This window comes from Sciurus vulgaris (genome assembly GCF_902686455.1).
Source record: "Sciurus vulgaris genome assembly, chromosome: 2".
Classification (NCBI taxonomy): domain Eukaryota; kingdom Metazoa; phylum Chordata; class Mammalia; order Rodentia; family Sciuridae; genus Sciurus; species Sciurus vulgaris.
In genome coordinates this window covers 177,930,620-177,998,746 of record NC_136462.1, presented here as the reverse complement: position 1 = coordinate 177,998,746, position 68,127 = coordinate 177,930,620, and the positions used below count along the sequence as shown (strand labels likewise).

General features: G+C 52.7%; 4 protein-coding genes and 1 pseudogene across 9 annotated transcripts in view; 3 read left to right on the top strand and 2 right to left on the bottom strand.

Annotated features, from left to right (window-relative positions):
- Positions 1–5,528: 5,528 nt before the first annotated feature.
- On the bottom strand, positions 5,529–7,062 carry LOC306655371 (cytochrome c oxidase subunit 7C, mitochondrial-like; annotated as a pseudogene). Its single transcript has 2 exons — positions 7,046–7,062; positions 5,529–5,752 (listed from the first exon to the last, which is right to left on the bottom strand). The product of its transcript is annotated as a cytochrome c oxidase subunit 7C, mitochondrial-like (transcript).
- A 3,487-nt stretch (positions 7,063–10,549) lies between these two features.
- On the top strand, positions 10,550–16,113 carry NRSN2 (neurensin 2). Of its 3 annotated transcripts, none has more exons than XM_079128390.1 (3): positions 10,550–10,804; positions 13,532–13,726; positions 15,639–16,113. In XM_079128390.1, exons 2-3 carry the CDS (start codon positions 13,541–13,543, stop codon positions 16,062–16,064), a joined length of 612 nt encoding a protein of 203 aa, XP_078984516.1. In that variant the 5' UTR covers positions 10,550–10,804; positions 13,532–13,540; the 3' UTR covers positions 16,065–16,113. The 3 variants fall into 3 exon arrangements, with proteins under 3 accessions (XP_078984516.1, XP_078984517.1, XP_078984518.1); XM_079128391.1 differs by having other exon boundaries at positions 13,510–13,726; XM_079128392.1 differs by lacking the exon at positions 10,550–10,804 and adding an exon at positions 12,044–12,127.
- A 19,012-nt stretch (positions 16,114–35,125) lies between these two features.
- On the top strand, positions 35,126–45,091 carry TRIB3 (tribbles pseudokinase 3). The gene is made up of 4 exons (XM_079128329.1): positions 35,126–35,658; positions 39,572–39,862; positions 41,110–41,402; positions 43,624–45,091. The coding sequence occupies exons 2-4, from the start codon at positions 39,572–39,574 to the stop codon at positions 44,099–44,101; spliced, it is 1,062 nt and encodes a 353-aa protein (XP_078984455.1). The 5' UTR covers positions 35,126–35,658; the 3' UTR covers positions 44,102–45,091.
- Positions 45,092–49,579: 4,488 nt separating this feature from the next.
- On the top strand, positions 49,580–65,317 carry RBCK1 (RANBP2-type and C3HC4-type zinc finger containing 1). 3 transcript variants are annotated; one of them, XM_079128275.1, is made up of 13 exons: positions 49,580–49,688; positions 50,290–50,379; positions 51,287–51,431; positions 54,884–54,977; positions 55,073–55,271; positions 56,454–56,572; positions 56,643–56,816; positions 57,691–57,851; positions 59,273–59,384; positions 61,530–61,709; positions 62,610–62,708; positions 62,959–63,102; positions 64,666–65,317. In XM_079128275.1, the coding sequence occupies exons 2-13, from the start codon at positions 50,358–50,360 to the stop codon at positions 64,744–64,746; spliced, it is 1,530 nt and encodes a 509-aa protein (XP_078984401.1). In that variant the 5' UTR covers positions 49,580–49,688; positions 50,290–50,357; the 3' UTR covers positions 64,747–65,317. The 3 variants fall into 3 exon arrangements, with proteins under 3 accessions (XP_078984401.1, XP_078984399.1, XP_078984400.1); XM_079128273.1 differs by lacking the exon at positions 49,580–49,688 and adding an exon at positions 49,713–49,954; XM_079128274.1 differs by lacking the exons at positions 49,580–49,688; positions 50,290–50,379 and having other exon boundaries at positions 51,292–51,431; positions 54,843–54,977.
- Positions 65,318–67,860: 2,543 nt separating this feature from the next.
- The window catches only part of TBC1D20 (TBC1 domain family member 20), a 20,128-nt gene continuing 19,861 nt past the window's right edge, over positions 67,861–68,127 (bottom strand). Inside the window, exon 8 of the mRNA XM_079128305.1 lies at positions 67,861–68,127. This exon is cut by the window's right edge and continues 1,223 nt beyond it. The gene's annotated coding sequence lies outside the window, so the exon portion shown is untranslated.

Genomic DNA, 68,127 nt, shown 5'->3' with positions numbered 1-68,127 from the left:
ATCTGGAACATGTCAATGAATATCATGAAGGTGACAGAAGTCAATAATCCCTCACCAGGGGGTGGAAGAACTGAGAGGTTGTTCCCATAACAAGGCCTAACAAAGGCTGGAGAGGACGAGGGCTTTATTTGGGAACTTTAACATTGTCCAGGTTATCAGCAATGCAAACACAACATTTAACTCTTAATGTCATTGATGTCCCCAGAAAATATAGTTAAGCTACTTTATTGGTATAACCTGTGTTTAGTAGAGATCTCTATATTTCTGTTACTAGCAAACATAGATTAAGCCCACCTGTGTCTGTAGGCCTTAAACTGACTAAAAACTTCTGACTCTGGCAGTTTCTCTTGATAGTTATCAGGCACATTTGCCTAAGAATCTCTCTTTTGTAGCTTCCAGTCTTTATTCTAGTGGGCTACATTTAACTGTTGTTTCTTTTAACTGCCCAAGAATGGCTATATTTTGGTTTTAACTGTTTTGCTAGGTGTCTAAGATCAAGCTGGTCAAAGTGACCTGTTCCTGTCTGTTAAAGAGTCAGCTGAGTTCCCACAGTTGTCACTCATAGAGAACTTAAGGGCCGCTTCTTAGCTCCCTTAGTGCTGTCGGTTAGGCAGGGTCTCCTCAATGAGGTGGCTTCCCTTGGAAGCACCAGGGATGTCTCCCTTTTTCCATGACCCTCCTCTGCAGCAGGTGCACTGATTGGCTTTTCATCCTCTAGTGACCTCATCAATCTCCCTGACCGGGAGGTCATGTGACCCAGAGTCCCAAAGCTCCTTAGAGAAGTCCTCTTGTTCCCTGGGTTCAGGCTGACTGAGGGCAAGACCCAAATACTGGCTTTTCTTGGCCTCTGTATTTAATCTCAATCTTTAAGTTTGATCTTAACCATCTGGCAAGCCAGTCCCACCAGTCATAAAGTAAAACTTTATGACTTCAATGTCTATGACTTTACAGTGATTTACCCCCTTTTACCTCATTGGGGTCTACATTATCTGTCCTATAGGTGATGGCTTACTATTTCAAGTAATTTATGGTGTTTGCTCTTAAAGCAGTACTATTTCAAGTAATTTACGGTAAGTATTTCAAGTAATTTGCTCTTAAAGCAGTACTTCTGCAAAATATTAATCAGGCAACAGTTAGAGTTTACAAGGAAAATACAAAATGGAATCACCAACAGTAAAACATTCAGTTTGTACAATAGCTATCTTGAATTTTGGCTGAGTTATTCATTATATCCCCTGTTTGAGATCACAGTAATCTTTACAACAAACATCAAACTTTTGAACACAACTTTAAATGAGTTAAAGTCTGGCTTACTTTGGAGCCATTCTAACATGCAGCAGGGTGGGAGGGGAGGCAGAGCCTTATCTCAGGTAAGGCGTAGCTCTTTTTTTTTTTTTTTGGGTGCTGGGGATCGAACCCAGGGCCTTGTGCTTACAAGGCAAGCACTCTACCGACTGAGCTATCTCCCCAGCCCCAAGGTGTGGCTCTTTACAAATCTTAAGTGTTCTAATTCTGATGTTGATCTTTACTCCTTTCTTAAATGTCATTTTAAGAAGTTTACATTCCTGAGTCTATATGAACATTAGTTAACATAATTTAATATTATATCTTTTTTATTATTATATTTTTTTATTTTTAATACTATATCTTAAACATGAATTAAAGAAAGGCTGAGAGAGCTTTTAACTTTCCTTTTGTGTGGCAAAGTGGCAAAATGCTTTCATGTTTCACAATATTAACCTTTAAACAAATCAGGCTCTCACTAACTTTTAGAAATACATTTACATTTAAAATTTTTTTATCTCAGTGTAGAAAGTAACACATTTTACATATATCCTATTGATGACAGGTCCTATAATAGACCATTAAATGATAGAAATAAATCCCCAATAACATTTACTCTTCTTATAAGTTTAAAATTACCATTACAGACAAGTTTAATTTGGAGAATAGCAGTTTGATAAGTTTTCTGCTTTATAGGCTTGTATGCCTGGAAAATATGAACACATTTAATATACAAAGAAGGCCATTAACCATAATTGTATGAACCCCAATTTTTAAGACTAGTTGTTCTAAAGAAAAGAGCTTAACAGACATATTAAGAGTAAATTTTACCAACCTATGAAAACACCAATAATGTTTAAGTATGTTACTCCATGGGATTTAAGGAGTTGAGAGTACTCGATGTTATTTAATAATTAGCATTTTAACTTTTTAAGTTAATCAGATGTCTCTAACAAACACATTTGAGTAATCCCTTACATGTCAACTCTAATTCACTCATCTTATTATAAAAAAAAAACGAGATATCAGACAAGTGTACTAAACAGCATTTGCCATCTCTTTCCTGTTGAAGAAAAGTCCTAGAAAAAATTGATGTTAGACATTTTATAAACATCAACATTTTATTAGTTTGGCCGCCTAGAGACTTGTGAGTAAATTTTAAAGACATTTTACTTCTATTAGTTTACCCAATTTAAATTGAACCTTTTTAAATCACATGAATTAAAAGTATTTGGATCCATTTTTTAAAATTTTAGTTTTATGCGCACTTATATTTAACACAAAAGCAAAGGCCTTGTAATGTTTATCTCCATTGCAATGTAACAGATGTTCAAAAATAACTCTAAAGTTGGATAAAGAACTGATCAAAAGTCATTAACCTAGGTATGTAGGATCAAAATTGTGAGCTCAAAAAATATAGTATTTAAGAAAAACAAGAATACTAGAAGAAAAATGATAATGGCCATTAATTATTAGCATGAAAGAATGAGAAAGAGAAGGTCAGGGAGAAGAGGTGAGAGGGAGGGATAAAGTGTTCTGTGTTGCAGCCCAGGAGAAATTTTAAATGGATACTTTTTTTCCTTGGGTTTGAGACTGGTCTCCCACTGGCCTTCTGGCTTCCTCCATTTACATTTCAATGTAAGCCTTGACTGAGATCTGAAAGGGGCTAACAGGTTCTAGCAGAAACTTGATGCCTAGGGCATTTTAACCCTTTTTCCTGGTTAATAATCAATTCAGGTTTGGATGCAGAAAATTGTGAAAACATTATCTCCCACTACTTGTGAGGAATGGGGCTGCTATATCGTACTCCTTACTGGGGGGACATGCCACTAACTGTTGGGCTGCTTACTCCCTCCACACCCACCACCTCCCATAGGGGGGACTAGAATATGTATGCAGGACCTTGTGACAGGAGGACTAGGTGGCTGGGCAGGGGAACAGAAGCAGAAACAGAATGGGTTTGTTAGCTGAGTTGAAGTTGGAGGAGGAGGAGGGATTAAGATGGGGAGAAGAAGCCAAAAGGAGGCGTTCAAGTTTGCAGAAAGAGCCAAGAAGCAAGAAAGAAGAGACTTGAAGATAAGGACCCCGTTTCCATCTGCCTGCTTGCTCACAGAAGCTGTGTGCCATTACGTGGCCATTTTGGGTTGATTATCTAAAGGGTACTGTGGCCAAATATCATTAAGTTTTGATGACTTTAAGCCGGTGGGGGGGGGCTGTCAGGTGAAGGGTTCTAAAGTTTTCTAATCCCAGGGATGAATCTGCCAGAATGGAGGACCCAGATTCCCATGGTGGAGACTGATACAGCTGAGTCTGTGCCCCAGCGTCCCGAGGCCAGAGTAGTCGGCTGGAGACGAGAAGGCAGCACATCGATGGTGTCGTCACCCAAGCATCAATGTGGGCCAGGCAAAAGCCGAGAGGGTTGAGGACCTCAGGGTTTTCCAGAGCGAGTGCGAAGACGAGCCTCAACCCTGAAAGAGAATCTCCATAAAATCAGGAACCCACCTGGCAGATGAGACCAAGTAAGGGGCCAGCCGTAACTATAAAAGTCGTGGCTGGGGGTACCCCTACCCCTCAGCCGTCTTGAGGGCCCTGGACACTCAACGGTTGCTTCTCAGGTCGGCAGAGGAGTGTTTAAGTCGGCCTAGGGGAACCTGCCTAGGGAACCACCAATCTGAAGCCCGGTGTTAGATGCAGAGAAATGAGTGTCCGGGCGAATGGAAGGTGAGGCTGTGTCTGGGGGCACTGGGGCATCAGATGGGGTTCCACTTGCTTAAGAGACAGTGGAAGAGCTCAATCGAGTCACAGCACCAATGTAAGAACCCTGAAACCACTCTGGACACAGGAACTCACATAAGAGGGTTTATTAAGCAAACAGAGTGTCTCCCTGCAGGGTGAGAGAAAATGAGAGGCAAAGAGAGAGAGCGTGCAAGAGAGAGAGTGAAAAGCAAGGAGGAGAGAGAAAGCATGAATGTGAGGAGAAGAAGGGAAAGATGGCAAGGAGCTATCCTTAAGCAGTTGAATTCCGCAGGGCTAACAGGACCAATAACGGAGGATACTTGCAAGCTGACTGATGAACCAATAGCTAGCCAGGATGTCCACAGACTGACAAGAAGTTGGGAGGCGGGGAAATGGCTGCAGCAGAGAGGGCGGGGGAGCAGCTTTATATTATATTACAATGGCCAGGTGGAGCAGTTTGGGGCCTTCCTGAAGAGGCCTGCACAAGTTGCAGATTTGTGAACCAAATAATGATTGTCACAGCCTCAAGTCACTAAGTATTAGTTTTGTTTTTTGTTTTTTTGTTTTTTTTTTTTTTTTTGGTGCTGGGGATCGAACCCAGGGCTCTGTACTTGTAAGGCAAGCACTTTACCAATTGAGCTATATCCCCAGCCCCGAGTAGTTTGTTTTGTAGCAATAACAACTGGAATAAATGCTTTGGCCCAGAAATAACGTGCATTGTAGCTCATTAGCCAGAACTCATCACGTGGGTTTGCCTAACCGTAAAGGGTTGGGAAATATATGTGAAGTGCAGAGAAATTTAGAGAGCAGTTTATGTCTCTATCATAGTGTTTAAATCAACTCTTGAGGATTGGGGTGTGGCTAAGTGGCAGAGTGCTTGTCTAGCATGCATGAGGCTCTGAGTTCCATCCCCAGACTGAAAAAAACAAAAAACAAAAAACTATCAAGCTTTGATAAGATGATATGCAAGCAGAGATCTAAATAAAGCAGAAAGCTAGCTATGAGCTGGGCACAGTGACACATGCCTATAATCCCAGCAACTTGGAAGGCTGATGTAGGAGGATCAGAAATTGGAGGCAGGTGGGGTTAAGTTGGTGAGACCCTGTCTTGAAAGATTAAAAAGGCTGGGGGAGCAGCTCTTTGTGCAAGGCCCTGAGTTCAATCTCCAGCACTGCACACACACATATAGAAACAAGATGGCCATCACTGTTAGGATTAGGGTCTTAAATGTCCCCAAAAAGCTTGTATGTTGAAGGTTTGGTCCCAGAGGCGCAGACTGTGGGGGGTGGTTGGTTCATGACGGCTCTAACCTTATGAACCTCAAGAGTAGATTAATCTAGTTATGAATTCATAGGGTTTTGGGGAAGAGTCTTTGTTATAAATAATCTTTCTCTCTCTCTGCATTCATGTTATTTATTGTCAAACATATCTAGTATGCTATGAATCCAAGAGTCTGATCCATTTTTCAGATTGCACCTCTTAAAACACTCTTCATATCTGTCAAATGGACGGATTAGAACGTCCTTATTTCTTAAGCACTTGGTGTCTTACTATGAAGAAAGGTGCAGCGAATCCTGATCCAACGTATAAGGTCATCATAACCAGTAAGCGCCACCTGTTTTCCACTGAAAATGGCAAATTCTTCCAGGGGCCCTCCTCTTAGTAAGCTCTGACTGGCCACCAAGTGGTGAACCTCTGAATGCTCTGTCCCAACGTGGTGCTGCTGGGGCCTCTGGGAAGAGCACAGACACTGCAGTTGGGAGAAAAGACTCACCAAGTCCCTTTCTCTCAACCTTGTTCCTGGACGTGAAAAGACAGAAAGGGAAGTTGGGAAATCTCTCTCTCTCTCTCTCTCTCTCTCTCTCTCTCTCTCTCTCTCTCTCTCTCTCTCTCTCTCCTTTCTGGCTGCCACTAGGTGAACAGCTTTTCTCCACCACACACTTTCTGCCACGATGTTCTGCCTCATCACAGGACCAAAGCAACTGGGTCAAGCCTCCATGGACTGAAACCTCTGAAACTATGAGCCAAAGTAAACATTTCCTTCTTTCAAGTTGCTTATCTCAGGTATTTTGTCACAGTAACAGAACTAACACAATTACTGCCATCATCATATTGTTATTGGTTGTTCCAATTCTTCACTTCCTTTCTTTAAAATTGTGGTAAAACACACATAATATAAAATATGCCATTTGCGATATTTAGTACATTCAAATACTATACAGCCATCATCTCTATCTAGTTCCAGAATATTTTCATCACTCCAAAAGGAAACCCTTAAACTGGAATCCCCCATTCCTTCTTCCCTAGTCCCTGACAACCACTGATCTGTTTTCTGACTCTATAGATTTGCCAACTCTGGATATTTCATATAAATGGAAACATATAATATGTGGACTTGTTTGTTTGAGACAGGGTCTCACCATGTTGCCCGGACTGACCTGGAATCCTGTGCTCGTGTGATCTTCTGCCTCCTGAGTACCTGGGACTAGAGTGTATACTACTGCATCCCGCCAGGAATTTTGTATCTGCTTTGCCACCTCTTCAAGTCTCCAATTGAACTAGAAATTTCTTCTTTCTTTATTTTTTTCCTTTCCTTTCCTTTTTTTTTTTTTTTTAATATGTTTAGCTGTAGATGGACACAATATCTTTATTTTTTTATGTGGTGCTGAGAATCAAACCCAGGGTCTCACACATGTTAGGCAACCGCTCTACCACTGAGCTACAACCCAGCTCTTTTTTTCTTTTTCTTTTTTTTTGTACCATGGATTCAACCCAAGGGCACTTAACTATTGAGCCACTGAGTCCCATTTATTTTTTATTTTGAGAAAGGCTCTTGCTAAATTGCTGAGGTTGACTTTGAACTCGCAATCCTCCTGCTTCAGCCCCACACTCCCCACCTCCCCGAGCCTCTGGGAGAAAAGGTGTGCACCACTGTGCCTGGCCTCCCTGTTTCTTAGCAGACAATGTTTCTTGTTTTTCTCAACAGCAGACAATTCCTCAGGTGTCACTTCACGCACCGTCTCACCTGTGAAGCGACGGCATGCCGTGGTAATAACAAGATTTCATGGAGTTCCCACTCTGTTCCAAGTGCTCTGAGCGTCTCACTATGTGCACATCTCATTTCACTCTTCCAGTCTCTTTGAGAGGCAAATACTTATGTTATCTCTACGTTACAGTCAGGGAAACTCGAGTCCCAGAGTGGCTAGTCACGTTAGCAGCAAGTGGCAGAACCAGGACTCAGTCCTGGATCCACAGCTGGGCACAGTGGCACACGCCTGTAATCCCAGCGGCTCTGGAGGATCTGGAGTTCAAAGCCAGCCTCAGCAACTTAGTGAGACCCTAAGCAACTCAATGAGACCCTGTCTTTACATAAAATACAACAGGGCTGGGGAGGTGGCTCAGTGATTGAGTGTCCCTGAGTTCAATCCACCGTACAAAATAAAACAAAACTAAAACAAATCTGTTTGACCCCCGAGTTCAGCTCAAAGTCACTGCACTGTAATCCCTTGCCAGTGATCTCCTGTCCTCCTTCCCAGGGCCTCAGGATGGGGAGCCCTCCTTTGCTAACTCAAGTTCAGCCCATTTGCCTATACATTTGACCACCTCTCTTCCCATCACCTCTAGAACATCATTCGCCGATTCTCTGATACCACTGCCTTCCCTCAAAACCCCTCCACACACACACACACACACACACACACACACACTTTCTCTAACTATTCTGTAAAAGAGCTCCCAGCTCCTCACTTCCCTGTCCCACCTCACTTCCCAAACCACTGCAGTCTGGCTTCTTCCCCTCCACACCCTAAGCCCACCTGATCCCCCACTCATCTTGTTGCCCGATCTCAGTCCTGTTGTCTTTCTCTGAGCCACTGGTGCATTTGGCAGTGTGGAGAGGCCCTCCTTGGAAGTGTCTCCTTGGTTTCTGTGACCAGGGGTGCCCCACCCTTTCAGATTCTTCTCTCCCACTGCCCATGTCTCAGGATGCTTCTTTGGTTCTTTCTCTCCTGGTCTCTTCAAATGTTTTAAAACATGCCCATGACGTCTCCCATTGAGTAATAAGTCTATGTCCTTCCCTTAATAACTGCTCAAATGACAGGCTACGGTAGACCAGGTTCCATCCCATGGTGACTGCTGAGGCTCGGTCCTACGGGCAATGCAGCCTGGCTCACGGGAGCCCTGAACCATGGTGTAAGTGTCACCACCCTGAGGCCAAGGCCACCAAACTCTGGAGAAACCAAAATTGGCTCCTGCAGGGAGACCCCCTGGAGAGGCCCTGAGACTATAAAGAGAGAGAGACAGAGACACTTGGGCAGCCCCCAGACGCTCCAGCTCCTGGCTGCTCCAACCCAAGCCACAAGAGACCCCCGAGGCTGAACCAGCCAGGTGAACCCTCCTCAAATTCCTGACCCACAAAAACTGTGAAAGATGATGAGTGATGGCCTCTGGTATGGTTTGTGAAGCCGTCTTGGCTGACCAGGACACAGCTGTCTCCATTTGCTCTGGCCACTATAATAAGTTGCCATTGGCTGGGCGACTTAAGCGACAGACATTTATTTCCCAGTACTGCTGGCCGGGAAGTCCAAGATGAAGGTGCCAGCCAAGTCACCTGCTGGCAGGTGAGGGCCTGCCTCCAGGTTGACAGACGGCCCTCTCCTGCAGGCAGCCTCACGTGGCAGAGAGCAGAAGTGAGCTCTGTCTGCGTCCTCAGCGGGGGCTCGAGTGACTCTCAAAGGCCCTCCTCCAAATGCCACCATATTAAGACTTCGACACAGGAATTTTGGGGAGACACAGACATTCGGCCCACAGCAGAGGGTGCCTGGGCTCTGACCTGAGGTCTCTTCACTTGGTGCTCCTGCAGCTCGGGCAGCACCCTGCGTTCCTTGAGTGCAGCCTTCTCTGCACACCTGCTAGGCCAGCGAACTGGTCTCCTCACTGGGCTCCTTCACCATCCATTGCTCTCCATCCTGCTCTCCTGATAGTGGCCAAAGGGATCTTTTCAGAATGCAGATCAGATCACATTGCTCCCCTCTTTTCCTTCAATATTTTTTTAGTTGTAGATGGACACAATACCTTTATTTTATTTGTTTATTTTTATGTGGTGCCGAGCCCAGTGCCTCACGAGTGCTAGGCAAGTGCTCTACCACTGAGCCACACCCCAGCCCACCTTCCCCTCTTCACAACCTTGCATGGCTCCCCAGTACCCTGAGACTGAAGTCCAAATTTTTTCCCTCCAGGACTTGAGGTCCACTGAGTCTCACTTCTGCCTGCCTGTGCAGTTCAGTGCGCACACACACACACACACACACACACACACACACACACAAATGAGTAAGTCCTTCAGTACATATAAAGTTTTTAAACACATAACCAACATCAAATGTTGCGACTATTATTAGTCTGTGTTCAGTAAATGTTTACTGAGCTGTCTATTCCATGCCAAGCACTTTGGGAGGCTCAGGGACACTGAGGGCTCATTCATCCCTGTGCCCCGGGACACAGGGAGAGACAGATGCCTGCTAGAGACATCAAGGCAAGTTTGTGCAATGGTGCCTGATGAAGTTCAGACAAGAACAATGACCGTCCCAAGACCACACACCAGACGTGGGACTTTCCCAAGACCACACAGCACACAGTGTGAGTGCATGACAAGGCATGAAGCCATGCAGCTGTCTGGGAGGTGGCAGCTGGCACACACTGCCCAGGGCAAAACCGAGGGTGGTGGGAGGGAGGGCAGGGCTCCCTGCCACACTGGCTCCTTCCCCAGGGGAAAGGGTGAGTCGCCTCTCTCCCAGCACCTCCTCCCCACCTCCAGCTCCCACATCCAAGTCAGAGGGACTGATTCTTAGCTAGGGGTGGGGGCTCAAAGAGGAAAAGAGGCCAGACACGGTGGCACATGGCTGCAATCCCAGCAACTCCAAGGCTGAGGCAAGAAGATGCAACTTCGAGACCAGTCTGGGCAACTTAGCGAGATCCTGTCTCAAAATAAAAAAAATAAAAAGGGCTGGGGTGTGGCTCAGCGGCGAAATGCCCCTGGGTTCAATCCCCAGTACCAAAAATAAATAAATTAATTAACTAAAAATAAAAAGGTCTGGGAGTATAGAGTAATGGTAAAGTACTCTTGGGTTCAAATCCCAGGAGAAAAGGAGTGGTGGGCGGGGAGAAAGGAAAGGAAGGAACAGCAAACAGGATTCGGTGAGAGGCGAGGGTTTCTGCGAGATCAGGGGCTCCCCTGCCAGGGGAACGAGGTGCCCAGTGAGAGAGAAGGAGGACTCCAGGAGGAAGGGGACTCGGAGAGATAGGGGTGGTGAAGGAAGTGGGGTCAGCACGGAGGGGCAGCTTTCTCTACTCTGGAGGGGAGCTTCCTGAGAGGGGAAGGAGACCCGAGAAGGCACTGAGGAGATGCAGACTCAGTGATGGGTCTTCAATGGGAGGAGTGGGAGCTGCGGAGTGATCGGAGCTCGCGGAGGAGTTTGAGGGGCCGCAGGAGGCACCGAGGCCGGGGGAGGCGACGGGGTCTCCAGGGGGAGGCGACAGGGTCTCCAGGAGGAGCCTGGGGCCTGAGAGAGAAGGGAACCCGGGAAGGGCACGCGGGTTCGGGAGCTTGGCGGACCGCAGTCTGCAGAGCCGCCCCTGGGCGGGCGGGCGCCCCCTCCTCGGCCCGCCCCGCCCCCGCCCCCGCCCCCGCCCCCAGCCCCGGACTGCGGCGCACGCGCGAACCAAACCCGCCCGGCTCTGCTCAGCTCCAGCTCGGGTCCGCTCGGTGGAGACCGCTGGTAGATAGGTGAGCTCAGCCCCCGCTCCACTAGCTGCCCGACCCCTGCCCGGCGGTCTCCCGGGTTCCGGAGAACCTCACCCTCCACCGCATCCTCAGTCTTAGCGGTGCCCGGCTGGGGCAGGACCGAGGTCTGCGCCCGAGTCTTGGGCTTCGGGAGGTGGGGGTCCCAGGGAAGTCTCGGTGGCAGACAGCAGGAGCCCCATCACGCCTCCACACCTCAGGGTCGACAGGCTGGGCGGGGGCTCCGACGGACAAGATCCCCCTACACCTTCCTCCAAAACCCCCTCCCGACTCCATTCTGCCTCAGTTTCCCTCTAAGGGAAAGGACGCAGTTGATTTCACCCGGGGAGGGGTGGTCGAGGTCGGACGAGCAGTGCTGTGGGGGGCCTGATTTCCCCAGCCACCCCTCCAGGAGGGCACCCCTTCTAGCCGCCAGGGCAGCGTGGGGCGCTGGAGTGGGCGGGTCTGGGGATCTGGTAGGAGAACTGAACAGGGCCATGCAGATGCGACGGATTCCATCCATCTCAGGCCCGCAGACTGGTCACCTTCGTGTACGTTTCCCTCCCCTCGCCTCCTCCACCGCAGTCTGCCCCCTGCCCAGCCTCGGACAACGCAGCCCCCTCCTCTTCCCGCTCTGTTCCCACCAAGTACCTCCCCACTGCCGGCTGGGGACACTTCCCTAGCTGTTCCCATGGCAACCCCGGAGGATCCTCAGCATCCATTCCCTCCCTGCCCTCCCTCTCCAGCTAGACCTCCTCCTTTCCACCCTAAAATGGGAGGGGGAGGGACCAGGCAAAGGGGGAGGCACCGTCAAGGTCACCTTCCTTCACTGGTACCTACGGGACTAAGCGATTGTATACATTTGGGGGCGGGGAAAGCGGTGAATTAAAGGGAGGAGCAGACCCGGGCCCGCATTCCTAGAGTCCCCTCCGCGACCCTCACCGAGGGTCTTTGATTAAAGTCGATGCTCCGAGGCCCTGACTGCCTCCGGGGGCCCCCATTCATTCTGCCTGCTGGGCCTTGCTGGCGCCTGGCGGGGGCGGTCACGGCGCCGGCCACGCCCTCCACTCAGCCCGCCGCGCCAGCCCCGGGTTGGATCCAGCTCTCCATCCAGACTTCTCGTCCTTCCCTTCCTCTGTCGCTCTTTCGTTTTTGATCTCTGCCATTTCCCGTTCTCTGTTACTTTAATTTTTTTTCCCTTTTTTTTTTCTCTTTCTTCCCCTGAATTGTAACTGAGGAAGGTTGACAGCCGCGATCTGTGGACAGGCAATCTTGGCAGCAATCCCTCGCACTGTGTGGCTCCGCGGGGTCTCCAGGAGGCGCCCCAGTGTGTGTGTCTCTCTGTGTGCGTTTGTGTGGTGCGTCTCTGTGCCTGTCTGGGACTCTGTGTGGTGCTTCTTTGTGGTTTGTGCGTGTGTATTTCTTTGTTCTGTGTGTATATGAAAGTGCTGGTGAGTCTCTACGAGGGATTTGAGGGTCGCATCTGATGGGAAGCGAGGGGGCCCTAGATTTGTCTAGCCCATCAGAACAAGCACACTGTTTTGTTTTGCTTGAAGCTGCTCAGAGGACCATGCTGAGGGAGGGAGGGCGGAAGCCGGGTCTCACCCGCACCGCAGGCCTTGGTTTTAGCCCTACCTCTGAGTGCATGCACAGACAGCTTCCAGGGCTGGGACTGGGGTCGGTGCTAGAGCACTCCCCCGGCAGGCGGGACGCCCTGGCTCCAGTTCCCCGCACCACCAACAAGCCATAGGTACCTCCCACTGAGGCCTGTGTTCACTTCTGCGAAAAGAGGGTTCTTAAACAGGTTTCTCTGAAATCCAGCAGCCCTTAATACTAAGAGCCCCTAATCTTTAGGGCCCCTGAGTTTCACTTCCTGTGAAGCCAAAATTCCTTGAAAGTTGGAGGCTGTGTAGAGGCAGTCCTGGGGAGGAATCTTGTAGCTTGGAGACTCTGGCCCCATTGGACAAGTGTTGGCCATGACAATTGCCCCTCCCAGGGGCCCAGAAGTGGGGTGAGAGTTTGAGGGGGGAGAGATGAGGATCTCTCACTCCAGACACAGAGCCCCAGAAGTTCAGGATGGAAATAATAACAAGGAAATTATACTAATGATCTTAACAGCTATTATTTTTCAGCACCAGACACAATAACTAAGTGAAATGGGTATCCTCGTTAGCCCTATTTCACAAATGAAGAAACCAAGGCTCAGAGAGGTTAAAGCATTTGCCTTACGTCACACAGTGAGGAAGTGCTTGTCTGGGGTTCCAGTCCAACTAGTCAGGCTCCAGAGCCCATGCAAATGGATTGACACCTGCAATTGCCAGGCACCGGGCTAGGCACTTCGGTCATTGGTTCATTCACAGATATTTAGGGAAACAAGCTAGGATTCCAGAAGGCCAGGCCATGCCAAGAGGTGAGGTGTCAAGAGTGGGAGGAGAGCTGGGCACAGTGGTGCATGCCTGTAATCCCAGCTACTCAGGAGGCTGAGGCAGGAGGATCCCAAGTTCAAGGCCAGCCTGGGCAACCTAGTGAGAGCTTGGCTCAGAATAAAAAATAAAAAGGGCTGGGAATGTAGCTCAGTATGAAGGGCCCCTGGGTTTCATCCCAGCACCAAAAAAAAAAAAAAAAAAAAAAGTGGGAGAAGCAGGAGAGATATGAAGGTCAGAGGATAGGAGAGTCAGGCGGGCAGCTCCCGCTGACCCTCTGTCTGTCAGCTGCCCCTTGCCTGCCCCACAGGGACCCGTGATGCTGAGCTGCGGTCATCCCTGCGCCTGTGGCCATGGCACCAGCGTGGAGGAAAGCAAGTGGTATGGGGTCCACTCCTATCTGCACCTCTTCTATGAGGACTGTGCGGGCACTGCTCTCAGCGATGACCCCGAAGGACCGCCAGTCCTGTGCCCCCGCCGACCCTGGCCCTCATTGTGCTGGAAGGTAGGGCAACAGGGGCCCCTCCTGTGATTCTGTGGCTTCAGGGAGGGGATGGGATTGGAGTTGAGGCTCAGAGAGTAGAAATCAAAGGAATGGTGTGGTAGTGAGGCGTCTCCCTCATTCAGGCAACGGAAAACCCAGCGATAGCCAGGGCGGTGCCCATCCTGTAATTCCAGCAACTCTGGAGGCTGAGGCAGGAGGATCGAAAGTTCAGTTCCAGGCCAGCCTGGGCAACTTAGCAGTAAAAAAAGAAAAAAGAAAAGGACCGGGGGTGTAGCTCAGTGACAGAGCACCCCTGAGTCAATCCCGTTACTGCGGAGGGACCTTGAATACGTTTAAACAAGAAAGGTTGCTCATTGCTCTTTTCTAGAAGAGGTCAGAGGTGGGGGGCCTTTGGACAAAGTTTGATCCAGGAGTTCAAACCTTCACATGGAGGATTTTGCATATTTCCTCTTAGTCTTTGGGCTCCTGTGGTGTCCCTGCTCTCACACCCCATTAGCTTTTCACTCTCCCCACACATGCCCCCATTACTACTGTGCCAACCCTCAGACCTTTCAGGGAAATCAGTCTCCTCCGTATTTCCTTCAGAAAAGAAACAATGAAGAACATCCAGAAATTAAAAATGCAGCTGGGCAAGGTGGCGCAGGCCTGTGATCCCAGTAGCTCCCTGGCTGAGGCAGGAGGATCGAAACTTCAAGGACATGGTGGCTGTGATGGTGGCTCAGTGGTACAGTGCCTGCCTAGCACGTGTGAGGAACTGGGTCCGATTCTCAGCACCACATAAAAATAAATAAATAAAGGTATTGTGTCTACCTGTAACTAAAGCAAAATATCTTTAAAAACCAAGAAATAAAAGTTCAAGGCCAGCCTCAGCAACTTAGCAAGGTCCTAAGCAACTAAGAGAAACCCTGTCTCTAAATAAAATATAAAAAGGGCGGGGGATGTGGCTCAGTGGTTAAGCCCCCCTGGGTTTAATCCCCAGTACAAAAAAAAAAAAAAAAAAAAAAATTACTACCAGGTGTAGCGATGCACACCTGTAATTCCAGACACTCTGGAGGCTGAGGAAGTTTGAGGCCAATGTGGGCAACTTAATGAGACCCTGTTTCAAAATAAAAAAGCAAAAAGGCTAGGGATGTCACTCAGTGGTTGAACCCTCTTGGATTCAGTTCCAGTGTGGAAAAAAAAAAATTACCATTTACATTAGCATGAGGTGGGGGTGGGGAGAAATAGAAATATAGGTGTAAATCTAACAAAATATGTACCATATGAGGAAACCTTGATGAAAAATATCAAAGAACTGGCCAGGCACCGTGATGCCTGGTGTGTCATTCGAGAGACTCTGGAGGCTGAGGCAGGAAGATCACAAATTCGAGGCCAGCCTCTGCAATTTAGAGAGACCCTGTCTCAAAAGAAAAAAGGGCTGGAGATTTAATTTAGCAAAACGCCCCTGGGGTAAATTCCCTTCCCACCCAGTGTCTATCTCTCAAATACACACACACACACACACACACACACACACACAACATGGAAGAACTAATAAATGTCCTGGTCGTTTTCCCTGAGTGGGGGAGGTTTGAGATGAGATCTGAGGGTGCACAGGCGTAACCAACAGAGCGACAGGCAGAAAGGACAAGGGGATAAAATGAGACCTTCATAATGATGGAGGGGACTCGGGGTCGGTCAGAGAAAAACCCTGCTAGGTGGGAGCTGAAAAGACAATCGATCTGAGGCCTCAAGATTCCAAAGGAAACAGGGCCGTTTCCGTCCCTCAGAGCCCAGCAGGTACGTTCTGTGATTCCATCTCTGGAGGCTGGACCAAGGGGTCACCGTGAAGCCCAGGTGAGATCCACAGTGATCCCTCGGCTGTGGCCCTGGCTGACGCTGACTGCCTCCCGGTCTGTCTGCCTCTCTCCAGATCAGCCTGTCCTCAGGGACCCTGCTGCTGCTGCTGGGTGTGGCAGCCCTGACCACTGGCTACGCCGTGCCCCCCAAGCTGGAGAGCATCAGCGATGGTAAGTTCCCGTCGCTGGATCGGCGGGCAGCAGACTACAACCAGGCCCTGGGCACCTGCCGCCTGGCAGGCACCGCGCTCTGTGTGGCCGCCGGGATCCTGCTGGCCATCTGCCTTTTCTGGGCCATGACGGGTTGGCTGAGCCAGGACACCAAGGCAGAGCCCTTGGACGCTGAAGCTGACCACCACGTGGAAGTCTTCAGGGATGACCCAGAGCGGCAGCTGTCGCCCATCTTCCGTGAGGCCAGTGGCCAGTCGTGGTTCTCGATGCCCACCAGCCCCTTCGGGCAATCCTCTGTGCAGACCATCCAGCCCCAGCGGGACTCTTGAGCTGCCGGTGTGGCAGCTCAGGGAGGAGCAGGCCCTTCCGCCTCCCCAGTCCACCCCACCCGCCCAGGCCCCCAGCTTCTCTCAGCAGGGCCCCTTCTATCCAAGCCCCCAGAAGGCCCACCTGTAGGTCATCTGGAGCTCAAATCCCCACACTCCTTCCCAGGAGTGGGGTTCCACCTCATCCAAGATGCCACCCTTCCTCAAGACCCCCCAAACTTCCCACCCACTCCTCCTTCCCAAGACCCTGCAGGGACAGAAAGCATTACCCTCAACCTGTCCCCACCCTTCCCTCCCCATGACCTTGGGCAAGCCCCTTTCCTTTCAGACCGTCTACACTTGCCTCTGGACTCCGAGGGGTCCGGACCCAATTCTAGAGTTCCGTGACATTCCTCTTCTCCCAGGATGTCAGCGCTGACCTCCCTAGGCTAAGATGGGGGACAGGCAGGTCCGTGCTCATGGCCAGGATGCTTCCGAGGGCATCCGGGTTGTTGGCTAGGACGCGCCCTCGCGGTGGAGGTGAACACACTGACCTCTCACACCTGCATCTCGGCATCAGAGCCCCACAGCGCACCCCATCCCGGGCAGTTACCACCCCACTTCACAGAAGCGGAGGCCGAGGAAGGCAGAGGGGTGATCTGCCAAGGTCCCAGAGCAAGGCGGTGTGCAGCCAGCACGCAGAACCAGCACCTTCAGACTCCTCCTGGGCCAGCTGTAGTTCTGCAGCTGGAGCAGTGTCTCACCTTCCTGGTTCCCAGGGCACTCCCGGGGTGGGGGACAGGTTTGGCCCAGAGAGACTAGCCAGAGGCCTGATGGTTCTAGATGGCTCCAGAATTACTTTGGACATGGATTTAAATGTCCCTCAAATTCCATCCCCCAGACCCCAGTGCCCACTGACCCTTGCCCTGACCTTGACCTTGATAGCACAGCCACTCCCTCCTACAGGCTCCCCAGCCAGAAGCGTCATCTCCTTTCTCTGCCACTAGGGGGAGCGCCGAGACTGCTGGAGGACGCGCTCAAGGCGCCCTCCCCTCCCCTCCCCCTCAGTTTCCGCGGTCCGGAAGGCTTTGCAGGAGGGTCCCCAGGCCTCAGACCCGCCCTGCACCCCTCCCATCTCACCTTTCCTTTCAATAAATATCTGGGATGGACTCCGACTTCGCTTTTCTCTGGGATCTCTGGTTCGTGGGGGGAGAGGAAAGAAGCAGACTGTTAGGCGCACCTACTGGGTGCGGGGCACGTAAAGCCACTATTTCTCGTTTGCTTTCAGGGTAACCTTGGAGAAAGGATCGTTTTCTTCATTTTACAGGAACAATAACCACTGGTCAGAGAGATGAAATTGCCCCTCCGAGGCCTCCCCAAGGGAACACTTAAATGCATGCCTGGAGTCCCGGCGACTTCGGAGGTTGAGGCTGGAGGACGGCAAGTTCACCGCCAGCTTCAGCGACTTAGGGCTGGGGTGTAGCTCAGTGCTAGAGAGCCTCCGGGTTCAATCCCCAGTACACCTCGCCCCCCAGAAAGCTAGCCTGATTGGTCCTTCCCTGGAGACCAACCCTGAGGAGGAAGGAGATCTGTCCTCCCCCAGGGGGCTGCGGGGGAGGAGGAGCTGGAGCCGAAGGTGGCTTCTTCCCCAGGGCCATAAGAACCGCTGACCGGCACGCACTGACCAGGGCCGGGCCCTGTTCTCAGTGCTTTCCAGGATGAAGTCACTTAACCCTGACAACGACTGGTGACGTGTTATTCCCAAACGTGGCTCGTAAATTCCAGGCCTGTATTCCCAACCCCATTCACCTGGAGGCTGCATTTCAAATCACCCGTCCCCCACCGAGGCTGCCCCCGTGCTGCCTGCTAGTCCGAGTCGCCGCTCCAGCCTCAGGTGGCTCCACCCAGAACCTGGAGGCTCCTTGAAGCCTTGATTTCCCCGCACCCTGAACCACCTCAACCTTGGACATCGATCCTGTGCCCAGTGCCTCCCCAGCTCAGCCACCGTCCCCTCCCACACAGATGGCTGCACCAGATTCTGGATCCCACCTTGTGCACACCCCCCACCTCCCCAAGTGTCATTGTTACAGAGCAGCCAGACATCTGGTTAGGACAAAAATTAGGTCAGGCTCCCCGCTTGGCTCCACCTAACCCAGGGAAAAACCTGAAATCCACCCTCGACCTTCCCCTTGGCGGCTGCCTCCCACCTTCCTGCACCCTCCATGCCACCACCCCCAGCCACCGAGCCCCTTCTTCTCCAACGTCAGGCCCAGCAGGGCCCTCTGTCTGCTGGCGTGTCCTCCCAGTTAGCCATGGTTAAGTCCTGGCCTCCCCAAGACTCTGCTCAAAGGTCACCTTCTCAATGAGCAGCCTATTTGACAGTGTGGTCATGTCCCCATTTCCCTATTCTCTGTGCACCCTGGGTGCTGGCTTTTACTTTTTCACAGCGTTTATCATCTCAGTATACTGCAAAGGTCACCTGTGTGCCCTGTCACTGTTCGTTACCTGTCCCCCTACCACACAGAAGCTCTGAAGAACAAGGGGCTTGCACGCTTCACCTACTGACATATCCAAAAACCTCAAATGCTCAGTAGATGCTCAATTTGGGGGACAGTACTGGGGATTGAGCCATTTACCATTGAGTTACATCCCCAGCCCTTTTTATTTCTTATTTTGAGACAGGGTCTTGCTAAGTTGCCCAGTCTGGCCTTGAACTTGTGATCCTCCTGCCTCAGCCTCTGGAGGAGCTGAAATTACAGGCATGCCCCGCTGTGCCCAACTGCAGGACAATTTTGTTTAATAAATCAGTCCTAGTTTTACAGGTGAGGATGTTAAAGCTCAGAGACATCGTGCAATTTGCTCAAGGATGCACAGCTCATAAGTGGCAGACCTGGGATTCAGAGTCCACAGCTGGGGTCACACTACACTATCCCTTGGTTTGAAGATCCAAAAGCATATCCAGATATTTATTGTCAGGTGGAACAGTGTCAACTGGCTTCTTGTTGCTGTCGTTGTTGTTTGGTTGGTTGTTTGGTTTTGTTTTTTGGTACTGAAGAGAGAGAAAGATGTGGGGACATTACTTGCATATGCACAAGATCTCCTTTGATCTTTTTATTTATTTATTTAGGTGCTGGGAATTGAACCCAAGGCCTCGTGCATGCTAGGTAAATGCGCTACCACTGGGCTACACCCCCAGCCTCTTACCCATTTTTATTTCTTTTTTTTCCCCCATCCTGGGGATTGAACCCAGGGGCACTCGACCACTGAGCCACATCCCCAGCTCTATTTTGTATTTTATTTAGAGACAGGGTCTCGCTGAGTTGCCTAGGGCCTCACTAAGTTGCTGAGGCTGGCTTTGAACTCATAATCCTCCTGCCTCGGCCTCCTGAGCTGCTGGAATTATGGGCATGTGCCACCACCCCCAATTAACAATAGTAAAAATTTTAAATGCAATTGCTCTGCTCATGGAGGAGTAGCAGAGGGATCAAGTGTACCCCCAACAAATCTGAGAAAAACAAAGACTGAACCAAAAAAAATAAATAAATGAGATGAACCCCACAATCACCCAAACTGACTTCCTTGAGACAGTTTCCAGAATGTGGTATACATTTCAACACCCTCTGTCAGTACTCTGTGGAACAAATGGACAGAAAATCATGAGGGATGTGAAAGGTTCCAGCGATGCTATGGATCACTCTGACTTAAGTGACATCTGTAAGAGAGATCCACTCAACAATAGCAGAATACACAAGGCCTTGGGTCCTGGTGGTCTGGAGACCAGGGGAACGCCACACAGAGCCCACGGCTATCTCGGGGCGCCCTCTGGTGTCCTCTGAAGTGGTTGCAGCTTGGCGGTCTGGAAGCTTAACCGGCCTGCGAGAAGCTGTTCCCCCGCCTGGCGGGCCTTATTCCCTCCCCTCTCAGAGGCGGGGAAACCTGGGAGAGGGAGAGTCAGCCAGTGGGGTTCACCTTCGGCTCCTCTTCTCCTTTATCCGAGAGCTGAAGCCCCCCATCGCCTGGAAGCTGCCCTCCCTCCTGCATGCCCTCCCCCATCCCTCCTGACCCAGAGCTAACCTGGTACCTCGCCCCCAACTGCACCAAGGAAGGGGTGAGCTGGGGCCTCTGCCCGGCCCCTGGCAGGGCGGCCGCTGAGATGCGGGGTGGGGGGGGGTGTGTGAGAGAGAAACAAAGCGACATTCAGAGAGAGGCGGAAGGTATCCGTGGGGGGTGGAGAGGGAGGAGACCAGCTGGCAAAGGCCGCAGACTCAGCAGCGCTGGGGCCCCAGAATCTGCCTCCCAAGGCTTATTCCCAGGGTGCCACCAGGGTTCCAGGCTCTGTGTGAGCCTGGGAAATTTCTCAACCTCTCTGAGCCTCTGTTTGGATTTTCGTTTTGTTGTTTTTCACTCTAAAATAAGGTAACAAGGATACCAATCTGTATGTGTGTGTGTGTGTGTGTGTCTGTCTGTCTGTCTGTCTCTCTCTCTCTCTTTCTCTCTGGTCCTGGGGATTGAACCCTGAGACACTACCCCTGAGTTACATCCCCAGCTTTTTTTCTTTGTATTTCTTTGTTTGTTTGTTTGTTTGTTTATTTTTGAGACAAATCTGGCTAAGTCCTCCAGGCGGGCCTCAAAACTGAGGTGATCCAGCCTCAGCCTCCCAGCCTCTTGAGATTGTCTGAAGACCGAGTGGGCTTAACATCGCGTCAGGCACATAGAGTGTCCCTAAATGCTACCGGAGAAGGAAGCCGAGGTTCAGAACCAGCAGACAACACGGGTGACGACCATAGCTGGCTCAGGCAGCCCCTGCCCTCCAGGACTCAAGGTCCGGTGACAGGACAGTCCTGCCAGCGACATGGACGCAGCAGGGTGAGCGCTGTCGCAGGAGAGCGTGTAATGCCGCGGCACCGGGCGGACGGGAGACGCGGAGAGCAGCTGCGGGGCTGGTGTCTGTCTGGCCGCCTCCTGAGGATCGGCTTGTTCAGTCCCCTTAATTCCCATTACCGTCAGTTCACGGAAAAAGTCGCCGAGCACAGAGTGCCGTTGTGTGCGGTCCAAACCGCGCGGCTGGCAGGGTTGGATTTGAACCCACTAATCCGGCCCGCAAGGCCCCGAGCTCCCGGCAGAGGCAGACGTGACCGCGCAGTCTGCCAACCAGGCCACCTCGAGGGGGCGGGGGTCACGCTCAGGGCCTCACTCAGGTCCGCGCACGCGCGTGTCTGCGCCAGTGAACTCCCCAGAGGCGCCTCTGGAAGAGCACCCAGGGACAGCCAGGCGCGCGGACCCAGCAGGCGCCTCCTGTGGCTCCACAGGTGCACGCCTTCCTGCGTCCATCCACAGTCCCACAGCCAGCGACCTGCTGGCACCTGCGCACCAGCAGGCATGCAGACTGTTACGGCGGGGTTGGTCGCCACCGACACACTCACTGTGGAAGTGCACTTTCTCGGCTATTGATTTTTGAGCAGCCACATTGATGGAGCATTTATTATATAAGGCTCAGAGAGGTTAGGTGGTTTGCCCAAGTTACACAGCTAGTTAGGTGGCTGAGATTCAAACCCTGGTCCAAGAGCAAGGTGTGGTGGTAAACACCTGTAGTCCCAGCTCCTTGGGAGCCTGAGACAGGAAGATGGCTTGGGCCCAGGAGTTTGAGGCCAGCTTGGATAACGTAGCATGACCCAGTCTCCGAAACAAACCAGGCACAGTGGTGGCAAGCCTGTAATCCCAGTAACTTAGGAGTCTGAGGCAGGAGGATCACAAGTTCGAGGCCAGCCTCAGCAACTTAGCAAAATCCTGATTCAAATAATAAAAGTCTGGACACAGTGGCACACTCCTGTCATCCCAGCAGCTTGGGATCAAGCTGAGGCAGGAGGATCATGAGTTCAAAGCCAGTCTCACCAACTTAGCAACTCAATGAGACCCAGTCTCTAATAAAATATTTTAAAAAGGGCTGGGGATATTGCTCAGTGGTTAAGCACCCCTAGGTTCAAGCCCTAGTACCAAAAATAAGTAAATAAATAAAAAGAACCAAGGACTAGGGATGTGGCTCAGTGGTAAATCACCTCTGGGTTCAATCCCCAGTACCAAAAAAAAAAAAAAATCAAAAAACAGCAGAGCGTGGTAGAACACACCTGTCATCCCAGTAACTCAGAAGGCTGGGCAGGAGGATTTCAGGTTTGGGCAACTTATTGAGACTCTGTCTCAAAAAATAAACGGGCTGGGGAGGTAGCTCAGTGGTAAAGTGTCACCTGGGTTCATCCCTATTACCAAATAAAATGAAGCAAACAAACAAACCATGGTCATATATATATATGTATATATATTTTATATATAATATATATTATAAATTGTATATAATATATATACATATAATATATAATATAATATAATATATAATATATAATATAAATATATAAATATATTATATATTATATAAATTTATATTATATATATTATATATTATATATATATATATATTTTTTTTTTTTTTTTTGGAACCTGGGATTGAATCCAGGGGCATTAACCACTGAGTCACCTCCTCAGTGCCCTCCCTCCTTTTGAGACAGGGTCTCATTAAGTTGCTAAGTTGCTGAGGCTGGCCTCGATCTTTTGATCCTCCTGCCTTAGCCTCCCAAGTCCATGGGACTTCACCTGTGTACCACCAGGCCCGGCTGGTCCTATAATATTAACAGGGGTGTGTGCCTTCACTACTGTGGAGGTATGTCCCTGAGCTAGATGTGCCATGGCTAGATTCCCACACTGACATTCCCTGTGGCCTTGACATGTCATGTCCATGTCCAGGTCACATGGTCATATGAGTCTGCTGACAGGTGAGCAGCACAGATGACCCTGGCCTTGCTCCACGTCTCAGCCTGGATTGATGTCAGCAGGACTGTGAGTTTCCTGTCCCAGCTTACTAAAGCCAACCTCTGGGCACCAGGCCATCAGGGACCGGGTGAGGGAAGAACTCGCAGGATTTCATAAGCATCCAGCCTGGGACACGAGGTCTAGAAGGAGGGAGAAAAACAAGATGTCCTCTGGGTTGTGCACCTGGGCAGGGTCCACCGACCAGGTTTAAATGGGAAGAGGTCCCAGGACTTGGCATCTAATCTGTGCACTTGGCAGGTGCAGCCCTATGATCCGAGGAGAGACTGGGAGGAAGGGGCGGCGGGATGGCAGCTTTGCGTGCTCCAGGAGGCCCTGAGAGAGAGAGAGAGAGAGAGAGAGAGAGAGAGAGAGAGAGAGAGAGAGAGCGGGAAGGAAGGAATAAAGAGGTGTGTCCCTTTTTCTGCCGGTGCTAGAGATGGAATTCATGACATTGTGCCCACCAGGCAAGTGCTGTCACTGAGCTACACCCCAACTCAGGAACGAATAAATAAATGAATGCTCGAATGAAGGGAGGAGTGGATTTATTTTTTCTCGAATCTGCAGTGCCTGCTCTGGCAGGCCTTGTCTGGGTCCCAGGGATGCTCAGTGGACAGCATGGTCACAGCCCTGCTGCTGCCAAGCTGAGCGTTGGAAGACACCAGTCAGACTGGGGCACTCAGAGAGCCATTAACCCCACGTGCGTGAGGCCCGGGTGTCGGCCACGATGCGTCTCCAGAGGAGAACTGTGGCCAGGCTCAATGGCACAGGCACACTGTGATCCTAGCAGCTCTGGAGGCTGAGGCAGGAGTTTCAGCAACGTCTCGAGGCCCTAAGCAACTTAGCAAGAGCGTGTCTCACAGTGAAAAAAAAAATTTTAAAGGGCTGGAATGTGGCTCAATGGTGCAGTACCCTGGATACAAACCCCAGTACCGAATAAAAAAAAAAAAATCACCCGCTTCAGCTGCTGTCCAAAGCCTCCAGCAGCGCGAGCCCCGCCTTTGCCCTCGTCCCCTTCTCTAAAACCTGTCATGGTCGGTCTCTCAGCCGGTGACGGGGCTGAGGACGGGGTTCCCCCTGGTCTGCCAGGGGTAGTTACGGTGAGCGATCCGGGTTCTTTTCCTGCTTCTCTCCATCACTTTTTCCATTTGGTTTTTGGGGCGAGTGGCCGGACCTGATTTCTTGGATCCCCAGAGTCAGGCTTCTGGTCTGCGACTCAGTGACAAAACCACAAGTGCCAGGGATAGAGGGCAGAACTGCAGGGGCCACGGCACTGTCTGGGTGACCCGGGAGGGCCTCTCCGAGAAAGTGATGTTTGACCTGAGACCGGAAGGAAGAGTCTGGAAGAAATGGAACAGAAAGGTCAAAGGCCAAGAAGCAGGAAGGTCCAGGGCTACACCAAGGACGTGAAGTCGACGCTCTAGGTGGAGGTAGGGCAGAAGGTGACTCGGCAAGGCTGGCAGGGGTCACCTCCTTTATCAGCCTCTCCACTTTATAGACTGGAGACCTGTTGCTCAGAGAGGGCAAGTGGCTGGTCCAACCTCACACAGGAAGTTAGAGGCTGTGCTGGGCTCAAGCCCGCGTCTGTCCCGGCCCCAGGACCCAGCCACTTTGTCTCTCACTCCGGGCTGCCATACACACCAACAGCCACACGTCAGCACATACATGTGTGTACACATGCACACGCACTCTGCACACTAAGACCCGCAACCAAGGGTGGGACCCAGTGAGATCATCTAAGATCCAAACATCATCCTGGTGTCTCCTGGGGCCAAGAGGAAGGCTGGATGTCACTCCAGCCCAGCTTCCGGAGACTCTGGGCCAAGGGAAGGTTGGATGGTAGGAAGAGGGAAATGGCTTCCTATGGAAGGGAAGGGGGGACGCAGGTGACTCGGGGGCAGAGGGGGCGGTGATAGAGAGGTGAGCCAAGCGGGGAGGCAGAGGGGTCCAGCCTGCCTCCCGTTTCCCGCCCAGCAGGAACGCTGGCTGCCCACCACAGCCTGGGAGCTCCTCTCCCACGTCCGTCTTCGGGCTGTAAGACGAGGAGAGACTCGGCCACTGGAACAAGAGAACCCCGTGAAAGCCGCACTTCCGTGTTTCCCAAATTGGCCGAGGTCCCCAACTTTGAGAACACCCCGTGCGACCCAGGTGGAGGGGCCAGAGGCACCGCTGCTCTGCCGGGGGAGGTGGACGGCCCAGCCCCTCTGGCGAGATCTCCTGAACCCTGCAAATGGAAGACTCCTGACTGAGAAGTTCTGCACGCAGGAAATCCTCGAGGTCCCCTCTGCACCCGGGGACGTTCTAGCAGAAGGCTGCACAGCCTCCCCGGTCGCTGACAAGCCATGGCTTCAGTAAGCCAGCACGGCCCTACCGTGGCCGGCTAAGGGCGGCGCAAACCCTTCAGGCAGGCCCTCCTGAGCTGCCCTGGAACAGTCCCAAGATGACTCCGAAACTGCAAGGAAGAAGCCATCTGAGCCGAGTGCGGTGTGCACACCTACGTCCCAGCTGCTCAGGAGGCTGAGGCGGGAGGGTCTCAAGTTTGAGGCCAGCCTGGGCAACGGAGCAAGATCCTGTCTCAAAATAAAAAAATTAAAAGGGCTGGGGGCATAGCTCAGTGGAAGAGGGTCCTCGGCTTCAATCCTCAGTACCAAAAAATAAATCTGAAGGACCGAGGGGACACAGTGGATGCTCCCATCTGTGTAAAGAGGGAAAATAAATAGCCACGACTCAGGTCTTTGGGTTGCCCCCCGCCCCAGGACTGGGGACTGAACCCAGGGAAACTCTACCACTGAGCTACGCTCCCAGCCCTTTTTTATTTATTTTGAGATAGGGTCTCACTAAGTTGCCCAGGTTGGCCTCAAACTTGTGATCCTCCTGCCTCAGCCTCCTGAGTAGCTAGGATCACGGGCACGGGCTGCCCGGCCTTGCCATGATTTAGGACTTGAAGAAAACATAAGAAAATGAGTTAACTCCAAAAAGAGAGACTGAGGGGCTGGGAATAAAAACGAGAAGACTTTTCCTATCCTTCTGTACCTTTTGATGTATTATCGTTCTATACCTTGTTAATTTTAGCCAAAATATTAAAATAAATTGTAACATTAATGTAATCAATATAATGCAATGAATAATTAATATTGAAATTGAATAAATAAGACATTTTAAAACTGGCTTCTGAAAGCACCACAGTGCCATAGGCTCCTTGCCCCAGCTAAGTTGTGTCCTCATGGACGGGACATCCTAAAGACTGAAAAACCTGGGCACAAATCCTGGCTCCATCACTGACCTGCAATGAGATCTCAGGCAAGATACCTCCCTCCCCTAACTTGCAATGAATGACTGACAACTAGACAATGTCCCCCCATACGGGCATTCTGTCTCTGCTGCTAGATCAAGCTTCTAGAGAGTGGGCACCTTGCCTTCTTGCCCTTTAATTCATTCAGAACAACTTAACTGAGCAAGTACTATGTACCAGACCCTGGGTCTTCCATTTCTTGCCTGGCATGGAGTTGGTGCCTGGCAGAGTTCAGAAGAGACTTCTCAGCTTATAGAGGGGGAACAGATGGTTGGGCAGATGCATGGTGAATGGTGGGTGGACAGGTCAATGGCGGCTGGAGGTTGATCCTATGACTCTGACCACGGCTACTGCTGCCCCTATTTTCTGCTCTCTTTGCAGCAAAGGTCTTTGTGGGGGAAACAGGTTGTCTTTATTCAGTGTCTTTAATTCCTCTTTCTCTGAATTCCACTTTAGGCACGCTTCCATCGCCACCACCCCCAACTACAACCGCTCTGCCCAGGGTCTCACTCCCAGTCTGTGCCTTCACAGGGACGCACCCGCCCCACCTCCAGCCAGCACCCCGCTGCGCGCGAATCTGCCCAAAGACGGTCTCAGCTCAGCCTCTGGCTTCCCAACTCCTTGCTCCATCTCGTTTGGTGGCGGCTCTGTACTTGCCTCTGTTCAGGCCAGGAACCCTCGGCGCATCCCCCACACTGGCTTTTCCCTAGCGCCCCACATCTACATCAGCAGAGTGGGGTGTAGCTCAGTGGCACGGCGCCTGCTTAGTGAGTTCTACCACCAGCACCGCCACCTTAGAAACAGCAATGCTGTTGGTTCCACCTTTAAAATAGAGGTCCCCAACTTAGGTTGGTTCAGTTTTCAGTTTTTTGATTCTATACATACTTGGCATTTTGAATTTTTATCTTTTCTAGCAATAGGTGCTCCCGTCTCTCACTATGCTGGGCAGTGACAGCAAACATCAGCCAGATGTGGGGGAGACAGTCCATACTCCACAGTGTGCTGTTGCTAAGCTCTGATGTTTGTAGGGCAGGTGGTGTGTGTGTGTGTGTGTGTGTGTGTGTGTGTGTCTGTGTGTGTGTGTGTCTGTGGTGGTACTGGATTAAACCCAGGGCATTCAACCACTGAGTCACATCCCCAGTCCTTTTTATATTTTATTTAGAAACAGAGTGCTTAGGGCTAAGTTGCTGAGGCTGACTTTGAACTCACGATCCTCCTACCTCAGCCTCCTGAGCTGCTGGGATTACAGACGTGCGCCACTGTGCCCAGCTTGAATGTGTGTGTGATATTTATAATTTACAATGCATTCATCAGGAGGTAACTCCATCACAAGTCCAAGGAACACTGATAGGCTGAATCCAAACGTCTCTTCCCCCAACACAACCCAACCAGTGAGTATCTGCTCCCTTGTCTCCAGCCTGGGCCTCTTTCTGTCTATTCCATGCACAGCTCCAGTTATCTCTTCCAGACCACTTCTCTCCTCTGTTTATCCCTCCCACGGCCTCTTCCCATGACTTCCCAGAGTCCTTTCAAAGGCCTCCAAAGTTCACCAGGCATGGTGGCACATGCCTGTAATCCCAGCTACTTTGGAGGCTGAAACAGGAGGATGGAAAATTCGAGGCCAGCCTGGGCAACTTAGTGAAATCCTGTCTCAAAATAAAAAACAAAAAAGGCTGGGGGTGTGGCTCAGTGGTAAAGCACCCGGGGTTGAATTGCCCTGTGCCAAAAAACAATCAAACAAGCAAAATCCAACGGCCTCCAAAGTTCCATCCGGTCTGAACCCCATTACCTCTCTGACCTCCTCTTACCACCCCCGCCTTGCTCCACTAGAGCCTCCCTGACCAGCAGCCCCTGGGAGCCTTTGCAGAAGATGTCTGTCCACCCAAACAACCTGCACCCCAGAGGGTCTCACGGCATCCCCTGGACCCCACCACTCAACACGGCCACTGCCGCCCCCCCTGCCCTCCCCCACACCCTGGCCTCACTCCTCCGCAGACTCCCCCAGTGTCTACCCGCCTCTAGTGAGCACTACATGCTAATTGTTAATTGTTTCTTGGATTTTTCTTTCAGTTGCAAAGTGAGTACCATTTTTTCTTGGCAGGGGGGCTGCCTGGGATTGAACTCAGGGGCACTGGACCCTGAGCCGCCTCCCCAGCCCTACTTCGTATTGTATTTAGAGACAGGGTCTCAGTGAGTTGCTCAGCGACTTGCCATTGCTGAGGCTGGCTTTAAACTCGCGATCCTCCTGCCTCAGCCTCCTGAGTGCCACCGTGCCCAGCTGTCAGTACCATTTTTGTCTGCCATTCTCTCTGTGGTTTTTCCAGCCTTTAGAGCAGTGCCTGGTAAGCAGTCAAGACTTAGTAAATGAATGGGTGTGTGAGCTTATCAGTGCACAGCAGAGGGGGGTGGTGATGGACGGATGCCTGCTCAGTGGCGTGAAGATGGAAGAAGGGAGATGAGAAAATGGAGAGAAAGTTGGGTGGATGCGGGAGGGAGGAGTGTAAGGAATGGACAGCTGCGGGTGGATACGCGGGCTGCGGATGGTATGCATTCAGCTCCTGGTTTCTGGGCATTAGCACGTGCCGCGTGCTGCTTCGGGCATTGGCGATACACTGGTGAGCCCACCTGGGGGTGCTGGACCTAATGGAGTCGAGAGGGGAGAGACACACTAAGCAAAGATTCTACAATATGTGTGTAATTTCAGCTATAATAAATGTCACGAGGGGAAGAACAGAATGCTCTGGAAGAGGAAAAAAATAGATGCGTGATGGAAACGTGGACAATAAATGGGTAGATGGGCTGGACAGGACTTGGGCTGCGCTGTCAGAATTAAAGACAGGCAGTTAGGATAGACAGGTGAGCTGGTGGAATGGCGGAAATGGAGGCCAGTTTGGACCTGGGAAGTTGGACACCGCCCTAGGAGGCTGGAAAGTCAATGCCTCGGGAGCACTTTGATCACCCAGATCGCCTGCCTATACTAACCCTCCCAAAGGCTGCAGACTGGGAGTTGTTAATGAATGCCGCCTGGGCTGCTGCCTGCCTGCACGACTCCATGTGCCCCTTCCCTGCTGGCTGCTTCTCATCTGGGCAGGAAGGAGAGAGCTAAGGGGGAGTGAGCAGGAGAACCAAGGAAAATCTAGTTTATAAAAGGGGCAGGGCTCTCTCACTTCTTGGGACACCAGAACACCAGCCACGGCCCCACCCCTGCCCATCTCCCTCCCGCGAAAAGTCTGTGTTCCTACCTTTAACTAAAACCTGCTCTATATGCTTGCCTCTGCATGCTTCTCTAATGCTCAAACTTCAGCCTTTGGGGAAGCACAACTCCTCACGATGACCTACAGGTGGCAGCTGGCTGCGCGCACCGTCCAACACTTCAGACCAGAGCCTCCTCGCGCCACCCCAGCTCTGTCTTCAGGGACCCTGTCCTCTCCCTCCCTGATGCGGCACCTGCCCCAGGCCACCCCAGGGGCTTTGCCAGCCTCCACTTCCAGCACCCACCCTGCTGGGTCAGTCTGGGGCTACTCAGCAGAGCTCCAAGTTCAAGGCCGCCCCTGGGCCACCCTCGGCCTGGGGAGGGGAGAGGACTGGAAAGAAGGGGAGCCAAGCTCCCGATGCCAACAACTGACATGACCCTCAGGTTCTAGAGGGAGTCTCTGGCTGTGCGAGCCTGTAATTCCAGCTGCTGGGAAGGCCTCAGCAGGAGGATCGCAAGCTGGAGGCCAGCCTCAGCAACTGAGCAAGAGCCTGTCTCAAAACGGAAAGGGCTGGGGACGCAGCTTAAAGGTAAAGCGTCCTGTGTCTTTGTGACCGGAGGATCTGGGACTCAAGCTGGAAAACTCTGATCTGGGGATCAGAGTCAGCGAAATGGATTCAGCAGAGCTACATCTGCCTCCAGCATTGTAACAGTCAGGAGCTAGGACTGGAATTCAGGCCATGGATCGGGATGGGAAAGGCAGGCGCCTGGGGAGCACCCAAGTCAGTGCTCAGCCTGGGGCTGGAGTCGGGGCTAGCATGGCTAAGGCAGTGATCAGGGCTCAGACTACGTCCACGTTTTCAGGCCCAAGTACACTTGGAGCCCAGTGTCAGACGACAGGCTCTGTCTATGAGCAGAGTCAAAGATCAGGGTTCGGCCAGTGTCCAGGACCCTGGCCTAGTCTCCTCTGTCTCCAGGAGGGGCTGTGCAAATGCAGTAGCTTCTGGACCTCTGAGGAGCACCTTCCAGCTGTCAGGAAGCCTATGCACAGTTAGCACCTGCCTCAAATCCATCCTTCTGACCCTCGGCTTTTCCCAGGTCACTCCCTGATGGCCAGATCCGGCTTTGTGTCTCCCACAAGACCCAGCAGTCCTCATACTGGCACATGCTGGTGGCCAAGGGAAGCAGGTGGGGGCAGGGCTGCAGCAGAGCTCTCCACGGGATCCAGGGGGGCCTTGCGCAAGGTTTTCTGATGCAACTGGCTGGACACTGTCCACCCCCGACCCCCCTGCTTTTCTCAGAAAGGGAAGGGCTGGGCAGTGGCCTGGGCTGGGCACAAATACTCCTCTTCCTTCCCTGGCCTCCCATAGCTTCGGACCTGCAGGCTGCAGGAAGGAAGGTGGGGCGGGGGTCAGATGACTCAGCGACTCCAGTCCTGGAAGGGGGCCAGACGGGGCTCCCGCCCCAACCAGCTGCAAAGCGGAGAAGAGAATAAGATCCCTGGAAGTCTGAAGATCCCCAGCACCCGCACCCAGCCAAACACACACCCAAAGTAATAATTACGTGGCTGAGCCTAGGAGTGGGCGGGAGGCTGCCCAAGGCCACCCACCCCTCTCAGAAGCAGGAGTTTTCTGCTGCTGCCTTCCAGCTCCTCCCACCTCGGGGGCAGGGGGGCAGGGAGGACCCTTCACCCTTGAGGAGGGCACAGAGCTTCCCCCAACCTTCCCTCAATCCTACTGAGGCTCTTGAAATAGTGGATCACTGTGAGCTTTGGAACCACACCAACCTGGGTTCCAACGCCACCTGCTTGCTGTGTGACCCTGGTGACTTCTCTCTGACACCCAGTTTGTTCACTTGTACAAAAGTCATAAATCCTTAGCCAGCATGGTGGCTGGTTCAGTCACCTGTAATCCCAGTGACTCCGGAGGCTGAGGCAGAAGGATGGAGAGTTCAAAGTCACCTTCAGCAAAAGCGAGGCACTAAGCAACTCAGTGAGACCCTGTCTCTAAATAAAATACAAAATAAGGCTGGAGAGGTGGCTCAGTGGTTGAGCACCCGAGTTCAATCCTCCTCAGTACCAAAAATAATAATAATAATAATAAATAAAGGTCATAAACCCATCCTCAGTGGGCAGGGGTGTAGAGAGGATTACGTGAGGAAGTGCCAGGGGGACCTGCTCCAGAAAGGTGTCCGCTTCTCTTCTCCCGCTGTATGCGCTGGAGGCAGGCTGTAGCAGCCTGATCCCCTTTGAAATAATAAGTCATTAATGAGATGCTCAATGAACGTGAGCCCTCAAGTTCAATGCCAGGAACCCTTCTAGGCACTCGGCCTACATTAACCCATGCGACCATCTAATCCAGTAGCCATTCCCAGTAACAATAAACAGTTCAATGACTGTCAGGATACGCTGTGTTCTCAATCCCATTTGGGCCTCAGAGTAGCTATGTGACTTACCAGCGTCATACAACAAGGACAGGTGCCCCAAGGCAGCAGGCAAGAGACCACATGGGTTTTGAGCCAGACTGACTGATACTGAATCCCGCTGGTCCCTGCCCCATAGGCCAAGGACGTCCCTTGCCTGGGACCTGGTTTCTTCATCCGCCCACAGGCACGAGCATCGCCTTCTTCCTGAAGAAACCCAGGCTGCCCTGTGGACACTGCTGGGCTGGGCCTCTGGCCTTTCCTGGACGCAGCCTGTACCCGCTGGATGATGAAGGGCTTCTGCAAAGCCCCCTGGTGACTCCAGAGCAGGGGGTGGTGCCTAGTCTCCTAGACAAGGGCTCCCCAAGAGGAGCACAGACCCGAGGTGCGCCTCCTCAATCACCCACCATCTTCCCCAAATCCATGGCTCCACTCCATTCACGCATTTCCATCATTCGCTCCACTTTAGCCTTTAGCCAGCTCCTGCCCCCTCTCTTTTTTTCTCTCTGCTGGGGATTGAACCCAGGGGACCCCTACCAGGGAGCTACATCCCCAGCCCTTTTTATTTTTAATTTTAGACAGGGTCTCACTCAATTGCCGAGACTGGCCTGGAACTTGCCATCCTCCTGCCTCAGGTTCCGAGGTTGCTGGGATTAGAGGTTTATTACTGCTAAGTGGAAGTTCCAAATCATTGACCTCAAATGGAAAACTATCATTTGCCATAAAACAGAAGTAAGCAGCAGCGTGTGGTGGTGCACACCTCTCTAATCCCCGGGGCTCCGGGCTTGAGAGGCTGAGGCAGGAGGATTGCAAGTTCAAAGCCTCAAGCAATTGAGTGAGACCCTGCCTCAAAATTAAAAAATAAAAAGGGCTGGAGATGTGATTCAGTGGTTAAACCACAGGGTTAAACTTCTTTCAATCAAATTTTTATCTGTTGAGATAATAATACAATGAGTATAATAATTAAAATAAGCTTTGCTTTGCTTTTCTTTTTTAAATGCTGGGTGTTGAACTCAGGGCTTCATGTATGCTCGGTAAGTTCTCTACCATGAGCTAGATCCCCAGCTTGAGCTTGTTAAATAGAACATTAAAATTTTTCTTTTCTTTTCTTCTTTCTTCCTTTCCCTTTCTCTCTCTCTCTCTCCCTCCCTCCCTCCCCCTCTCTCCAGTGCTGGGGATGGAACCCAGGGACCTTATGCATGCTAGGCAAGTGCTCTACCACTGAGCTACATCCCTGGTCCCTAAAGTAATTAGTTTCTTTTAACTTTTCCTCAGTGCACAACTAAATAAATTAAAATTACATAAGCAACTTGAATTTTGCTTCTTTTAGAAAATTCTGGTCTAGAAAATTTGGATTTGTCAACTACTCCTGTGACAAGGCCCTCTTGGGGGCCATGCTCAGAGTGATGTTTCAGTGACCACAAATTCATGTGGAGGTTGCTGAGTTGCAAAGATTCTGAAGTGTCCCAGCACAGTATGCACCGTGGCATCAGCTACCCCCGGATCAAATCTCAGCACGGCCAAGCTGGGGAAGGCCCTGACCCTGACTCTTGTGGTCTATAGAATGGAAGCGATAGTACCCATTTCATAGCTCCTTACATGACTCACATTCCTGTCTCAAGGCCTTTGCACTTACTGTTGTCTGTTTCCTTCTCATGTCTTTGCACCACTCATCCCTGTTTTTCCTTAAATATCTTAACCATTATCTTTCTGATGAGTCCTACTGAAAATAGCAATCCTCGGTCATGACACAGAATAAATCGATTCAATTTTACCTTTTCCTTCATGTCAAAAAAAAAAAAATACATAATGGAGCTGGGGATGTGGCTCAGTGGTAGAACGCTTGCCTAACACTCAGGAAACCCTGGTTCAATTCCCTGCAAAACACACACACACACACACACACACACACACACTCCGCTTTTATAACTTATTTAAAATGATCTTGCTTATTGATTTTATGTTTTTGATAGTGGTTTATCTCCCTATTGACTTATCAGGTCTCTGAGGGTGGAGATGGTACATCCAGTCACCCCCAGCCTCCAGCATTTAGGATGGAGCCTGACAGCACACAACAAAGTCAGGAGTGTCCAAATGAATCAAGCTGGCGCCAGAGCAGTGCTTGGATGGCAACCCCCCCTGCTTCCTTTGCCCCTCACCACTTGAAATCTTCCAGGGTCTTAGTGTTCTGCTGTAGAAAACAAGTTCCTTCATCTCCTCAGCAGGGAGGCCCCCAGGGTTAAATGAGATCCCAGAATCTCCTGGTATGCCCCAAAGGCTCTGAGACAGAAATGAGCTGGTCTGGCCCCTGGGGTTCTGGAACCAGGGAAGCAAACAGGACTATGTCCTGCCTCCTGCACAACTCTACTTAGAGGAATTTTTTTTTTTTTTTTTTTTTTTTTTTTTGTACCGGTGAGCTCAGATATCAAGACCCAAAAGGAACTTCCAAGAAAGGCACTAGATCCCTGGGGCTGCTCAGGGATTTTCTGCCAACATCTGAGGCCTGGGGTCCAAGCCCTGTTTGGGGTTCCTTCTCTGAGTCTCCATTGTTTCCCTTCTATTTATTGAGCACCTACAATGTGCCACACACTGTTCTACACATTTTATGTGTATGAAGTTATTAATCCTCAGGAGTGAAGTACTGAGTGAGTACTGTTCTGAGTCCATTTTTTGGAGAAGAAAACTGAGGCAGGGTTTTAAGTGGCTTTCCTTCGTAGCACACTGGGTAGGAGCAGAGTTGGGATGCACACTCCGGTGGGATGGCTCGCAGGTGCTTGCTCTAACCACTGGGATGTGCTGCCTCTATCTAATGAATGCAGGGAGGCTCATCTGGCCTCGGGCCTCTCCAGGACAGGGCACTGATTCCTTTGAGGCCAGAGTCGGTCAGTTCTTAACTATCTACATCTTCTTAAAGCTTGGGGTGTGGTCAGGGTCAGTTCCCACAGATGGCTGTCAGTCAAACGGGCTGAACTCAGCTCCTGCTGTCCCAGGGCTTTCCTAAGGGCTCAATAGGGCAGTGGTGGGAGTGGACTTTATAAGAGGAGAAGCAAGTGGGAGCCACCTGTAATGCCAGCTACTCAGGACGCTGAGGCAGGAGGCTGGCAAGTGCAAGGACAGCCCGGGCCCCTTAGCCAAACTCTCTCAAAGTAAGAACAGAAAGGGCTGGGAACGTAGCTCCGCGGCAGATCGCTTGTCCAGCATGCACAGCCCTGGGCTCTGTCCCCAGGAGAGAGACAGGGAAGGGCCGGGGGCGCAAGGGAGGCGCATCAGGCAGTGACGATTTGATTTCTGTTTGCTCTTATTGCTCTCGGCAGCACCAACCCGGGAAGGAGGGATGCTGTTCTTGTAGGTGGGGAAACAGTGGCTTGGAAAAGGAAAACATTTTCCTAAGGTGGCAGAGTCGGCGGTTGGTGTCTGCACCCTTAACTCCAGGATCAGAGCGAGTGGAGACACCCCCGCCCCCCCCGCCCCCCCGCAGCGGGCCAGCGAAGGGAGAGGGACCCAGGAAGAGTGGGATGACGGAGAGGGAGAGGCCGGGGCGGAGCGCTCGGTGGTGACCGGAGAGGCGGGGCGCGGAGGATGGTGCAATTCGGCGCCGGAGGGCATCAGGCGGCGGCGGATTAGCTCAGGTTTACATCACCCGGCCGGAGCTGGAGCCCCGCGCCCGGCGCGCACCAGACACTCGCAGCCCAGGCAGCCGAGGCTCCGCACGCGTCCGCTGCGAGTGGCTGGGGCGCAAGCTGGACCTGGATCCCGAGATCTGCCGCAGCGGAGCGGGCTCCGTTCCACCTGCGGGTGCCCTGGCCACTCTGAGGACCCGCGGCGCCAGGACCCGCGCGGGACTCCAGGACAAGGTACTCGGCAGGACCTGCCCCGAGCCGGGCGGGCTGGAGGGGGCGGCCAGGACTCAGGCAGGGGGGCCTACGGAGCCTCCCCCACCGCACACCACGCTCGACGTGGGTCACACTGCGCCGTCCGGGGACCCCTCCGGGCCGAGAGTTCCCGCCGGGTCTCACGTGTCCTGCCGGGCAGGACGCGGGGTCGGCCGAGTGTGGCCGAGTCCGAGTGGCGCGAGGGTGCGCACCTGGAGGGCGTGGCAGCTGGGTCCCCTGGGTCAGAGGAGCCCGGGACCCAGGTGACCAGCTGTCCCTTGGGAGAGGGTCGCGTGTTTAGGCGAGGGACGGTCTGTGGGGGGCGCCGCGGGGTCGTGGAGGGTCTGGGTGTGTGTTCGTGGGGTGTCAGGGCTCTGCGTGAGCCTGTGGGGAGAGGTCTTGGCGAGGGTCTCGGGGCTATGGGGAGGGTTGGCTGTGCGGAGGACGCGGTCGGGACAGAACTAGGGCGCCCAGGGAGCGGGGCTGGGGACAAGGAGCGGGGTGCGGGTGCTGGGAGCGCGGGCAAGGACGCAGCGCACGGGGTGTCCTGGGCACGTGTGAACCAGCGTCTGCGGACCGCGTGTGCTGCACGTGCAGACTCGGGTGTGGGGCCGATGGCCCGGTCCGCCAGGGCTGCGATCCGTGGGGCCAACACTGCCTCCCTCTGCCTCATCCTTTCCCAGTCACGGACCTGTCCTCAATTTCCGCTGAGCCTTCTGACCCCAGACACCCGCCGCCTGCCGCTTCCGCTCCCACGGGCGGGGCCTGGCGGTGACCGCGGGGCGGGGCTAGGTCGCCGACTGCCCTCTGCTGTAGGTACTTGCATGATGTCTTGCATGTGGACGGCCAGGTGTGTGTCACTTGATATGTGTGCCCCTGTCTACCCTGGATGTGTGTGCCTGGCTGGCTTGGGAGGTGCGTGCGTGTGTGTGTGTGTGTGTGTGTGTGTGTGTGTGTGTGTGTGTGTGTGTTTGGGTACTGGGGATGGAACCCCAGGCGCTTAACCACCCAGCCACATCTCCCAACCCTTTTTATTTTTATTTAGAGACAGGGTCTGGAGAAATTGCTTAGGGTCTCGCTAGGTTGCTGAGGCTGGCTTTGGACTCACGATGCTCTTGCCTCAGCCTCCCGAGCCACTGGGATTACAGGCCTGCAGCCACCCTGCCTGACTGGGAGATGTGTGTTTCTCAGGAGAGCACCCTAGGTGGTGTGGTGCATGTTTGGTGTGACCCACCTGCCTTCCCCTGCCGCGTGCCAGGGAACCACAAAAGGTAGACGTCAGGAGAGGCCTCCCTTTGGCAGGGAGGCTGTAGTCCTGCGGTGCGGCCCACACAGTTCCTTGCTCATTTGTGGACTTGGTTAACCCATCTGGACACCACAGCTTGTCCTAGGCCCGCCAAGCTCTGAGGCAGGGGGCAGGGGTCCACCAAGTGGCCTGGGATACTAATATGCCACCACCAGAGCCACTCCAGGCCAACAGGGTCCCAGCATTTGAGTAGCCAGGCATCTTCTGGTTTGACAATTGGAACAATGTTGTGGGGTAAGGAGGGTCCCCTGGCCTCATCCCTGAGGAGATCACTAAGATCCTCAAGGTGGCATTTAAAATGTTCAGCTATGAGTAATAATAATAGTAATGGGACTGTAATAGTGACCATTTTCTAACATCTGTGGTGCAACAGGTGCATGCTACTGTCAATCTCCTCCGTCCCTCCCTTCCTTCCTTCTTTTCTTCCTTCCTTCCTCCCTCCCTCCCTTCCTTTGTCTGGCTGTAGTGCCCAGGCTAGCCTTGAACTTGAACTTGATCCTGCTGCCCTAGCCTCTGAGTAGCTGAGATTACAGCCTCAGGGCTCAGCTCTGTTGTTTGTTTTTATTTTGTCATCACAATAATCCCGCGAGCTTTTCCCCACTGTACAGGAACTGAGGCACAGAAAGGGCGAGAAGCTGATCCAGGACTACCCAGCCAGAAAGGGTCTGAGCCAGGATTAGAACCTAGGAATTTCTGGCTATACCCCCGACACACACACACACATACATTTGCTGCATTCTTTTATTAAAAATTTGTTCTAGTTAGTTATACACGACAACACTTATTGCATTCTTCAGCACTTTTTAAATTTTTTTTTTTTTTTTAATGAGGTGCCCAGGGTCAAACCTAGGGCCTTATGCAGATTAGCTCTCTCACTGAGCCGCACTCTGGCCCCTCCTGCCTTCTTAGCAAGTCGGGATGATGGCCTGTTACTTGACAAGGGGTCAGCTGTGCATGTGGGAGCAGAGGCCAGCCTGCTGATGCTCCCTGCTGGTGCTGCTTCCATGCTTGGCCAGCTTTCCGGTCTGAGGTCTCCCGAACACCTGGAGCCTCCCTGGCCTGGAATCTGAGTGGGTGGGTCCTCGGGAGGTGTCCCCTTCACACGCTGTTGCCCATCCCCCACCAGCACACACAGGGCACTTCCTCCACCACCCAGGAACTGAGTCTCTGAGACCCGGTGACCTCGTCTGGTGAGCACGTGGACCCAGTGATTCCAGGAGCTGTTGGGTCACCAGGGAAAAGTGAACACAGCTCCCACGAGGGAGAGAGAACTACACTGTTTTGACATTCAAGCAATGGATGATCCATGATCTTCTTTTAAAAATACTGAAGCCCCGTGTGGTAGCACTGGCCTGGAAGCCCAGTTCAACGCCAGCCTCTGCCCCTAAGGGAGGCCCTGTCTCAAAATAAAAAATAACATAAAATAAAATAAAATGAACATATTGAAATTGAAAATTCCCTGACTCTCTACCAAATCTGCTTCCCCTCTAGGCCATTCATGCACCATCCTCCCTCCCTTACGCTACTTGGGGACAGAACCGTCCACTCTCTTCTCTCTCCCCAGCTGCCAGTTCCATCTCTCGACTCTACTTTTTTTTTTTTTTAACCCACTCTTTGTGTGTGTGTGGGTGGGTGTGTTGCTGGAGATTGAACCAGGGGTGGTCTATCACTGAACCACATCCCAGCCCTTTTAAAATTTTTATTTTAAAACAGGCTCTCCCTAAGTTGCTGAGGCTGTCCTCAAAATTGTGATCCTCCTGCCTCAGCCTCCTAAGTCACTGGAATTGTGGCTGTGCACTGCTGCACCTAGTTAATATACATTTTTAATATTTTTGGCATCAGGGATTGAACCCATGGGTGCTTTACCATTGAGCCACATCCCCAGTCCTTTGTATTTTTCATTTCTTCTTCTTCTTCTCCTTCTCCTCCTCCTCCTCCTCCTTCTTCTTCTTCTGCTGCTGCTGGGGATTGAACCCAGGGTCTTGTGCATGTGTGGCGAGCACTCTACCAACTGAGCTATATCTGCAGCCTGTATTTTTCATTTTGAGACGGGGTCTCATTAAGTTGTTGAGGATGGCCTTGAATTTAGGATCCGCCTGCCTCAGCCTCCCCAGTTGCTGGAATCACAGACATGTGCCACTATGCTGGGTTCATATATTATTTTTTAATATGAGAGCACTGTATATACAAAATTCTGTGTATTATTTTCTCCTGATATGCCTTGGAGATCAGTAAACATCAGTTTATGAAGTACTTGTTGGTCCTTCTTCAGAGTTACATAGTATTCTGCCACGTGCTTGTCTTGGCCTGTTTTAGCCTTCCACTACTGTGCATTCGGGGTGCTTCTATCTTTTGCTACTAGACCCAGGCTCTGATGGACAGCCTTTCACAGATTTAATGTTTGGTGGCAGTGTAGCTGGAGGATAAACTCCCAGGAGGGGACCCCCAGGGAAAGGGGGTTCTTTTGTCATTTTAACGCACCCTGCCAGGTGGCCTGCTGGAAGGCGGTGCCAGTGGCCCTCCCCGCAGCAGGGGGAGAAAAGGGCCACCGTGCAGCCTCTCCCAGTGCTTTCCTCCCCTTCTTTCTAGATGCCAGCTGCCCCTCTGGCTGCTCCCGCAGGCTCCTACTCCAGGAAGAAGCCACTGGACCTGCAAGACGACCCAGACTCTGAGCCTCCCACCCTGAAACGAGCTGGAAGCAGGTCCCAGCCCAGGCCACCCGGCTGCCTGCTGCCCCTGAGCCCACCCCCCGCTCCCGGCAGTGCTCCTGCCATTGCCCCTGCCTCCCGGCTTGGGCCATATGTCCTCCTGGAGCCCAAGGAGGACGGGCGCACCTACCGGGCCCTGCACTGCCCCACGGGCACCGAGTACACCTGCAAGGTAGGTCTCAGGCCTGGAGAGGTCGTGGCTCCTTGCCAGAGTGCGGCGGCCCTGGGATTCAGTCACTCCTGTGGGGTTTTTTTGAGGCAGCTGGCGAACCCCGGGCTGGGGATTAGCTGTGTGGCTTCTAACAGGTCACTTCCATTTTCCAAAGCTCAGCGTTACCATCAGGAGAATGGAACACAGCGTTCAGGTGTTTCAGGTCCAGGGCCCACAGACTCCTCCCGCATTTCTCAACAGCCTCACCTCCCTCGCCACATGCCCCGCCTCTCCAGCCCCAGCGACCTCTGGCGGAGTTTCTAGAGCAGGTCTGGGCTCGCTTGCCTTGGGGTCTTCGCCCGGCTAGTGCCCCTCACCCGGGAAGCTTTCCCCTGGGAATCTTAAAATCACTCAGAGTTACCTCTGGGTCGGGCTGTCTAAAATGGGCCAGCTTCCAAAGTCCTAGTTCTTCTAGCATCTTTCTTGGCTGGAAGCATCAGCAGCACTGGTTATGCTGAGCTTGTTGATCTGTTGCACTGTCTCCTTCCTGCGTGGGACTGAGGGTGAGCAGGGACCAAGGCGCCCCGGAGTGTGGCACAGATGCGCTCAATCAAGCTGGTTGACTGAGTGAAAGGGAGCCAGCCAGAGACTGAGGATGATGAGCATAAACTGCTTTCTGCTCTTCCGGCTTTCTCCTGCTTTCAGGGTTTTCTGTTAGGGTTACCGTTTTTTGTTTGTTTGTTTGTTTGTTTTGTTTTAAATTTTTATATTTTGGTACTGGGGACTGAATCCAGGGGTACTTTTACCACTGAGCTACATTCCCAGCCCTTTTTATTTTTATCTTGAGGCAGGGTGTCACTAAATCACTTGGGTCCTCCTTTAGTTGCTGAGGCTGGCCTCCAACTTGTGATCCTCCTGCCTCAGCCTCCCAGGTCACTGGATTACAGGTGTGCACAACTGCACCCAGCTGGTTTCCCTGTTATTTTTTCCAATTTTCTGAAGTTGCAGGCCATACAGGGTAGCGGTTAAGAGTAGACCAAGGAGCCCATAGATTCGAGCCCCTCCTTGGGCTGTGACCTCCCAGTTTCCCTAACTGAAAACTGGATGGGGGATCCCTCCTGATCTGACTTTTGTGGGCGTTGAGGGACTTGGAAAGGGAAGGTCTTGGCACAGGCGACATGGAGTGTCCAGAGGGTGGGCGGGGCCTGTCCTCGAGGCCACTGGGCTCTCGGAGTCCCAGCCAAGCTCACGGGGTGCTCTGCCTGCAGGTCTACCCTGCCTGCGGCTCCCGCGCCCTACTGGAGCCCTATGCGCAGCTGCCCCGCCACGAGCACGTGGCGCGGCCCACTGAGGTCCTGGTGGGCCCCCAGCTCCTCTACGCCTTTTTTGCTCGGACCTACGGGGACATGCACAGCCTGGTTCGCAGCCGCCGCCGTGTCCCAGAGCTCGAGGCCGCTGCGCTTTTCCGTCAGATGGCCACTGCCCTGGCACACTGCCACCAGCACGGTCTAGTCCTGCGAGATCTCAAACTCCGACGCTTCGTCTTCGCCAACCGTGAGAGGTGAGTGGGGCCGAAGAGACCCAGAGACAAGCCTAAGAGGTGGACCCTGCTAGAGAAACTGAGGCGCAGGCCAGGTGCAGGGGTTCAGGCCCTGTAATCCCAGCAGCTCGGGAGGCTGAGGCAGGAGGATCACTAGTTCAATGCCAGCCTCAGCAAAAGTGAGGCTCTAAGAAACTCATCTCATATTTAGAGACCCTGTCTCTAAATAAAATACAAAATAGGACTTGGGATGGGGCTCAGTGGTAGAGGGAGGAAGGAAGGAAGAGAGGGAGGCAGGGAGGGAGGGAGGAAGAAAGGAAAGAAACTGAGGCCCAGAAGCAAGTAACTTAAGCAAGAAGTGAAAAGCTTAGAGCTGGAGGTGTAGTCTAGTGAAGCATGTGCTTATGTGCCTAGCATGTGGGAGGCCCTGGGGTTCATTTTTTGTTACCAGTGATTGAATCCAGGGATCCTTAACTGCTGAGCCACATCCCCAGCCCTTTCTTATTTTTTATTTTGAGACAGGGTTTCACTACATTGCTTAAGGCTGGCTAAGTTGCCGAGGCTGGCTTTGAACTTGTGATCCTGCTACCTGAATTGCAGAGTTCCTTCTACATTCACCCAGCTTCCTTCTGCATTCTGTATCAGAACAACATGCCTTTGAGTACAAAGTCGGACGTAAAATTTATCTTGATTTTTAAACTGGTACATAATTTCAAACAGATTTCAAACTTAGGGTAAACACAGCTACTTCCAGAGGAAAGTGCTCCTTTCTCTTTCGAAAGCAATAGGTCAAGAATAGTTAACAGAGGCAGCTGTGGTGGTGCACACCTGTAATCCCTGCCATTTGGGAGGCTGAGGCAAGAGGATTACAAGTTGGAGGCCAGCCTCATCCGTTAGCAGGGCCCTGTCTCAGAATAAAATAACAAGGGCTGGGGATGTAGGTCAGTGGTAGAGTGCCCCTGGATTCAATTTCAATCCTCAGTACTTCAAAAAGAGAAAAAGGAAGAGTAGTTAGCAGAAGAGGGCCTATGGAGCCAGGCAGACCTGGATTTAAATTCTGGTTCTGCCTTTCTTCTGCTTTTGGCCTGGAGTATTGGCTTCACTTGCACAAGCCTTTCTTAGTCTGTAAAATGGGCCAGTAATGCTGAGCTTGCCCCAACCCCCAGACCGCGATTCATAGGATAAGTCAGCATTTGTGAACTGCCTGCAGGCACCCGGGAAGTAGTGCCAAAATAAGACCCGTTGCAATGGGTATTGAATACTGTCATTAAAACCATTGGGAGTGCCGGGGAGGAGCTGTTTAAAATAGAATTGCGGGGCTGAGGTGTCGCTGAGTGGTAGAGAGCCTGTCTAACGTAAGCAAGGCCCGGGGGTCAATCCCCAGCACTGTCCAAACCAAAATAAAGTCAGAGTTGCAAATGGCAGGCCAACATTTTAAAAACTGGGACTTTTCTATTAAAATATGATTTCTGGGGCTGGGGAGGTAGCTCAGTGGTAGAGCGCTTGCCTAGCGCATGCAGGAGGCCCGGGGTTTGATTTCTAGCACTACCCATGCCTCCGCAAAAAAGATTTCTGTCTTCTTTGGGGGGGGGGGGGATGGGACTAACGTGAGGGTTCGCAGCCCTGGATCCAGGAGGGGGCCAGGCAGAGCTCTTGTCCCAGCCCTGCACCCTGGAGCTGTGAAATGGTAGCCTCTCTCCAGCTTGTGTGGATGGTGAAATGAGCTGAGCCAGGAACCAGCTTAGCCAGGGCCGGTGCTCATGCACGCTGCACCCTGGCCTGGCTTTTGGTCGTTCCCTTTGGAGGCAGGACCTTGCTGAGATGTTCCACACACTTCCGATTTCTCTCCTTTATTTTTTGGTACTGGGGATTGAACCCAGGAGCCCTTGTCCACTGAATTACATCCCCAGCCATTTTTACTGTATTTTGAGACAGAATCTCACTAAGTGGCCCAGGCTGGCCTTGAACTCGTGATCCTTCCCCCTCAGCCTCCCTATCACTGGGATTACAGGTGTGCCTGGTTGGAATCTTAGTTTAAATGCAATTGCTCTGTGACCTGAAGAAACATTTTAGCCTAGACCTTCTCCCTGTGAAATGGGGTCAGTTGTCCAGCCTCTCAGAACTGGCTCGTGTCTGTCAAATGCCAGCAGATCCTGGGGATATGGGTGCCGTTGAAGGCGACAGCGTGGGGTGGGCGCGTGGGGTGGACCCGGGAGGGCCCAACGTCTTGTCTCTGCCCCAGGACGAAGCTGGTGCTGGAAGACCTGGAGGAGGCCTGTGTTCTCACGGGGCCGGACGACTCCCTGTGGGACAAGCACGCATGCCCAGCCTACGTGGGACCCGAGGTTCTCAGCTCGCGGGCGTCCTACTCGGGCAAGGCAGCGGATGTCTGGAGCCTGGGCGTGGCACTCTTCACCATGCTGGCCGGCCACTACCCCTTCCAGGACTCCCAGCCTGCGCTGCTCTTTGGCAAGATCCGCCGGGGGGCCTTCGCCCTGCCTGCCGGCCTCTCTGCTCCTGCCCGCTGCCTGGTTCGCTGCCTCCTCCGTCGGGAGCCAGCCGAGCGGCTCACGGCCACAGGCATCCTGCTGCACCCCTGGCTACGGGAGGATCCCGTCCCCCCAGCCCCGTTCCGATCCCATCCCTGGGAAGCCAACCAGGTGGTTCCCGATGGGCCGGGGCTGGAGGAGGCTGAGGAGGAGGTGGGTCTGTATGGCTAGGCCACCACCCTGGACTGTCGGCTGCAGACAGTGGGTTGAGTTTGGGGGGCACCTCCGAACTTTCTCCTGTCTTCGGACTGAGCCAAACCTTAAGTGCCTTCTAGCAGGGGGGACGGAGGAAGCACGGACAGCGTGCTGTATGCACACCCGTGTCCCTGCACACACGGGTCGTGCTTGGCTGCTGTTTCCAAGTCCTGTTGGAGGTGCTGGGCACTGAACCAAGGGGACGAACCTTCCTGCTTGCAGAGCGGACAAGCTGGCACAGGTCAGTGTCTGTCCCGGCACACTTAGTACCAGGGTCCAGCCTCCACTTGTACTGGTGGCAGGTGCTTCTGTCCCTAGGACAGTCCCTTTTCCAAACAGCCCAGCTACCTTTGTATCTTGCACCTTTCAAAGAAAGGGAAGCACCTCTAAGCCAAAGGCCCCGGGCTTTGCCCTCAGGACTCAGAGACCAGGCCAGGCTGGAAACTGTGCTTTAGCGTCATGGCCTCCTGACCAAGGCATTCTCTTTAAGGGGCGCAATGGCAACCCATCTGTGATCCCAGCAACTCCCGAGGCTGAGGCAGGAGGATCTCGAGTTTGAGTCCAACCTCAGTAGCTGAATGAGACCCTGTCTGAAAATAAATTTTAAAAATGGTTGGGGATGGAGCTCAGTAGTAAAGAACCACAGGGGACAAAAACCAGATGAACGAACATTCTCCTTGCAGGCCTCAGTCAAAGATTTGGGCCCAAAAGACCCAAGAATCCAACTCTGAGGCTGGTCCTCATCAGACTCAAGGAATGCTTTGGAATGGGGTCCAAGCTGTCTGCCCCGTTAGCCCCTGACAATGTTTGGGGCCAGGACTACACAGGGTTTGTGTGGGGCCACATGGAAAGCCTCAGGCCCTGTTCTGGGCACACTCAGGGTTCAGGACTATAGTCAATACTGTGGACTTGGGACCATGAGTTACATATTCTCACCTTGTGCCTAATAAAAAAGACGTATGAAATGATTTCTTTTCTCTGGGAGATTTCTTCTACCCTCACCTACCATCTCTTACCAACTTACTCTGCCTTTAAAACTGGTCCCACGGCAAAAGGCCAGACAGGTGGCAAGCTCAGCTGAGTCCTGCTGAGGATACATTCCCCGCTGCCCAGTGGATCTTACTGCACACTCTCCGTTTTCTAAGTCAACCGGCTTAAACACGGGCCAGGGTGTAGCTGTGGAAGAGGGTGTGTGTGCCTAGCATGCTCAAGACCCTGCCTGTGATCCCCAGCATGGCAAAAAAAAAAAAAAAAAAAGCTTAAAAAGAAACAGATTTCACCAAAGCAAGAAGCCAGTGAATGAGGTGGGCTTCCTGGCTGGCTGACTTGGTTCTGAGAGCTGTTGGCTGGGATGCAGGCTCTCCCAGCTCCTTCTGTCCTTTGTTGTCTCTGGAAAGAGCTGGCACAGTGGCTGTGGCAGTCATGTGTCACATTAGAGGAAGGAGGAGGGTGACCTCAGAGAACTTGAGAACTTTGCCCTGGAGTCAGGCTGCCCAGGATTGAATCCTGGCTCACAAAGTGACGTGAGGACATGTGCCAATGTGCAGGCTTTGCTCCTGTCACTCCAGCCAATGTCCCATGGGCCAATGCATGTCGCGTGCCCAGTTCAGATTCTCTCTGAGTGGGAGGAACTGAAAATGTGTGGCCTTTTAAAAATAGATATGGGAGCCAGGCACAGCGCTGCATGCCTGAAATCCCAGCGACCCTAGAGGCTGAGGCAGGAGGATCGCGAGTTTTAGGGCAGCTTGGGCGATTTAGAGAGACTCCATCTCAAAGTAGGAGAAAAAGGGTTGGGATGCAGCTCAGTGGTAGAGCACCCCTGGGTTCAATTCCCAGTACCAAAAAACGTGTATGTATGTGTGTGTGCGTGCGCGTGTGTATGCATACACAAATATCTATAGCCTGCAATATGTAAGGCATATGTTCCTGGGGAACCTTGGGCCACTAACTGGTCCCCTTCTCTCTATGTGGCTAAGCCTTGCCCACCACTTGAGGCTGGACCTAGAGCCTCTTCTCACCCCAGTGGTCTGCCCAGCCCTGTGCCTCAGAAACTTCCAGAACGTTTTTCTGTGTGTATGCTTCTGGGGATTGAACCAGCCCCGGGGTGCTCTACCACTGAGCCATATCTCCAGTCCTTTTTGTTTTATCTTGAGACCGGGTATCCCTAAATTGCCTGGGCTCTTCTCAAACTTGTTATCCTCCTGCCTCAGTATCCCAAGTGATGTAGGACAGAAGAGGCTGGACACCCAAGGGATTTTCAGGAAGCAGGGTTATGGGCTGCAGGGTACAAACCATTCTCTGAACCTTGAGTTGAAATTCTGGGAACTTTATACCCAAGGTGGGGGGTGGTGCTTGGAGGGTTACGTTTTTGTAGGAGTCTACATAAAAGTTTTTTTTTTTTTTCTTGAGGTTACAGAAAATGCTTTTTGTCCCTTTTTTCTTTTTCTTTTCTTTTTTTTTAGATTAGTCAGAGGTTTTACAACAAAAGCAGAGGTAATAGCATCAAGTCTGTGGCCAAACTTAGTTTTTGCAAAACAGAGTAAACTCCTAGTCCTCATAAGAAATAGGAAGTCCTATCCCACATTGAGTTTTTTGTAGAAATTTTTGCTGATATTCTGTTATAAAGCTTTCTGACAAGAAGAGGAACTTCTGCCTATGTTACAAACATGGTAGTGGTTTCTGCTTAATTATGGTAAGGGTCTTCTGGGTGGGGGCTGTGGGCTGCTTCACAGGTATCTGGGATTACAAGCATGTGGCACCTCCTCTGGTCCAGAACAGGATTTCTCAAATGTTTTTTGGTTGATGCTTCCATCCTTGGGGGGATTGTTTAAAACCCAGATTCCTGGACCCTCCTTGGACTTCCTGAATCAGAATATCTGGAGTTTTGCCTCTTAACCAATTCCCAGGGTGATGCTGCTGAGCATCCAAGTTAGAGAACCCCTGTATTTGGAGAAATCCTGACTCTTTGGGGACTGAAAGCCCATTTCAGCTCCTCTCTGGAACAATCTGACCCCAGCCCAGATGTAAAATGGACAGTTTAGCAGGATCCTGCTTCAGAATAAAAATAAGAAGGGCCGGGAATGTAACCAGTGGTAGAGCACTTGAGGGTTCACTCCCTGGAACTGTAAAAACAAAAACCAAAAAACAGTCTGCAATAGGAAAATTCTATAGAGGCAAAGTATATAATTAGCACATGGAGGGGTGGAGGGTGGGGAAGTGGAAATGTCTGCTAATGAATTCAGGGTTTCTTTTGGGTGATAAATATATTCTAAAATTCGGTTGTGGTAAAATTAGGTACATTTATTCTGTAAATGTACTAAAACCCATTAAAGTGTACACTTATACGTGGGCAATTTTTTTTTTTTTTTTTTCAGTGCTGGGGAGATTGAACTCAGGGCCTTGTGCTTGCAATGCAAGCACACTACCAACTGAGCCATATCCCCAGCCCGCCTGGGCAAATTAAAAAAAATTTTTTTTTCTAGATGTTCAGGGACCTTTATTTTATTCATTTATTTATGTGTGGTGCTGAGAATCGAACCCAGTGCCTCACACATGCTAGGCAAGCGCTCTAACACTGAGCCACAGCCCCAGCCAGAATGGGCAAATTTTATGGTATATAAGCCATATCCTAATAAAGATGCCAAAGGAAAAACAGTCGTTGTTACAGGCCTGGGAAACTGAGGCAGCACAAAGGCCCCCTTTAAACCCCTATCTGCGATCAAGTCAGAAAGAGTTCAGACAGTCGCTCAGAGTAACAGGCATGAGTTTATTGAAGGGATAGGAAAAGGCAAAACGGACACTCTGAAGGGAGAGACTGGGTCCTCTCAGAGGAGAGGGACAATGTGTCTCTCTGCACTCCAGTTTTTTGGGGATCCCAGAGAAGTTTCCAGAGAGTCTCGCCCAGGTCCATCTCTTGGCTTTTGACTGACAGCATGACATCACACTTTCAAGCCCATGCTGTCCGGTTCTAATTGGAGTCTTAACAATAAATTCTTATAGATTTTATGATACGGAGAAATTACCCTTATCTCCCTGAGTTCTGGGATCTGGTCTGTGAAAAGGGTCACAAAAGTCTCCCCCTCAGGGTAACTTGGGGTCCTCTTAGCAGCATTATATCCAGCCTGCATTTCTCCTGCAGATAACAGGTAGTTTGCTGAGGAATGTGACATCGCCTGACCACTTAAGCCAGTCAGGGCTGCAGGTAAATTGCTTCTTGGAAAAGAAAGTATGTGGGGGTCAGCACAGTGGGCCCATTTTATAGAATGATTCCCTTGACCTTGTGTTCCCGCCTCCGTCCTCACTGTCTGTTCCCTGTCAATGAGACTTACAGGAGACTGTCAACAGCCCTGGTGGAAGCCAGGAAAGACAATGGAATGTACCTTCGACAACGGCTGAAAAAAATCCACTCCCAATAAAAAACTCATTCAGGAAGGTGGTCTCGGAGTCAGGCACGGTGGCACATGCACAGCCTGTAATCCCAGCAACTCAGAAGGCTGAGGCAGGAAGATTGCAAATTCAAGGCCAGACTCAGCAACTCAGGGAACCCCTAAATAACTTAGCTAGACCCTGTCTCAAAAAATAATATAATAAAAAGGGGTGGGGGTGTGGCTCAGTAAATAAGCACCCCTGGGTTCAATTCCCAGTAGCAAAAAGAAAAAAAAAAAAAAAAGTCTATATAAAGATCTTTTCAAAGAAAAAGTGAGAATATTTGTCATCAGAAGTCTCTTCCTATGGAAAATTCTAAAGCAGCAGATTCCGAAGAGCAGGGTTATTCCAGGATCCTGAGGCCAGTGGGGCTTGAGTGTGGTGAATCCAGGTGAGGATGTCGCAGACAAAGGCAGAGGTTGTGGGTGGCAGCTGGTAGGGCTGGGGAGGACTTGAGCTTTTGGGTGAGTGATATGGGAGTATCTGAGTGGGACTGAATTGGGTCTGATATATTTTAGCAGGATGATCTGGTACCTGGGCAGAAAGCGACTGCAGGCAGGGGAGGGGCTGGCAGAAAGAAACAAGGAAGCCAGTGAGAACCCTAATTCGACCAGACAGGCACCACGGGATGGGGCATGGAGGAGGCGAGGGGTGAGTTTCTGTATCTACTCTGCAGATGAAGCTCATAGGATCTGCTGATCTGTGGAATGAAAAGTGGGAGAAATATTAAAGGAAACAGGAGCCTGGAGGACGTAGAGCTTCCATATTTTGTTCCTACGGCAAATGCAAACTTGATCAGTCAATGCAAAAGTAGAGCGTGAAAACCTAGCGGCAGCCTCCGGCCTGGTTAAGGGTGAGTTCCCGAACCTGCCAGGTTTAGACTGAAATTCCGCTCTGACCTTGGCAAGGTCGTAAACAATCTGGAGCGCGCTGAGGGTGCTCTACAGCTGTCAGCCGTGATGGCAAACGACCGGGTCTCTGATAGCCCTGCCCGTCTGGCCCAGGCCCCGCCCCCGCGCCTCCAGGTCCCGGCCCCGCCCTCCAGGCCGCCGCGGCCCGGATCAGACCCCCGCCCTTCGGGCCAGGCCCCGCCCCAGGTCCTCCAGGCCCCGCCCCCCGCGGTGGCCCGGTGCTGCGGGTGAGCCGGGGTCGGGGGTTCTGTGGTCTGCCCGGGGGGACGGCCCGGGACCGGGGCTGGGCGCTGGCGACTGCGGGCCCCGCGGCGGCGCGGTGGCGCGGGGACAGCCCGGCGCCTCCTGGCGCTGGGCGGCGGGGCTGGGGGTCCCGGATGGGAAGACAATTTTCCGGCCCCCCCGCCCCACTTCCGGGGCCGCCACTTTCACTTTCTCTTCAGCCGAAGGTGCTCCCCCCTGCCGAGTGACAGGCGCCTCCGGGAGCGCTGGGGTAGGGCCGAAGTCCCAGACTGCCGGGGCTCCCAGGGGAAGTGGGGGCGCTCCTCCGGGACTTGGCGCGCCCCCGCCGCGCGCCGGGCCGTCCTCTCCCTCCTTTCCCACCCCGGCCCGGGTTCCTCTTTCACTTACTGGCCGGGCGCCCCCCGCGTTTCCACCGTCCCATGCGGGGTCCTGGCCGGTTCCCAGTGCCAGGCCCCAGTCGCGGGCCGGGGTTGGAATGATGCTACCCGGCTGCCGCCCGGGTCACCAAAGCACAGAGGAGGCTCGGGCCGCGCCGGAGGCCACCGGCCGAGGCTGAGTCGCTCCTGGTCGCCTGCTCTCTCCCAGGTGGCCTGGAGGTAGCACTTCCACGAAACCACAGACCCCCTCTGGGGGGATGGGCTCAACCCAGCCAGATGGACGAGAAGACCAAGAAAGGTGGGCACGGGGAGGGTGGGAGGGGTCAGCCTTGCCTGCCCTCTCTGCCTGCCCACCTCCCCTTCAGTTTTTGTCCTTGCATCTAGGGCGGGCCCTGTACTGAGATAAGGTGTGGGGTGGGCACTACCAGAGGACACCAGGCACTGAGAACCCGGCTGGTGGGGAGACAGACCTTAGAGCTCCTTGCCTCTTCTCTTGCCCAGTCCCAAGATTGTAGAACAAGGGCGGTGGGCGTCCCCTCCCCCCCGCCCCTTATGCCTGTGTTCTTAGAACCAAGCTCTGAGCCCTGGGTGGTCCACAAGGCTCCCGCTGGCCTGGGTGACCTTCCCCTCTCCCTGCACTCTCTCCCTGGCTGACTGTAGTGGAGCCCCAGTGGCTTCTGTTGCGATCCAATTGCTCCCTCCCTTTCTTCTCTCCATGTGAACACTGTCCCCCATGGGTCTTGGTGTGTCCTGCTGCTCCTCCTCAGGTCTCAGCGCAGTCCCTGATTTCCTTCATATTAGTTCTTGCCAACATGGACCACAATCTGATTTCTTGTTTTCTCTTGTTAAATTTATTAATTTCTCCTTCCCACCTGGACTGGCAGGTCTTTGGAGGGAGAGGCCCTGTTTATCTGTGTGTGAGTCACACACAGTAGGAGCTCAGTACCTGCTTATCAGATAAATGAATGGAAGTATGGGGAACTCTTGAGTAGGAAAGAAAAATGGAACCAGATGAGCCTGGGGTGGACAGGAATGGAGAGTGTCAGAGAAGGGACTTTCTTGCAGAACAAGGAACTTTAAAGCTGGGTGGGGAAGGATAAGTAGGAGTTTACCAGGAAGATAGGACGCAGCTTGCATGCGTGCATCCCCTCACCCCCACCGGAAAGCGAACCCTGTGCTAACCTGCTTTTCTTTGCTGACAACAGCAGAGGAGATGGCCCTGAGCCTCGCCAGGGCAGTGGCTGGTGGAGATGAACAGGCGGCTAGGAAGTGTGCCATCTGGCTGGCAGAGCAACGGGTACCCCTGAGAGTGCAGTTGAAGCCTGAGGTCCCCCCGACACAGGACATCAGGTGAGTTGTGTGTGGCTGGCCAGGGACTTGGGCTTCCTGAACCTTTATGGGCAAATGTTCTCTTCTTTCTTTTTTTTTTCCCCCACAGTCCTTTTGCACCAGGGATTGAATGCAGGGGCACTTACCCACTGAGCCACATCCCCAGCCCTTTTTTATTTTTTATTTTTGAGTCAGTTGCCGAGGCTGCTTTGAATTTTCGATCATACTGTTTCAGCCTTCGCAGCTGCTGGGACTGCAGGCGGGCGCCGCCACCCAGCCTGGCTGGTCGTGAATTTATGATTCTCTGCCTCAGCCTCCCCCAGTCGCTGTGACTGCAGGCATGTGCCATCAGGCCCTGCCCCTGGAATATTTGTTTGTTTGTTTTTTGGTAGTGGGGGATGTTCTGCATTGAGCTACACCCCCAGCCCTTTTTGCTTTTTGTTTTGCCACGGGTCTCACTGAGTTGCTGAGGCTGGCCTTTAACTTGCCTCAGCTTTTCAAGTCACCGGGATCACAGGCGTGTGCCCTGTACCCTCAAGAATGGTTATTCTTGGCTCGGTTTGGTGGCGCACAACTATTCCCAAAGGCTCAGGAGGCTGAAAGCAGGAGGATCATGAGTTCAAAGCCAGCCTCAGCAACTTAGCGAGGCCCTGTCTCTAAATAAAACATAAAAAGGGCTGGGGATGTGGCTCAGTGGTTAAGCACCCTGGGTTCAATCCCTGGTACCAAAAAAAAGAATGGTTCAGGAGACTTGGCTTCAAACACCAGTTTGTCACTAACCAGCTGTGAGATATAGGGAAGGTTATTTCACCTCTCAGAGTCTGTTTTCTCATTTTTTAAAATGAGACAATAACTGTAGTTATAGGGTTGTGAGTGGATATGTTAGGATATCAGGCTTCATGTAACAGAAAAACATAACAGTGGCATAAACAAATCTGATGGAAGGCAGTTCAGATTTGGAGGTTCTGCTGCTCATCATCCTCACAAGGACATCTTTCTTCTATCTCCTTATTCATGAAGTTCACCTCATGGTTCAGAACGACTGCTCCAGCTCCAGCCATCGCATCGGGAGGAAGGGAAGACTTGTCTTAAGAACATAGATCACAAACATACATCTGCTTCGTTCCTAATCTCACAGCCACACTCAGTTTGCAGGGAGGCTGTGAAATACAGCCAGGCATCCCACTGGATTGCAGGCGTTCTCTTAGCAAGGGAAGCAAGGGAGAATGGAAGCTGCCAGTCTTTGCCCCAGGGCATTAATCTCCATGCTGAAGCACCAAAGTGCGGGGCATGGGTAATCACTCAATAAATGTTGATGCCTCTGATTCTTTTTTTACTGCTTTTTTTATTGCTGCCTGGTAAGGTAATAGTTGTTTACAGTCTCTTTCTTTCAGTCCTTCTATTGGGCCCCATCTGATTTTTTTTTAAACAGTTTTATGGAGGTTAAATTCACATCTATATAGTTCAATCACTTAAAGTGTACAGTCCACTGGCTTCTGGTGTATCAGAGCTGTGCAGCCATCCCCACAGTAGATTTTAGAACATTTTATCCACCCCATAAAGAAAGCCCATACTCAGCTGGGCGTGGTGGCACATGCCTGTAATCCCAGTGACCCGAGAGGCTGTGCGGGAGGATCACAAGTTTGAGACTAAACCCAGCAACTTAATGAAGCCGTAAGCAACTTAGTGAGACCCTGTATCCCAATAAAAAATAAAGAGGGCTGGGGATGTGGCACAGTGGTAAAGCATTTCTGGGTCCAATTCACCAGTACTGAAAAAAAAAATTGAAAAAGAAAAAGAAAACCCATAGTCATCAGCAGTCCTTCCTCTCTTCTCCCTGGGGCTCTGTCTCTTCTGGAATCTTCTGGAAACTATGTAAGTGGAATCAGACCGCAGGTGGTTTTTTGATCTGGCATCTTTCACTTAGCATCACGTTTTCTAGATTCATCTGTTTACCATATATCAGAACTTTTCTCTTTTCATTCCCCTTGGGGCTCACCTTGGAGTGGAGTTGCTGGGAATAGGGTAACTGCATTCAACTGCAGGAGGAACCGCCAGACTTATTTTCCAAGTGGCTGCACCGTTTCACATTCCAGCCCGCCGCGCAGTTTCCACACATCCGCTCCAGTGCTTGTCTTTCTGATTATAGCATCCTAGTGGGTCTGAAGTATAGCTCATTGTGGTTTTGATTTGCAGTGCCCTTATCATTTGCTTCCTAATGATGTCCAGCATCTTTCCATGTGATTATTGGTCATTTGCCTCTTTTCTTTGGATAGCTGTCTGTATGGGTCTTTTGCCTGCTTTGTGTTTTGTTTTGGTACTGGGGATTGAACCCAGGGGCGCTCTTCTACCTAGTTACACCCCAGTCCTTTTTATTTATTTATTTTTCATTTTCTCGTTGGGTTGCTTAGGGTCTTGCTGCAGTGCCCAGGCTGGCCTCAAATTTTCCATCCTCCTGCCTCAGCCTCCTGAGTAGCTGGAATTACAGGCATGTGCCACTGCACCTGGCTTCTGATAATTTCTTGCTATCCTTGCTTTGTGGATGTAATGTGTTCCCAAGTCTGAAAGTGCTCATTAGACTCTTCTGCACCCTAAATTACCTGTTTCCTTTGAGGTCAGTTCTGGTTTTTCCTTTTGGTCCTTTCTTTTCATGTTTTTAGTCTTCCAAAAGAATTTGAGGATCCTTGAGAAAGTTGGTTATTTATAACATCAGGCTGAGGGTGACTCAGTAAAGAGCGCTTGCCTGATGAACGTGAGTCCCTGGGTTCTATCCCAGCACTGCAGACAACAAAAACTGCTAGAGCCGGGCGTGGTGGCGCATGCCTGGAATCCTAGCGGCTCAGGAGGCTGAGGCAGGACGATCATGAGTTCAAAGCCAGCCTCAGCAATGGCAAGGTGCTAAGCAACTCAGTGAGACCCTGTTTCTAAATAAAATACAAAATAGGGCTGGGGATGTAGCTCAGTGGTCGAGTGCCCCTGAGTTCAATCCCTGGCACCAAAAAATTAAAAAAAAAAAAAAACCACTGGAAAAATGGTGTTTGGACTTAAATCCTGCCTCTGACAGTTATTACTTATACTTTGGCGAAAGTATATACTTTGGCAAAACTGTAACCATGTTTATCTGTGGAAAAGAGACACAGTGGTCTCTGCCTTTGGAGCTCCTTGAGAGGATTACTGAGTCAGTGCATGCTGCGTGCACCGAGGCTTGGCACGTGGTAAATGACAGCTGGGGTGGTTGGCTAAAAGGCCCAGACAGAAGATGGAAGAGGCTGGGGGCGGGGGCAGGCCTGTGTGCTGCACCGTGTGGCTTATGCTAAGAGCTGCGTGGAGCTAATGGAGGAGGAAGCAGAGGGACATGGGAATCCTGGGGACTCTCCCCCAGGACTGGAGTCTTACGTGTGGACATGAGAGCAAATACATTCGTGTCCTTAGCTGGTGGCCAGACTGGGCCTGTGGCCCTCTCTTCCCTCCAGGCTGTGCGTGAGTGTGGAGGATGCCCAGATGCACACCGTTACCATCTGGCTCACCGTACGCCCCGACATGACCGTGGCCTCCCTCAAGGACATGGTGAGTGAGGGACTGACGGGAGCCTGGGGGCCCATTTGGCATGTGCCTCCTCTCACCTCTGCCCTCCTTCCTCCCTCTCCTCTTGGCCCTGCCAGGTATTCCTGGACTATGGCTTCCCACCGATATTGCAGCAGTGGGTAATTGGGCAGCGGTTGGCACGAGACCAGGAGACCCTCCACTCCCATGGCGTGCGGCGGAATGGGGACAGTGCCTATCTCTACCTGCTGTCAGCCTGCAACACCTCGCTTAACCCTCGGGAGCTGCAGCGTGAGCGGCAGCTGCGGATGCTGGAAGGTGAGGCCCTGGCCCAGGAAGGTAGCATGCAGAGGGCCAGCCGCACCTGAGGCCGCACTGAGCAGGGCACAGTGCCGGGACCCTGAACTTTGGGTCAGGGACTCACAGGAGGGCTCCGCCCTTATTGCAGAAGGGAGGACGGGGACATGAGCAGGGAGTGTTACGGAGAACCCTCTTCTGGTGTGGAGAGAGGGATGGTGTTCAGCCTTGGCTCTGGCATTTACCCGCTGTGTGACCTCGAGCTAGTTTATTCCTGTCTCTGCACCTCCAGTCTCTAAAATCTGTAAATTGGGTGTGATGATGATCATAACTAGTATCATATGAGTTCCCAAGTACTTTTTTTTTTTTTTTTTTTTTGGTACCAGGGGTTGAACCAGGGGTGCTTTACCACTGAACCACATCCCCAGCCCTTTTTATTTTGAGACAGGGTCTTGCTAAGTTGCTGAGGCTGGCCTTGAACTTGAGATCCTCCTGCCTCAGCCTCCCGGGTTGCTGGGATTACAGGTGTGCACCACCACACTCGGCTTTCCCACGAACTTTTAGCGTGCATTCCCTAAATACTAACATTTTACCATATCTGCTTTGCTTTATCATTATCTTCTATATATAAAATGGTTTTAGTTTCTGAACCATTTGAGAAGGGACAGACATGACGTCCCCTTCCCCAAATACTTCAGTGTCATTTCTGTAAATAAAAAGGTCATTTTCTTGTGTTACCACATACAGCTCTCCAATTCAGAAACTGACATCAATACAGTACAATCAGCCCTACGCAGGCTTCACCAGTAGTCCCACTAGTGTCCTTCATGGCAAAGGAAGCAGTCGCATCTCAACCCCTCCTACCTGGGTAGTCTCTTTGGGCTGCTGGACTCCCTTGACCTGACTGGAAAAGCCCGGCCCTGTTCGTCTTTGGTTGTTTCTTCACAAATGGATCCAGTCAGTGTTTTGGCAGGCCTCCTCAGAGGGGACCCAGTGGCCCTTTGGGTGCATCAGGAGACCCAGGTCTGCAGTGTCATTGGTCGGGGAGGGACCTGATCCCTGGGGGAACCAGGATGCCCACCTGGCGGGACAAGGCTGGAGACAGATCCAGGAAAGAGAAAGGCCAGAAGGTGGGGTTGCCTAGTTGGCTCAGGGTGTGGACATGTGGGTAGAATGGATCCACCTGGCTTTCATCCTCACCAGATCTGGGCTTCAAGGATCTCACCCTGCAGCCAAGGGGCCCCCTGGAGCCAGACCCTCCCAAAACTGGGGCCCCCCAGGAGCCCGACCAGCAGCCAGATGCAGTGCCTGAGCCCCCACCGGTAAGCGCCTTCCTGTGCCTCCTGCCCGCCCGCCCAGCCTGCCGCTCAGCTCACGGCCTTCTGCTCCCAGGTGGGCTGGCAGTGCCCTGGCTGCACCTTCATCAACAAGCCCACGCGGCCTGGCTGTGAGATGTGCTGCCAGGCGCGGCCGGAGAACTACCAGGTGCCCACCTCTTACCAGCCCGACGAGGAGGAGCGAGCGCGCCTGGCCGGCGAGGAGGAGGCGCTGCGCCAGTACCAGCAGGTGGGCGCGCCAGTCCCGGGACCGCCTCCTGCGGACTGGACGCGGGAGGCCTAGGCCACAGAGGGACCCCCGCCGCTCCTCCCTCCTTACTGCCCCGCCCTCCTGACCACGCCGCTCGCCGCTCGCTGTGACCCTACACTTGACTGTGAGCTGCCTCTCTCTGAGGTCACCCTGTGGCTGAGACTCCGCTTCCTTCTGTGGGGCACATCCAGTTTCTTCATGTGCTCTGTCCCCTTTGGGCTGTGTCTCCGTCTTCACTTAGACACTTCCCCCCATGTACACAAGCGTCCGGGCTATAACCTCAACATCTTTGCTGTGACCGTGAGGACGCCTGAGCTGGGACCTCGCCCCTATCCACCTGTGCCCTCACTCCTCCCAACGCTGTCCTCACCCTGGACCCTACTAATCCTCCCCTCCCCGCTCGGGAACTGCCCCCCCCCCCCCACCTTCCCACGACCTGGCCCCTCCCTCTCCCTAGGATAACCACTGCCCTTGCTCTGCCCTCCGTAGCCCCAGATGGTGACAGGGCTTCGCTTACACGATGCCTGCCCGAGAGCTCCCCTCTCCAACACATGCTCTGGCCCCACCCTCACGCCCCTTGGACCCAGTGCAGCCCTGCCCGACCCTGGCCCCATCTGCAGCCTGCTTGGCTCCCGGCTTGGCCCCGCCCCAACCCTAGCTTTGTCGGCCCGCAGTACGTCCCCTGCCGCCTCTGCACCGGTCGCTGCTTGGCAGGGAGGTGAGCCCCCTGACGTCTTCGGCCTGCCGCAGCCCCGCTTCCCAGCCCGCCCCTCGCTCCCTCACCCCTGCCCCGCCCCTGGTCCCACCGCCCCTGAGACCCTGACCCGCCCGGTGGCCCCGCCCGTGTGCCCAGCGGAAGCAGCAGCAGCAGGAAGGGAACTACCTGCAGCACGTGCAGCTGGAGCAGCGGAGCCTGGTGCTGAACGCCGAGCCCGCCGAGTGCCCCGTGTGCTACTCGGTGCTGGCCCCCGGCGAGGCAGTGGTGCTGCGGGAGTGCCTGCACGCCTTCTGCAGGTGCGTCCGCGTCCGTGGCGGGGCTGGCGGTGGGTGGGCCTGGGCTCTTCCATCTCATGGACGCCCGCAGAACCCTCCGAGGTAGGCTGTCTCTCCACCAGCGGATGAGCAGTGGGAGGTATAGAGTGGCCAAGTGACCCACCCAAGGTCACGCAGCTCGTGTCAGAAGCCCCGACATGAACCCAGGCATTCTGACTGCAGTTTCTGCCCTGATTTCAACCCCAACTGAATGGGCCCCTTCTCCTGGCAGCTTGTACCCACCCTGGCCTCTGCCCGTAGGTACCCCCTACCCCGATCCTCAGTCTTGGCCCTTCCACCCCGGGCTGGGAGATGTGTTCGTTCGCCACGGTGGTCACTGATGGGACTGCACTGGTGCCAGGCCCACCTACCTTCTGGAGGTGATGTTCCGGTGGGGAGACCCATGTTAATGGGTAGTTCTTGGCCCCCATTGTCAACCAAGTCACTGTGTGGCAGTGGGTCCTGAGCCCTCTTTCGGGAAGGGCAGGATGCCCCTAAGGAGGGCCCGCTGGAGCAGAAGCCTGGACCCAGCCTGTGAACACAGAAAGACTGGGCAGGGCAAACCTCACGAATCATCTCAGCTGCTTACTCAGGAACAGTTCCACCCAGGAACAGGGGATGCAGGGATGAAATGGCATTGGTGGACCCACTTTCCTGGTGGAAAATGAGCCACTGAACAAAGAAAGGGCTGGGTTCATACAGGTTATTTTGAGGGGTGCTCGAGTGAGCACATCAGTTTTCTTGGGCACTCAGGAACTTGAGCTTTTTGGGTCGGGGTCTGCGGGCAGTGTCTGGGGAGGATTTACTCTGAAGGAGATGAACCCTCCTGGAGAAGGTCACTCTGGGGGGATAAGACGCCTCCCCTGCGGCGCCTGGAAGACCTTTGTCCTGGGCGACGAAGGCGGTCAGTGCGTGGCCGCCTTTTCACTCCCTTTTCCCAGGTCACATTATCTTGGGGATTTTTTATTCTCCATACCTATTAGTCCCTGTCTCAGGAGACCAAGGAGACCCCTGTGTCCAGAGTAGAGGGATGCGGGAGTCGTGGGAGAGGACAGAGGTATTGGGAGGCGTCCCGAGGCTCTCGTGAGCACAGGGAGGGGTTTGAGTGTGCTGGGATGGGAAGCCCCTGGGCACTGACTGGCCGCAGTGCTGAGAGTGGACTCTAGGGACCAGTGGAGGCAGGGAGCCCAGCGAGGAGGCTACTCTACCGTAGTCACCAGGGGAGGGAGCATCAGGGTGGTTGGATGGAAGTGGAGACATGGTGATGGGTGGGGGAGGGGGAGGGGAAGGAGGGCCGATATTGAGGAGAGGCCCGCCTTGGGCCCTGGGGTCAGGCTGTGCCGTGTGGGGTGGAGTCCCTGGTGGGTGGTTGCTCAGACCCTAACCCTGTCCTCCCTCCCCAGGGAGTGCCTGCAGGGCACCATCCGCAACAGCCAGGAGGCGGAGGTCTCCTGCCCCTTCATTGACAGCACCTACTCGTGCCCGGGCAAGCTGCTGGAGAGGGAGATCCGGGCGGTAAGGCTGGGGGCGGGGCGGGCCCAGAGTCTTGGAGCTGGCCTGAGCTGGCAGGTGGGCACTGGCCCAGGAGTACAGGTCCCTGGAGACATTTTTTAAGAGCCTCCTCCATGCTGGGTGCTGGGGCCCAGCCGGGACAGTAGTTGGAACTTACTGAAAGTTTTAACTCTTTCTTCAGAAAAATAAATACTGTTAGAGCAGTTTCGATAGCAAAGCTGGTCGACTAGGGGAGCCGGCCAGATGGCCTGGGCGTGCGGCCTGGGTCAATCAGCTTCCATCTGCTGCCTCCATCAGGGCCAGAGCTACAGTTTCTTTCAAGAATTGTGAAGATGATGGTAGAGTGTGACGAATTTAGAGTAGGACTCCACACATGATGGGCCCTTGTATCGGCTGGCCTTTGCTGTCTACCCAGCCACCCCAGACTTAATGCTTTCCAACAGTCTAACTGATACATTGCAAGTGAGCGATTCAGTCAGGCTGAGCAGGGTGGGACTTCCCGTCTGCATTGAGCCAGGCTGCTCTGTCCTGGGCTAGGCAGGCAGGTCACTCTGGTGGGCTGGCTGATTCCCCTCTCCTCCTGCAGGCTGGCCAGGGCTAACTTGGTGGGGGTTCCAGGGTTCTTGGGACAGCTGTAGGGGACCTGGGTGCAGGATTGCTTTCAGGTCTCTGCTCTCTTCTGCCTGCTGTCCCTGTGGGAGGGGACGTGGGTGACAGCCTAGCATGGTGCTGCGGGGTCTGCCTGTGTGTGCCGCTCCTGTGCTTCAGGCTACTGAGTGGTCATTTCCCTCCCTGGCTGCTGGAGACTTGAGCAGATCCTTCCCTTCCCTGGCCTCCATTTCCCCTCTATAGTGTGAACTGTTGGGCTTGAGTCACGGACTTCGAATAGCAGGAAAATGGCCTTCCCGGAATCCAGCATCTGGGCTTCCCAGGCCAGAACACGGAGGCAGGGCCAGAGGTGCCAAGGGCCCAACAGGAAGTGCCTCCCCGACATGCAAATAAGAGCCCCGCTTCTTTGCACCCCAGGACAGCCTCCCATTGCATTTTGTCCATTTCCTCCAATATTTCTGGGCAGACGTGAATTTTTTAAAAATCAACTCTAGTAAAGTATACTTTGTACACAGTAGAAGTACCCGTTGCAACTGTGCAGTTGGAGGAGTTGGTTTTCTATTTTTTTTTTTTTCTTTTTTCAGTGCTGGTTGTTAAACCCAGGGCCCTTCCCAAGCTAAGCAAGCTCTGGACCCTAACCCAGTGCCCTAACCACCACCCAGGCAAGATTCAGAACATGATTTGGGGGTGTGCGTACTGGAGATTAAATTTAGGTCCTCACATATGCAAAGCGCTCTGCTACTAAGCTACATACACCCCCAACGCAAATTGATTTTTTATTTTTTATTTTTATTTTTTGGTACCAGGAATTGAACCCAGGGGGCTTAACCACTGAGCACATCCCCAATCCCCAGGCCTTTTTATTTTTTATTTTGTTACAGGGTTTTACCCAGTTGTGTAGGGCCTCACTAAATTGCTGAGATTGACCTCAAACTTGTGATCCTCCTGCTTTGGCCTCCCAAGTTGCTGGGATTACAGGTGTGCACCACCATGCCTGGCCCGAATTGATTGTTTGAGTACGATGTACCAGGATACTAATTTAACTACATTGTCCTTATCATTGCCTTTTTTTTGTGGTACTGGGTACTGAGCCCAGGGCTTCCTGCATGCTAGACATGTACTCTACTATCTAATTACTTATTACACCCCCAGCCCTTTTAATTTTTTTTAAATTTGTATATTTTGTTTATTTATTTTTTGGTACTAGAGATCAAACCCAGGGTTGCAGCACACAGCCCTTATTTTTTGAGATTAGGGTATCTTTTTTACTTTGTTGAGACAGGGTCTTGCTGAGTTGCTGAGGCTGGCCTCACACTTGCTGTCCTGTGTCAGCCTTCCGAGTGGCTGAGGTTACAGGCCTGCACGGCGGTGCCCGGCTGCATGGAGGTTTTGAACACGAGAAGGGTCATGTGGAGAAAGTTCCTGGGCTGGGTTGGGATGTATGGGCGGGGCGTACATTCAGGATATTTGCTGGCACAGAAGGCCATCTGCCGGGTGTTCTGAACCCGAGCAACAAGGACATGGTTGGTGTGTTGGCAGCTCCTGAGCCCGGAGGATTACCAGCGGTTTCTGGACTTGAGCGTCTCCATCGCCGAGAACCGCAGCGCCTTCAGCTACCACTGCAAGACGCCCGACTGCAAGGGCTGGTGCTTCTTTGAGGATGACGTAAACGAGTTCACCTGCCCTGTGTGTTTCCACGTCAACTGCCTGCTCTGCAAGGTGGGCAGGGTCCCACACTGCCCCTCGCCCTCATCCTGTGGAGGCCCACTGCCTTCAGCGCTTGTCCCATGGGAAGGGAGTCGTCTTGAGGAGCTGTGTCAGTGCCCTACCCCTGAGCCAATCCCAGCCCTGACCCCAGCCCAGCCTGGTACTGAGCTCTGACCCCAGCCACAAACTGAGCCCTGATCCTGGACCAAGTCCTGGTCCTGGGCTGAGCTCAAGTCTGGCCCCAGCCACAGACTGAACCAGGTCCCACACTGAGCCCTGACCCATGCAAGTCCCAAACCTGGTTCCAGACCAAGCTCAGGCTCGGCACTGCCCACTTGACTGGTCCCGTGCTATGCCCAGTCATGAGACCCACCCAGTCCTGGGCTGAGCCTCTGTCTTGAACCAAGCTCTGCCCCACACCCGGACTGAGCCCTGCCTGATCCTCCCCAGGCACATCCGTACCCCATGCCTTCAAAAGTTGCCCATTCAAGTAGGAGCAGTAGCAGACCTAAAGCCCGAGCTTGGTCTCCAAGGAGTGGGCCTCTTGTGGCGACGGAACCAGGTGGAGACACAGGGTCTACCTGGAGAGGTACCTTGTGCACTTCTGTGCCCATCAGGATTTCAGATAGGTATTTAGTATTATGATCCCATTGACGGCCTGGCTTCCAGGTGTTCTGTAAACGGGCATATGGTTTGTTTAATTTATTTATTTATTGTGGTACTGAAGGTTGAAGCAGGGTCTCGTGCATGCCAGGTGAGCGCTCTGTCCCTGAGAGCCAGGGTGTCTGGTTTACAAGGCAAGGCCCTGTTGCTGCGTGGGAGACACTGAGTATGGTTGAGGCCTACTCTGCTTCCAGCCCTCCCAGTTCTTAGCCTGGGGCTCCCTCCCACCTGGACCCCTCACCCCTGCAGGCCATCCACGAGCACATGAACTGCAGGGAGTACCAGGACGACCTGGCCCTGCGGGCTCAGAATGACGTGGCGGCCCGGCAGACAACGGAGATGCTGAGGGTGAGTGGGTCGGGGAGGGCCTACGGATTTCACTTCTGGGGGCTTCTCAGAAGCCGAGCTCACACATCCCTGGAGACTCCGAGCGCCCTTCTGGTCAACTCCCAACCGGGTGGACCTTAGGCCAGGGGTCAGGTGTTGAGCAGCAGGAACAGGGTCTGAGTGGAAGCCGGAAGCCACAGTGACAAAGGAGGCAGACTTCCAGGAGGCACTGGAAGCGCCCCGGGGGTCACTCAGGTCCGCTCTGCTCCAGGTGCTGCTGCAGCAGGGCGAGGCCATGCACTGCCCGCAGTGCCAGATTGTGGTGCAGAAGAAGGATGGCTGCGACTGGATCCGCTGCACCGTCTGCCACACTGAGATCTGCTGGGTCACCAAAGGCCCGCGGTGGGGCCCTGGGGTGAGTTGTCCAGGGAGCAGAAGGCTTGGGGTTGGTGTGGGGAGAGCGCCTTGTTGGGCCTGCCTGGGACAGGAGCTTGGGAAACGGTAGCCTGTGGGCTGCTCCCTGTATCTTGCACGGGGAAAGGGTTTTTATTCCACCTTTTTTTAACTGAACACAGTTGTGCTCTACCACTGGGCTGCACACCCCCAGCACCCCACCTCGGATTTTTGTTGTTTTTTTGGTGCTGGGGATTGAACCCAGGGGCACTATACCACTGAGCTACATCCCCAGCCCTTTTTACTTGTTAGACAGGTCTCACTAAGTTGCTGAGGCTGACCTCAAACTTCTGATCCTCTTGTCTCAGCCTCCAAGTTACTGGGATTACAGGCATGTGCTATTGCACCTTACTTTTTGCATCTTTATTTTTATTTATTTATTTATTTATTTTACTGGGGATTAAACCCAGGGATGCTTATCCACTGTGCTACATTTTCAGCCCTTTTTATTTTATTTTTTTATTTTTGGCGGTGCTGGGGATTTGAACCCAGGGCCTTGCACTTGTGAGGCAAGCACTCTACCAACTGAGCTATATCCCCAACCCCCTTTTTATTTTTTATTGTGAGATTGGGTCTCACTAAGTTGCTTAGGGCCTTGCTAAGTTGCTGAGTTCAACTTGGGATCCTCCTGCCTCAGCCTCCTGAGTCACTAGAGTTACAGGCGTGCACCATTTTGCCCAGCTACAACTATAAATTGTAAAAAATATCAAATGGTGTAAAAAGTATCAAAAGAGCATAATATTTCATGACATGTGGAAAAGACATGAAATCTGGACTGTGGATGTAGCTCAGTGGGAGTGCTTGCCTTCGGTTCAGCCCTGAGCACTTCCAAAAGCAGAAAATAATGCAAAATCCAAATCTCAGCATCCACAAGTACAGTTCTGTGGGAAGCCAGCCGCGACTGCGCACTTGCGTCCTGTCTCTGGCTGCTTTGGTGCTGCGGCAGCTGACTCTGGCTGCCCATCCCAAACACTAGACCTTTGCAGGAACACTGTCTGCCCTATTGGGAAAGTGCAGTCAGGAGTCAGAGGCAGGCCAATCCCTTCTCTGCAGCTCAGTTCCTTCCTCTGAGGTGGGGATGACAGTGGGACTCAGGCTTGTTAGAATCAAATGAAAAAGGCAAGAGAAGCACTCAGTGGAGCGTCCATGGCGAGCTCTCTGCAGACACCAACCGTCCTCACCCGGGGTGTGTACCTGGACTGGGGCTCGTGACGATGAAGCAGAGGGATTCACCCTCTCACCACCAGTGCTGCCCACCCAGGATGTGCCAAGAGCTGTCGGAACCTTCCCTGCTCTGGGTCTGGGGCAGGCAGATGGAGCCTTTGTAATGGGGGAGCTGCAGGAGCCCAGAAAAGGCCTCCATGATGGCCTCCATCAGGTGGCTGAGGCTGGGAAGGCTGTTCTTGGCAGGAGCACCTGCAGGGGCAAGGGCCCCAGTGGCAGGTGTACTCAGCAGTGGGTTTGAGGGAGCTGCACAGGCGCAGGCTGTCCTCACTGCCTTCATGGTCTCTTCCTCTGTCCTTAGGGCCCGGGAGACACCAGTGGGGGCTGCCGCTGCCGGGTGAACGGGCTTCCTTGCCACCCAAGCTGTCAGAACTGCCACTGAACCGAAGATGTCGGGTCCCCATGCTGACCCAGCCCCATATCTGCAGGCAGATTCAGGCAGGGCTGGGCCTGGCAATTTAGCTCTGATTTCTGTCCTGACGGTCTTGTGCTTTTGGCCCAGGCAAAGGCCTTGTAGAGGTGGCCTGTTTGCAACAGGTGGTGCAGAGGCCCCACCTGGGCCAGCTGTTCGGTCACCTCTGCCCAGTGCCTTTATCCTTCTTCCTGTGGGGCTTGTGCAGGACCTCTCACCTCTTCTCTGCAGTCCTCCTCTGTCTAATGCCAACTTAAACACAGCCGCCGGCCCGAGGCCTTGCTGGAAGGAGCTCTGTGAGCCTCCGTGGGACCCCGCACTCCTCTTCCCGCCCCTACCTGCAGGACACCAGCTAGTCACAGCTCGCCCCTCTGTGCTGGCTTTCTGGGGTGAATTTTCTCTCTTTGCTGTCAGAGGCTTGGAGCCTCTTAGAGCTGCTGTGAATCTGTTTGGAGCAGGCGGGAGATAGGCAGGTGACATGGGTCTGACTGTGGATCTCCCTTGTTGCCTGTGTAAGCAAATTAAAATGGTTTTCCAGGAAGGGATGCGTGTGAGGTCTTTGAAAGGGAGTGTTATGGGCCAGGACTCCACACAGGCAGGATCCCCGAGACCTCTGGGAATGGCATCGAGAAGGTAATCTGTCAGCCCTTTTCAGTGGTAAGAGGAGGCTGTGACCCAGCTCTGGGATCCCTGTACCGGACTTGGACTTGGCTTCCCTGTGCCCAAGGACACAATGGGCCAGTGTTATCTCAGATGGGTGGAGTCTGCAGTGTGCTGAGTCTGCAGAGAAGGGCTTAGGGGAGCCTGGGGGAGGGAGGCTGAGGCTCTGCCGTAGGCCTGGTTGGGAAGTCTTGCTGTTCACCCTTAACCTCTCAGTGGGTATACAGCGGTGGGGAGTAGAGGTATTTAGAGAACAGATAAAGCTGTGATTGAGGGGTAAGGTTGTCTATTCTAATTTTATTTTTTGGTACTGAGGATTTTAGTCCAGGGGCACTTTGCCACTGAGCCTCATCCCCAGTTGCTGAGGTTGACCTCAAACTTGGTATCCTCCTGCTTCAGCCTCCTGAGTGGCTGGGCTGATAGGCATGTGCCACTGTGCCCAGTTGTCTATCCTAATTTTAACATCTCAGGCAAGATGGCTAAGTACTGATGCAGCAATATTCATTAGTGTCCCTCTGCTGGTCAGGTTAAGGAAGCAGGGTCTGGGAGTGTCCATTCTGTGCATTGCTCCTCCAATCTGTGTCCCATGCCCTATTGAGATCTGGTAGTTGATACCCAAAGCAGAGTCTGTACCACAAATGTGACCATGAGGGCAGGCTGGGGTGCCTGTGCTGCTCAAGCTCGACTCCAGGCTTCAGATGCTGGGGCGTGTGGATGTCCCTGAAAAGGCACTGCCACCCCGTCTGGATGCCCAGACCAAAAAGTTGACCCCTGGCCCAATGAACAGACAATAGAGAATGTGGTGGGTCAAAGGCCCTGGGCTTGCTGTGTGGGTGCAGGGCACTGGGTGTGGCTGATGGCGGGCAGTGGGTAGCCTCCCCAGTCCTGGGGCAGGACCAGGCAGAGCTTGCTCTAGCCCAGCCTGCAGGTGCCCTTTCAGGCTGCGACACCTCTCCACAGACCCACAGCCCCACAGCCCCTGCCTCTTGGCCAGCTGTTGTTGTGCCCTGCCTGCTCCCCGGGGCCTTGCACGTGGTGTGGGGTTTCTGTCTGGAGTTAGCATCCGGCCCTGCAGTTAAAGGGCTCAGTCCAGAGGCTGCCTCCACTTCAGATGCTGGCAGACGGGGTGCCTGATGCCCACACTTCTGCCTGGCCAGGTACAAACTTGGGGATTCCATGACTTCACTCCCTTGGGCTTTATAACGTCATGGGGCAGCACTGGACTTAAGTTTACCAGAGTACCTGCAGGATCAGCTAGCGAGGAGGTGACCAGGACGAGGTGTGGGGGCTTCCGTGTCCTCCCAGTTGTGCACCATGAGCCCCGCACAGCCCTGCACTCACCAGCCTGGCCGCTCACAGCTCATTTGGTTTTTCGTGGAACTCTTCCCCACCCCTAGGTCAATCTACTTCGTGTTTCTGGTGACCAGCCCTATCCTGAGACTATTTAGGGGTCTCACTTTGTCACCTGGTTAGCATAATTAAGGTGACATCATTAAAAATGACCAAGGACATTCCTAGCTCTTGGAATATAAGAAGATACTCTCGTATTGTCCACTCCTTGGCAATTCCAAGGGTCGTAGGAACCCTGAGTCAGGAACCTGGGACAAAGACCAAGTAACTCTTCTGACACCACACATGCCCTTCCTTCAACTCTCCAGTTATCGAAATTCTACTGAGGCAGGCATGGAGGCTGAGGCAGGATTGTAGTTTGAGGTCCTGTCCCCCAAAAGTAAGACGGGCTGGGGGTGTAGCTCAAAGGCAGTCTAGTCTGGGAGGGCATGGATGAAGGACAGACGTAATTAGTAACCACATATGGCTGTTTATTTCATACAGGGCTCTCTGTACAAAATATTTACACATATTCTTTACAGAATAAATAAGTCACCTGAAGGTAAATAGATGCTTTCTCCTCAAGGGCAAGGGAGAATCCTGGTGTGAGCAGAGCTGTAGCACAAACTTCCTGAGGCCACAGCGCAGGCAAACGTCACCTGCTTCCTGGGATCCGGAGTAGTGGCCTTGGGTGGTCCGCAGCTCCTCTACCTCTTGCCATCTTTGGATTTACAAGCAGGCTTGAGTGCTTGTGGTTAGAGGCACAGAGGCTGTTGCCATTTTCAAAGATGACAAGAGGACAAACTTGGCACAGGAGAGGATGGAGTATTTGCCATCTTGTCGCCTCTGGATCCTGGAAGAATTTTTGTTTGTCCTAATGAACCCAGATTAATCCATCTGCACCACATTCACCCCATGTGGCTCCTGCCGTGAATGACCCCCATACTTTGAGACATTTTGGGTTTAAAGTGCTCAGCACCACTCAGAACCCTCTCCAGCATGCCGACCGCCCCCACTGCACGCAGTGGGCGTGTAGGGAAGGTGGAGTGCTTCTGGCATGTTCGCTAATGAAATCACCAGCCAAGAGAGACCAGGAAAATAAAAGTACACAGCTGCTTCACCCAACATACTCCAATTTTTAAAGCAGCAAAAGGCACTTTTTTTTTTCAAGCTCGAGTTAAAGTACAAACCTGGCTTCACTCACAGGAAAGCTGCCCAGGACTCAGTGATCCCCTTCTTCCCAAGGCCTGGGGGGCCCTCTAACAAGCAGGGGTGGGACTGGCTGCTCCGCATCCTGCTGAGCTCTTCAAGCTAAGATTTGTCCTTTTCTGGGTACCAGCAAGTTTCCAATGACATTTCCCA

What these genes read in the sequence shown, in the direction of transcription:
- NRSN2 (XM_079128390.1), top strand. Translation starts at nt 13,541, where the DNA reads ATGCTGAGCTGCGGTCATCCCTGCGCCTGTGGCCATGGCACCAGCGTG. An exon ending in GGCCCTCATTGTGCTGGAAG is followed by an intron (nt 13,727 to 15,638) that starts GTAGGGCAACAG and finishes GCCTCTCTCCAG; the next exon opens with ATCAGCCTGTCCTCAGGGAC.
- TRIB3 (XM_079128329.1), top strand. Translation starts at nt 39,572, where the DNA reads ATGCCAGCTGCCCCTCTGGCTGCTCCCGCAGGCTCCTACTCCAGGAAG. An exon ending in GCACCGAGTACACCTGCAAG is followed by an intron (nt 39,863 to 41,109) that starts GTAGGTCTCAGG and finishes CTCTGCCTGCAG; the next exon opens with GTCTACCCTGCCTGCGGCTC. An exon ending in GTCTTCGCCAACCGTGAGAG is followed by an intron (nt 41,403 to 43,623) that starts GTGAGTGGGGCC and finishes TCTCTGCCCCAG; the next exon opens with GACGAAGCTGGTGCTGGAAG.
- RBCK1 (XM_079128275.1), top strand. Translation starts at nt 50,358, where the DNA reads ATGGACGAGAAGACCAAGAAAG. An exon ending in TGGAGAGGGAGATCCGGGCG is followed by an intron (nt 59,385 to 61,529) that starts GTAAGGCTGGGG and finishes GTGTGTTGGCAG; the next exon opens with CTCCTGAGCCCGGAGGATTA. An exon ending in GCCCGCGGTGGGGCCCTGGG is followed by an intron (nt 63,103 to 64,665) that starts GTGAGTTGTCCA and finishes CTCTGTCCTTAG; the next exon opens with GGCCCGGGAGACACCAGTGG.